At 39.6% G+C, this 72,089-nt stretch overlaps 2 protein-coding genes, 1 long non-coding RNA gene and 5 pseudogenes across 3 annotated transcripts in view; 1 reads left to right on the forward strand and 7 right to left on the reverse strand.

Annotated features, from left to right (window-relative positions):
* LOC119484602 (olfactory receptor 5F1-like) overlaps positions 1-13,335 on the reverse strand; it is a 14,413-nt gene extending 1,078 nt beyond the window's left edge. Inside the window, exons 1-5 of the mRNA XM_037763517.1 lie at positions 13,281-13,335; positions 10,348-10,535; positions 9,609-9,753; positions 3,159-3,346; positions 1,411-2,073 (exon numbers count right to left, since the gene is read on the reverse strand). Of these exons, the coding sequence (XP_037619445.1) occupies positions 1,411-2,073; positions 3,159-3,346; positions 9,609-9,753; positions 10,348-10,535; positions 13,281-13,335 (1,239 nt within the window). The remainder of the gene's footprint in view (positions 1-1,410; positions 2,074-3,158; positions 3,347-9,608; positions 9,754-10,347; positions 10,536-13,280) is intronic.
* Positions 13,336-25,221: 11,886 nt separating this feature from the next.
* LOC119484605 (olfactory receptor 10A2-like) lies at positions 25,222-42,242 on the forward strand. The gene is given in 8 exon segments (XM_037763531.1): positions 25,222-25,231; positions 25,732-25,754; positions 26,001-26,666; positions 27,252-27,364; positions 40,395-40,551; positions 40,798-40,889; positions 41,073-41,205; positions 42,058-42,242. Coding segments are annotated over 8 exon segments (1,359 nt in total). The 3' UTR covers positions 42,223-42,242.
* Positions 32,321-33,882, reverse strand: LOC119496749. Its single transcript, XR_005208805.1, has 2 exons — positions 33,850-33,882; positions 32,321-33,123 (listed from the first exon to the last, which is right to left on the reverse strand). It is a non-coding gene; the product is annotated as an uncharacterized LOC119496749 (long non-coding RNA).
* A 2,353-nt stretch (positions 42,243-44,595) lies between the features above and the next one.
* Positions 44,596-45,542, reverse strand: LOC119496742 (annotated as a pseudogene).
* Positions 45,543-48,739: 3,197 nt separating this feature from the next.
* On the reverse strand, positions 48,740-49,521 carry LOC119484608 (annotated as a pseudogene).
* Positions 49,522-56,571: 7,050 nt separating this feature from the next.
* LOC119484614 lies at positions 56,572-57,511 on the reverse strand (annotated as a pseudogene).
* Positions 57,512-61,677: 4,166 nt separating this feature from the next.
* Positions 61,678-62,623, reverse strand: LOC119495708 (annotated as a pseudogene).
* Positions 62,624-70,333: 7,710 nt separating this feature from the next.
* LOC119493135 lies at positions 70,334-71,275 on the reverse strand (annotated as a pseudogene).
* Positions 71,276-72,089: the final 814 nt, after the last annotated feature.

Genomic DNA, 72,089 nt, shown 5'->3' on the forward strand with positions numbered 1-72,089 from the left:
TGAGTCAACATGATATTTGGTAGTCTCATTTAGCCACTTGTTAGCAACCGCCTTTTATTTATGTCGTCGAACAAAACGTTAAAATGTCTTAAACTTGTGTTAACCACACAGCTTATTTCAGTCATCTAACTAAAAACCCATTGACTTCCAGATGAGGGAACAGGAAGTGCTAAAATGTTAACTAATTTCCGGGTTTTAGGACTCATTCCTGCAGCACTCTATTAGGATACCTTGTCTGGGTACCCTGAATATCTGAACCAAATTTCATAGCATTGATTTTTCAGTCTGAACAAAAGTGGTGGATCGACTGACAGATCGACATTTCCATCTACAGAGCCACATCGTTAGTGTGGCAAATTATCAACACAAATTCTATGTACTTTATGTTTCCAAAACTTTCAACCACTCTGTTGGCCTTCCTCAGTGCATGGAGTTGCTTCAGGTGGAAGTGGTTGAGTTGCTCATCATGTGACCTAAGTACGATTCACGAATTTCCTTTCACCTCACAAAACTCCCGAATCCAAGACTCCCAAACTCTTTTCAGCAATTTGCCATCTGATATCTGTCAACAAACGGTCTGAGGTTCAATGTAACAGAAATTCCAAACTTAGGCCATATGATATGAACTTAAATATCTCCATGGCAAGCTTTGGAAAAAGCAAAGTTAGTAAATCTAATGTAAAGATTTTTGGTCAATCTGCTACATGGTCAAGACGAAACCTTCAATCAGTCTTGTTTCAAATACTGGTGCTGAATACAGGACCTTAAATGTCACTTTTGGTCAACCCGTTCTCATTCCCAACTCGTCAAATACCACCATTTGGTTAGAGCCCTTTGGCATCAGAAACCGAGGTACAGAGGTACCTTTTAGCAACAGTATGTGACGAACCGGGCGTTCAACTAACTCCAATATTAACCCACCCGAGGCGTTAATCAACGGTCGGAGCAAGTGACAAAGTGGGAGAGAGGGGTAGTGGATGGGTCAAACAAACAAGACGTTCAACCCTGTCTGTCCCATCTGAAACTAAAAGTAGTGTTGACTTATTTTGTCACGTCAGTCTTATGGCACGTGACTCGTCGGTATCATCAGTCCTGTGAGTCTCTAGTCAGTGAAGTTAACGTCAACCATGACAGTTTCCTAACCCTAACTAAGTGGTTGTGTTCCCTAAACCTAACTTCCTGTGAAAACGGAAGTTTGTTTTGCAAGGACACCATGCATGTAGCGAGCGTATATTGACACGCCGCCCCTGGCCCGTCCAAAAGTAACGCATCGGTCTCTGATGCCGAGGGTCACTGACCAAGCTGCGGTATTTGACAAGTTGGGAGTGAGAATGTGTTGTTTTGGTAGACATATGTGAGACATGTACTGAAACAAATGGAATTATTAAGGCTGGATGATTTGTCTCGTACCTCTGGTGAAATGTTTCCCACCCGGTAGGAGATGTAAACACATGAGGCCGAGCTATAAGAGATGGACACCACAGTCAGGTGAGCGGCACACGTCCCGAATGCCTTCAGCCTCTGACCGACACCCATCCTCGATATGGAAACGCCAATTAGGACGTAGGAGGTGAGGATGAGGATTCCTGTGGTCAGAAGTGCCACCATGGCGAAGGAAAGGGACACAATGTTATCTGCTCTGGTGTCGCCGCACACCAGCCGTCTTACAGACGACGGGTCGCACCAGCCATTCCTCACCACATTTGGGCCGCAGTAAGACCGCTGCCAGGTCATGGAGGTGGCTAGTAGCGTGCAGAAGGCGCCGAAGCTCCAGGCTCCTGCGATCAGGAGCAGCCGGGTGGGCCGGGTCATGACGGCAGTGTAGCGCAGAGGATTGCAGATGGCCATGTAGCGGTCGTACGCCATGACAGTCAGGATGGCACGGCCGGTAACAGCTAGCTGAATGAAGCAATACATCTGGACGAAGCAGCCCGTGACAGAAATGGCATTTACATCTGTCAGGAAGCCGGATAACATGTTGGGGATGGTGGTGGTGGTGTAGACGATGTCCACAAAGGACAGATTGTAGAGGAAGAAATACATGGGAGAGTTGAGCTTCGAATCAGTCAATGCCTGCATGAGAGAAAAAGTGACTGCAATTACGATACAATCCATTCATTATATGTAACAGCTTAGAGACAGACAACCATTCACGCTCACATTAACACCTACGGTCAATTAAGAGTCAACAATCAACCTAACCTGCATGTCTTTGGACTGTGAGAAAACCGGAGCACCCAGAAAAAAAAACACGCTAACACGGGGAGAACATGCAAACTCCACAAAGAAGGGTCCCAAGTTGGGTTTGAACCTGCTGTGAGGCGACAGTGCTAACCACTGCACCACAGTGCAGCCCATTATGATACTAATAATTCCAGTTTAGTAAAGCCGGGCACACACTACACGAGAATAAAGCCGACTTTGGGCCTGATTCCTCCTGACAGTCGTCAGCAAAGCCCTGATTTATTGATGGTCCTAAAGATGATCGTTCCTTGATGTTCCTGTGGTGTGAGGTATGTTAAGAGTGTTTTTTTACATCCCCCGATCGGCTCTGAAGTCTATCCTGACGCAGTCACGTGGGAAAGAACGATAGCCAATAGAGAAACAAGCTAAGTGTAGAATGAAGGACAACCACCACCGTCATGGCGGCCGCAGCTAATGCATGAGCTAATACATGAGCTAATGCTAAGCGTGAAGCATAAAGTAGGAGTAAGATGGAGCTCAGAAATGGAGGACCAACTTTTTAATTTGTGGCAACAACGCAAGTCTTTATTCAACATGTCTCCATGACTTCATCCATCCATCCTTTGTGAATTTTCAGTACAAAGTAAAAAACTAACAATGCTAATTCTTCCTGCCTGTCGTCCGCCATGTTTGTTTACACTTAAGTCACTTTTGACCACGAGGGATTTTGCGAGACTTCTGTTTTTTTTAGTGGGGACTCTTGTTCATGAATGCATCTGTTAGTTTGTGGTGTGCTTTTTTGCAAAATCATTGCTCTCCGCACAATATAGGAACAAAACTGTTAAATTTAACATATCATGTCGTTATGTGTGGACCCTCACATTTTACACATCTGGTAAGATGTGAAACATCTTTTAGTGTGGGCCAGCCTTATGACTGAGGCAAATACCAATTAAATTGTCAGTGTTTTGTACCACATAGATGATCATGCTGTTTCCTCCCAGGATGATGATGTAAGCCAGAAGCAGGAACGAAAAAAGGATCATCTTTTTCTCGCCAAGGTTAACGAGGCCCTGAATGATGAAGAACGTGACGCCATCATGCCCCCAGGTGCCGTTAGCAGAACTGGATCTGTGATTGGTCGACAAGGGCAGGTATGAATCTGGAGAAGGAGTGAGGTAAGAGAGGCGTCAGTGTTTATTCACAGACAGAAGACAGAGTTCTTGTTCATAGTTCATTTGTATGGCTCTGTTGGGTCACTCTAAGCTCTTGGTTAAGGTTAGGGAAATATGGTGGTCTTGGTCTAATATTGAAATCATGACACTGGACGAGTTTAGTTTATTCAGTTAACCCAAACCACCAACTTTACTTAAATTTAACTAAGGTGTTTTTATTGCCCAAACCTACCCATACCAAGTGCAGGACTTGCCCACCATCCTCCCCAACCACGTACCCACAACTAGCATAGGGTTAAAAAATGTACTTCTGTACTGGAAAAAACGTTGATCCAGGCAGCAATTATGTTTCCTTCAAAATTGATTATCAGAACAAATGCGTAGTATATAAACATAATTTCTAGACAGCGTTGTAATACAATACTTGTAATGTTTATAAATGGCTCAGAAACTATGTTCTTACCAAAAATCAACATGTTTTTTTATTAATCGCCATGAGTCAAAAAGAAATATAATGAAATGTGGTGTTCCTCATGGATCCATAGTGGGACCTTTATTATTTTTTATTTGTATCAATGATCTTGCTACATCACATTCACATTGCTCTTTGCAGATGACACCAACCTTTTTACCTCAAATGGAGATTTGACAACTTTCATCAGTGAACTAAATCGTGATCTTCACATCTACTCAATATCATGTTATTTTTACAGGAAATAAAACATATGATAGTGAGCAAATTTAACTCCATATTCATGATGAAGAAATATTAAAGTTTCATCAACATGTTTCTTAGGTATTCTGATAGATGACAAACTCTTTTGGAGAAATCAGGTTGGTTTTGTCTGCGATAAGGTCACTAAATCTCTTGGGATTCTGAGAAAAATAAGAGCTTTTGTCCACAAAACATTGCCTGTTAACATTATATTATAGTTTAATTTATCCATATTTCACATACTGTTTATTTGTTTGGGCAAGTACTTTTCCAACTTATCTGAACAAAATATTGCTACAGAAACAGTTTATTAGATTAGCACTTTTCTCGAATGCTGTTATACCAAATGCACCACTTTTTTTCAAAATTGCAGTTATTGACAATCTTTGACATCAACATTCTTCAAACTGTAAATTTGCCTTTAAGGCGATATATTAGGATGCAGATTTACCTCATGTTTTTAGATATTATTTTTTAACAACTCTCAATTCCATAATATCAACCAGACAGGCTAAGAATCTTCATCTTCCCTTTATATAAAACATCTCATCAGTTTCAATCAGATTTCGATGGAGTAAAAAATTATCACTCGTAGAAACTTTAAATATGGCAATTACTCCAGCTTCTTTGTATTTTTTGTTGTTGTTTTGTCTTGAACATTACTGCTACACTTACACCATATTTTTATATGTGAATGGAGTAACACTTTATTTTTACAGATCCAGAAATTTCATGGTAATTAAATTATATCAGTAAGTAACCTATTTGAAATTTCTTTGGAAATACTGAAAAATTACCCCAATATTTACCTCAAAATGTATCGAAAATCACTTTATTATAATCATTAATTAATAATTATATGCTAAAATAGCATATTAATGGTTAAAACAGGGCCCTGGGCTTGAGAAGTGGCTGTGCGCTGCTCTTCATCGGAGGTGGAAAACAAAAAATAATAGAAGACACTTCTGATCAGGCACAAATCTCACCATTGTGTGACTTATTGTCGACACAAAAGCTAATGTCATGATTCAGTGAGTTTATTTTAAGACATTTCAAATGAGTTAATTGATAATTATTGTCTATTTGTCAGCAGACATGGAAATAAAGCAGATCAGTTAACTTTGTATTCTTTTCCTGGAAATTTATTAAATAAATTTCCAGCTATGGGAAATAGCGTAATATCATTATTAAATAATGTTTATAATAAACTAATTTTCGAGAACATTTAGGTAAATATCTTGGGTAATTAGGCAGTAATTCCAAAGAAATTTCAAATAGGTTACTTGCTAGTTATCACCTAATTGCCATGAAATTTGCCAACATGTAAAATGAAGTGTTACCGTATATTAAATTCTGTTTCATGGGAATTGTATTTTATTGGGCTTTTTATACGTGTGAAACAAATAAACAAACACATATGCTCACTCTTTTTTAGTTTAGTTGTAGGGGTTATTATTGAAAGTATTGGCTTGTTAGTTGGAAACATGGGTAAGCACCAGAGCTACCAGTAGACCAAGATAGGATGACAGACACGCAGTAGTGGAAAGTGTGTTTACTACAATACTGTTCTGTACTACCATACTGTGTGGGTGGCAGGCAAAGGCAGGGACCGAGAAGTACTAACCCCCAGCAACTAATGAGCGTGAACATCAGCCCTGTTGACTCTCGGGACAGGTAACAATGCTCATGATGCACCGTAAGCCAAAGTCGTTGGCTCTTGAATATCCGTTCAACAATTGCTCATTAAATATGTACGCCTTTTTACAAAAAAGGAAAAAAAAGGAAAAAGCAAATGAGAATCTAAACATGAAGTAGTGCAAGTTCAAATAAAAGGCCTAAAATATAACATAATTAATAATACACTAACTATAATTAACAATATGACATAAATAAAATAATAAAATAAAGTAATATAAAATTTGTCACGCATTTTCTATCTGTTTCAAAATGTACCTTAAGTTAGATTTGTCAATTATTTAATATTAATACTTTTTATCAACATGGGAGTGAACAAATATGCTGCTTTATGCAAATCGCAAGTTGCTTTAATGCGTTAAAGACTTTGACAGCCGTAGTTTATTTGAATTCTTTCAGATGATTTATTTCACTGGCTCATTCTACTGATCCCACATGCATGTACATTTAGATAAAAAAATGCAAACATACACCTTAAAATGTAAAGAGAAATTATTGACAGCCCTAATATTATATATATATGTATATATATATATATATTCTATATATATATACATATATATATATATATACTGTATAAATAACAATAGTTAAATGCCGTAGTATCCGACAGTCTAACAGAAAAACCCCCGGAAGAAATGAACATGAACTAGTTCATTTTTTGGGACTCTGAACTTAGTTCAAAACAATTGTATGATAAGAGCAGTTAATATCAAGCCTTTATGCAACTTAAATGGGTGAAAAACAATTCAGCCACTGGATATAAATGCAGGCTGTCTCTAATAAAGTTGTGAAAATAATGTGTAATGCCTCCAGTCATTGATAATCAATTACAATGAAGCACTTGAAAAAAAAATCTTTTTTTTAAGGGATAAATTAAGACTAAATTAATTGTGTCATACATTTTAACTGTAACATCAATGTTATACATATCTTCTATGTTAATAACAATTTCTGTTGTGTTACAATTGAAAAGATATTTCTGATAAGTGTATAATATACTGTATGTCAGTGTGAAGTTTGATATTACTGGACATCACCAGAACCAGTATACCACTCAACCAGAAACACATAATAATAAGCAGAGAAACACTCACAGACCCTGGGGCTATCAGGTGAAATAGCAAATAGCAAAAGCTCCATCTCTTCTCAGCAGACAGACAGACCGACAGACAGATGAATAGATGGGTGGATGTAGACAAGTGTGCTGTCAAAAGACAAGCAAGTGAAGAATAATTACACAGCAAAAATGAAAAGCTCTGTATGTGATTCATCTGTGCACAAGCTCAATTTGACAGCACACAATACAAAGTTAAACAAATCTCTACAAACTGCAGACAATGAAAACACTTCTTCAGATTTCACCTTTTAAAAGTACAAATAACCTGACATGGTTCATAATAAGATATCATCATCTTACCTGCATATGTGAATCAGACTTTGCGCTGCTCAGGTTTTAGTCAGATCTAAGCAGAACTTCATCCACGTACGCAAGCAACTGACCTTTTTTCTGGTTATAATGGAGATTATGGTGAGATCAAACAACGTTAATTACACAAAGTGGACATCAGATCCCATTCATTAAAAACATAAATTGTACACAAGATGGCAAAAAGAATACCAAAGGGACCTATTTTAGTGACCTCTGTGGTTATAAACAAGCACCTGAAAAGAAAACACGAGAAACATAATTGTCTCCGTTGCCAAGGTAACAACCTGGCTGCTTCAAACGTGTAATCTACTAATTAAAGGTTCATTATAATTGGTTATTGCTTTACTTTAATTGCTTGTGTGTGTTGTGTGTGTGTGTGTGTGTGTAATTGTGAATAATAGTACCTGTTGTTGTCAAGTTAAAGTCACAACTTTGCGATTCCATTTGCAAAGATATTTCAATAGGTTTCTTGCTAATTATCACCTAATTACCATGAAATTTGTGGACCTGTAAAATGAAGTGTTACCTTGATTTTTATTCAAATTTGCAATTCATAAAACCTTCAAAACATCAAACAAGATTTACACTAGCGGCCCTGCGACGTGGTGCTTTGAGCTAAACGCTAGAGCTATCAGATCAACATACAATGACAATGCTAACATGCTGAAAAATTTCACTGAAAAGCATGAATGTGAACCTCATGTTGCTGATAGAGCAAAAGTCAGAGGATTACCAAAGTCATTAGGAATTTATCCTCTAGGCACCATGAATGTACAAAGTAGAGCTAACTTACCCACAATGACAATGACAACACGTAGAGTTACGGGGTTATGATGATTTCTATGTTGATTACTGTCTTAGTTTGGCATGTAGCAGGCTAATATTTGCAATTAGCACTAAACACAACGTACCGCTGAGGTTGATGGGAATGTCAATAGTTTTTTTAAGTATTTGGTTATAAGTTATTCCTGAGGGTAACATGAACGCTGAACTAAATTTCAGGACAATCCGTTCAATAGTTGGTGACATATTTTGAGTCCATAGAGTCATTCCACTAGTCTTATACCTGATTTTGGTCATTTAGTTTTTAGGGCTGTGTTTTGGCAATAATCTGGTGATACGATAAATACCACGGTACAGGGGTAACGATTCAATATATTGTGATATATTGCAATACTGTAAGCAAGGCGATATATTGGAGATTCTTCTCGTAAACACGGTTAAACACCACCACATTGAAGGCACCATAAAAATCATATTATTGCTAAATAAGTTGTTGGGAAAGGACATTGTTTTTAATCTAAAATGGAAGTCAAGACCCCTGGATGTTCAGGTCGCCTTTTCTCTCTCCATTTTGTGGGGTACAGTTTGCAAGATTGGCAGGTTTTTCTGTCCCAGTCAGGACACTGTGTGACGTCTTTCGTGGGTAATACAGCAGCAGGTGTGAAACCTGCTCAGAGTCCTCCTGATGGACTCTCGCAGCTCCTGTTCCTCAGACTGTAAATCATCGGGTTTTAGGAAAGGAGTTAGAGCGGAGAACAGCACAGACACAACGATACGAACCTAGAATAAAATCAAATATAGATTGAACAAATTAAACTTGAACACACAAGTCTATGAACAAGACATGAATGTCCGGCAATCAATCAATAGCTGTCTGTCATATTTTAGTCCAGGCAATGTAGCGGACAGACCAAAAGTCCAAACATTTTCCATCTATAGAGCCACGCTGCTAGCGTGGCGAGTTTTCAAATCCCACACTCATTTTAGCATTTGTCATCTGATATCTGTGTGGTGAGTTTGGTCTGTGTGTTCAGAGTCCTTCAATCCAACAAACTGTTCTGTTGTTGAATGTAACAGAAATTAACAACTTAGGCCACATGATATAAACTTAAATATCTCCATGACAACTCAACAACTGAATCTGCTGTGCAATGGCCACGGGATGTGGTTGGAAGCTTCGGAGACACAAAGTAAGTGGACCTAATGTTAAGATTTCTGATCAAGCTGCTGCTCCAAAGGTCAAGAATGAACCTTCAATCATCTTGTTTTAAATACTGGTGCTGAATATAGGACATTAACTATAATTTTTGGTGGACCTATGTGAGACGTAATAGAACAAAAGTAAATATTAAAGCCAGATGATTTGTCTCGTACCTCTGGTGAAAACTTTCCTATCCGGTAGGAGATGAATACAAACGAGGCAGAACTATAAGAGATGGAGGACCACAGTCAGGTGGGCGGCACCACGTCCCAAAGGCCTTCAGCCTCTGAGCAACACCCATCCTCGATATGGAACGCCAATCAGGATGTAGGAGGTGAGGATGAGGACTCCTGTGGTCAGAAGCGACAGTATGGCGAAGGAAACTGGACACAATGTTATCTACTCTGGTGTTTGCCCGCATACCAGCCGCCTTACAGCTGACAGGTCGCACCAGCCATTCCTCACCACATTTGGGCCGCAGTAAGACCGCTGCCAGGTCATGGAGGTGGCTGGCAGTGAGCCGAGGATGCCGAAGCTCCAGGCTCCTGCAATGAGCAGCAGCACGGATCTGTCGGGTCATGACGGCAGTGTAGCGCAGAGGGACTTACAGATGGCCACGTAGCGGTCGTATGCCATGACAGTCAGGATGGCATAGTCAAGTAATGCCTAGCTGAAAGAAGAAATTGCATCTGGACGAAGCAGGCCCGGGACGGAAATGGTATTCACATCTGTCAGGAGGCCAGATAGCATTTTCGGGATGGTGGTGGTTGTGAATAGGATGTCCACAAAGGAGAGGTTGTAGAGGAAGAAATACATGGGAGAGTTGAGCTTCGAATCAAGTCAACGCCTGGGAAAAAAAAAGTGGCAGCGATTTTAGTAAGACCGAGGCAATATTGCCCTTTTCACAGCAGCCATTTTGACATGTCAGATGTGATTGATAAAATAAATTCTGGTCCAATTCTATATAGTGTGTCCACAGCCTTTTCCAGGGAGCCAGCATGCAAAACACCAGGACCCTGACACACCTAAATGGACACAGGGCCATAATTAATGTTATTAATTACACCTGTGTTTACCCTGCAATGACATGTCAAAATGGCTGCTGTGAAAAGGGCCCATAGCAAAATTAAATCATAACTACATAGACGGCTCTGTTTTGTACCACGTAGATGATCATGCTGTTTCCTCCCAGGATGATGATGTAACCAAGAAGCAGGATGACAAAAACAATTATCTTTTCCTGGCCAAGGTTGGCGAGGCCCTGAATGATGAAGAAAGTGACGCCTTCAGGCCCCCAGGTGCCGTTCACAGAACTGGATCTGTGATTGGTCGACAAGGGCAGGTATGAGTCTGGAGAAGGGGTGAGGAAAGAGAGGCGTCAGTGCTTAGGGCCCAATCCCAATGTCCATACTGAGACTCACAGACTTTGAGGCGTCCATGAGGGTTTAGGGCTGTCCCTCTGTTAAATCATCAAGTGCTTGAGGGCTCTCTCTGAGACATTTTGAGCCCTTTTTTGCACACTTTCTGCATTTCTGCAGACTTTGCCTGAAAGGTAAATAAAGAAGACGGCACATGGTGCTCAGCCTGTTATATTAAATTTACACAGTAACACTACATCAACATTAAAGATTAAAGATGGTACATAAAAAGCATAGGCATATATAGGCTATATCACACACTTGGTTTATTAATCAACCATTTTTCATTTTGCTAAATGAAGCTGTCTTGACAAAAAGAAGTTAATTGATTATTTGACAATTATTCTCGTCTCGTAAGGCAAGAGCCTGGAAGACTTTAAAATCAGGCAGTAAAAAAACGTTCGTAAATGAAAAACCGACAATTGTAGAGAAAATGTTTTTGGTGTTTGGGTGTTTTCAAGGTAATGTGAGATGTTGTCATAAAATGCTGTCCCCATTTTGTATTTATACCATTTCAAGCCCTTGCATTGGGATTGGGCCCTTATTCACCAGACAGAACATCAGAAGACTCATACATTTTACATCAGTGTTTTCATATTTTCTTCCCCATTATTCATACAGATGTAGAGAAATAGATTGCGTTGCAACAGATATAGTACAGGTCCTATTTAACAGCTTAAAAAAACATATTTAACATTGTTTTATCAACTGGGTACTTAATAACATTTCCTGATTTTATGAGAATTGATTATAAACACAGAAATGACACAATCATTTTCTAACAGTTTGTTCATAGAAGAGGTCTAACTCCCAGTATACATGCAAACATGAAACCAATCTCTTCTGATAGTCTAACTGACCACAAATATAAGTACATCTGTGAGAGGCTTTTTTCATACAGAAGGAAATATATTCACTATATGATAACCGTCATTTATAAATGGTAAATTAATAGTTAAAATTTAGTTAATAGTTATTTTACGAAATTATAATAATGTTAACTAATTATTAGGTAATGCTATAATTTATGTTATTTTAACAGTTTATTGTTTAACACATTATAACCATTTCATATACAATATTTACAATAATTTGTTAATGATTAAGATATTATTTGTAAACCTTTAAGAAATTGTTTGTAAAACATCTATAAACATCACATAGATAGATATTTGTAACACTTTGTTAATGGTTAATTAACTGGTTTGTAAACATCTATAAATATCATTGGATGGCTATCAAGTTGCAACTGATTATTATAATACCTTGTTAAATGGTTAATAAATACTTGTAAAGCATCTTTGAACATTATTTAGATAAATAGTTAATGCTTTGTCAATGGTTAATAATTGGTGTCTGGTCCATCTATCTATGTAATGTTTTAAGATGTTTCTTAAAAGTTTACAAATCATTTGGTAATCATTAACAAATACTTAATATGGTATATAAAATGTTATAATGTGTACAACAATAAACTTTTATTAAATACTTTACTTATGTAATCAGAATGTATTTTTTATTGTCTCCTATCCGCTATGATACCCTATATAACCCAATTATTTCATATTATACATAAATGATAACATTACTAATAATTAGTAGACATTGTTAATGATCATTTCATTGTTTTACAGTAAATAACTATTAACTAACTTTAATTAATTACAAATGTATCATTTACAAATTGTGGTTACTATAAAATGTTACCTATATTCAAACATAAACTATATAACATAAAAAACTGAAGTATTTTCTTAGTTGGTGAAATAACAACACATCATGGTAATTTCTGTATTTTGTTACTTTTATCAATGGGAAGATTTTCGACTGCAGTACTTTTCCACATGGTCACAAAAAATGAATAAATATCATCAAGTATTGGTTAATTTTTCAATAATAATTACTATTTGACACATTTAGCAGTATGTGTTTACGATAAGAAGCTGTTATCATTAAGAGTGTTATGCAAATATATTAAGTGAAAAACAATTCAGCACTGATATAAATGCAGGCTTTCTCTAATAAAGTTGTGAAAATAATGTGTAAATGCCTTCAATCATTGATAGACAATTACAATGAAGCACTGAAAGAAATACAGTTTTCAAGGGATAAATTAAACCTAGATTAATTTTGTCATACATTTAACTGTAACATCAATGTTATACATTATCTACTATGTTAATAACATTTCTGTTGTGCTTACAATTGAAAAGATATTTATGATAAGTGTATAATATATAACAGTGTGAAATTTGATATTACTGTGCATCATCAGAACAGTATACCACTCAACCAGAAACACATAATAAAAAGCAGAGAAACATGCACAGACCCTCTGGGGCTTTCAGATGAAATATCAAACGGCAAAAGCTCCATCTCTCCTCAGCAGACAGACAGACCGACAGGACAGATGAATAGATGGGTGGATGTAGACAAGTTTGCTGTCAACAGACAACAAGTGAAGAATAATTACACAGCAAAATGAAAAACTCTGTATGTGACTTCATCTGTGCACAAGCTCAATTTGACAGCACAAATATAAAGTTCAAAACATAAAAAAGCTCTACAACTGCAGACAACAAAACACTTCTTCAGATTTATCTTTTTAAAAGTGCCAATAACTGGACTTGGATAATAAATAAGATAATATTATCTTACCTGAATATGTGAATCAGACCTTTGCGCTGCTCAGGTTTAGTCAGATGTAAGCAGAACTTCATCCACTTCAACATTTTGCCTTTTCAAGAGCAACTGACCTTTTTTCTGGTTATAATGGAGATTATGGTGAGACCAAACAACGTTAATTACACAAAGTGACATCAGATCCCATTCATTAAAAACATAAATTGTACACAGGATGGCAAAAGAATACCAAAGGGACCTATTTTAGTGACTTCTGTGGTTATAAACAAGCACCTGAAAAGAAAACATAAACATAATTGTCCTTGTTGCCGTGGTAACAACTTTAATCTACTAATTAACAATTAATTATAGAAGTTCTAACTTTAATTGCTTGTGCAGTGTGTGTAATTGTGTGTAATTATATGTGTTGTTGATTCTTTGAGCACAAGTTGGACAGTACCAGTTAGTCTGAACTTTGAGATTGATCAAAGTTTTCACAGTTAAACATAATTGCATTATAAGTAAAAAAATAAATGACAACAAATTAGACCAATTGATGACCCTCAGATCAAGCAGGAGCAATGCGGATTCCTTCCTGGCCATGAAGGGGGGGGGGGCATGAGAGTTTGCCAATCCATTCTACATGTGATTTGTGGACTTTGAGAAGGCGCATAACCATGTGCCCTTGGAAATTCTGTTGAAGATACTGTGAGAGTATGGGGTACCCAGGCCGTTGCTACGAGCCATCTGGTCCTTATATAACTAATAAAAGTAAAAGTTTTGTCCGTATTCTCAGCACAATGTCAAACACGTTTTTTGGTTGATGTTCGGCTCTTTGCAGATGATGTGGTTACCTGTGACAATTGGTAGAAATAGAATATTTTTATTGAAAGAATGAAATTTAAAAAGAAGACACTACATGTGCACTTTTCTGTCACCTGGCGATGGATGTGAGATTTACCACACTTCTACTGTCTTTAGTTTCGTGTTTATGTGATTAAATGGAAGACCTTATGTTGTTTTACTGTTTGTTTCACTTTTGTGCCCCTGATTCAGATCTGAGTCATTAAATATTGAGTATGTGCCAATACCGAGTCCCGATCGAATACCTGTATTTTCCTAGATAATACAGTTGCACAGTGGACACTTGAATGACATTAAAGTTATTAAAATCTATCCAATGTATATGCTTGACAATTGAATAGCTCTGCATTGCATTAAGAAATAAATGCCTGAATCCAAGTTGTTCCTCAAAGTTTTTTTACTTTCTTTTTTATAAAATAACAAAGTAATTCTAAACTATTTTATATGGCTCTGATCAAAATTCCACTACATTTCATTTGCTTTTGCAAAAAGTAAACAAACAAAAATATGTATTTAAATATCTCTTATCAATCCCACTTAGTGGAATATTGTAATAAAACACTCAAAATTTGTATTATAATCACAATTGACCCTTTGCTAAGTCCCTCCCCTCGGACGCAGACTGGCCAATCATAGTGGCCAGCTCGACTAGGGTCCGACAACTATCCAGCTCTGACCCGGTTGCACCGATGCTGAAGCTTTTAGAATAACTAACTACTACTCATATCAGCATGACAGCACACCTAGCCGCTGCCGTACTTGACACTAAATTTCCAGGGAAACATTGGACCAAAAAGCCTACAATATTAAATTAAAACTAAATTAATTTTGTCATACATTTTAACTGTAACATCAATGTTATACATTATCTACTATGTTAATAACACTTCTGTTGTGCTTACAATTGAAAAAATATTTCTGATAAGTGTATAATATATGACAGTGTGAAATTTGATATTACTGAATATCATCAGAACAGTATACCACTCAGCCAGCAACACATAATAAAAAGCAGAGAAACACTCACAGACCTCTGGGGCTTTCAGGTGAAATATCAAACAGCAAAAGCTCCATCTCTCCTCAGCAGACAGACAGACCGACAGACAGATGAATAGATGGGTAGATGTAGACAAGTTTACTGTCAACAGACAGCAAGCGAAGAATAATTACACAGCAAAATGAAAAACTCTGTATGTGACTTCATCTGTGCACAAGCTCAATTTGACAGCACAAAATACAAAGTTTAACAAAAATCTTTACAACTGCAGACAACAAAAAACTTCTTCAGAATTATCTTTTTAAAAGTTGCCAATAACTGGACATGGCTAATAAATAAATGATTATTATCTTACCTGAATAATGTGAATCAGACTTTGCGGCCTATTTTAGTGACTTCTGTGGTTATAAACAAGCACCTGAAATGAAAAACATAAACATAATTGTCCTTGTTGCCGTGGTAACAACTTTAATCTACTAATTAACGATTAATTTTAGAAGCTCTAACTTTAATTGCTTGTGCAGTGTGAGTAATTGTGAGTAATCCCATGTGTTGTTGATTCTTTGAGCACAAGTTGGACATCAAAGTTTCAAAGTTAAATATAAATGAATTATTATTTATAAAAATAAATTACAACAAATTAGACTATTAGAACAATTGACAAACCTCAGTTCCAGCAAGAGAAATGCGGATTCCTTCCTGGCCATGGACAAGCTCTTCATCCTTGCAAGGCTGTTGGGGGGTCATGAGAGTTTGCCAATCCAGTCTACATGTGTTTTGTGGGATTTGAGACGGCTCATAACCATGTGGCCTGGGGGGTCCTGTGGGTGGTACTGGTATGGGGTACCCTGGCCGTTGTCTACGAGCCATCTGGTCCTTATATAACTTATATAAGTGAGAATTGTGTCCATATTCTCGGCACAAAGTAAACTTACTGCTTACTGCCCCAAGATAAGGGCAAGAATCTCAAGAATCTGTTAAACTCCCTGTTGAGTCAGCCAGCCAACTTGAGCTAATGCTTTCTACAGATTGTGGGATTTCACAAACTGACTAAATAACAAATATAAACACAAAAACTGCCTTGCTAGCTCACTCTTGTGAGCTAATGGCGGATGCCAGAGCGCCTTATAACATCAAAGCTGAACAGAGTTAAGCCATAGGTCTATTTGAATATATGGTATAATAATATACATTAGCCTATTATACATTATATATATATATATATATATATATATACATAATATATATATATATATTATGTATATATATATATATATATATATATTATATGTTGTTGAAACGTATACTTATTTATATTGGCCAGTCTCCGTTTTGAGGGGAGGGACTAGCAAAGGGTCAATTGTGATTATATAACTCATCAATCATGTGCCGCTCCGTCCTCCGCTGCTCCTAATGGCATCTTCAAGATTTTCACAGACCGGAGGAAAACAAGCACTACAAGCTGATCTGAGGTCCTGCTATACCATCTGCTGTCTATTAATGAGACAGTTTTATTGACGCCGCTGCCATTGTTAAATCTGGTGAAGGAACGCCAAGTTCGGTCACATGACCGGAGCACAGCCAATAGATATGCTCTCTCAATATAATGACCTGTGGATTGGTCCAAAGTCTCTCGTCACAGGCTAGATTTTTTTTAAAACCTGAAAACAGAGCCATGACGAGGTGCAGAAGTCTAGTTATCTCTCAGAAAACTTGAATTACAATATGCTGAAAAGTTATTATGGATTTTTTTGCCCAATGATGCCAAAAATATACTGGCTACTGTTACTTCAAAGCAAGACTGGTATCATATGAAACTAGTACACCTAAGGAGTCCCATTGGTACCAACCATGTCACACTAGCTTGTTGAGAAGGAGGCTAAATAATGCTCCAACTTGCGCTACATTTTGGCGAGGAAAAACTGTCATGGTAATGTTCAAAGGGGTCCCTTGACCCCCAACCTCAAGATATGTGAATGAACACTCCCATGTTGATAAGAGTAATAAATACTTGACACATCTCCCTTTAAAGGGGACTATTTGTAACTTTCAGAAATGCTCGTTAACAGCGACACCTGTGGCCGTTAAGTCAACGAAAGTCAGCGTCGAGCTCGCGCTTGCTCGCTCTAAATAGACATGAACGAGCATCGCTCAAAATAGTGAGGCGACACACGTCAGCTAAAACCACAATATCACTCTATATATCATAGTTTTGGCAGTAATGCTAGCTGACCAGACGGAGGTCTCTCCATGAATCAATGCTGATACTGTGTTGCTTCTCCCTGCTTCAGTCTCTAGAAGTAGCGGGGCTCCGCAGCGAGTAACGTTATCGCCTCCCGACTTGCAGCCGGAGGAACCAGGGGAGACACCGGCACCCGGTCGGAGAGGGTAACATTTCTCGCTGCGGAGCTCCCGTCAGTTCACAAGACACGGGAAACCTCTGTGTGGTCTGGAGGAGCTGCAGCAGTTATTTCTGCACAAACGTCACTGAACATTCACTAGATATTCTCAGAGCTAAACCTAACCTCTTCTGCAGTGTGTAGTGAGCGCGCGTTCACGTCTAGAGGTGGAGCGAGACAGCAAGAATGCTGCGCGCTGTGTCAGTGAAGGCAAGCAGGCAGGGAGGAGAGGCTTGACCCTGACACGGTACATTTATACACTTAAAAGTTACAAACAGTCCTTTAAGGTACCATTTTGAAAAGATAAAAAATGTGCGATTAATCAGTGATTAACTATTTCATCGATTGACATCCCTAGTTATAAATAAGTATAAGTTTCAACAACGTATAATATATATATATATAAACTGGGGAAAAAAAGTTTGGAAACTTGTGTTTGGTGGATTATTTCTCTGTTCTTACAATGCTAATTGGCATTGTATTTTACATGGTTGGAAAGCCTGTTTATTTACCTTCACAATGATGTCCAACTTGTAAGGATCATGCATTTGTGGGATGAGCAGCACAGCTGATTATGTGGGGTAGCGCCCAAGACAAATTTGCCAAATGCTCTGCCAATGGTAAACAGTGTATTTTCATAAGGCTACCAGGAAGCCTGCAATGACTGCCCTTCACTGTCAGGCCCGTTTGCGCTGGTGTCGACAACACAGATAATGGAACCTGAACATGTGGGGGACTGTCATGTTCAGTGATGAGTCCAGGTTCTGTCTGCGAAAGTTGGATGCAGGGTCAAAGTATGGAGACGAGGCAGAGAACACTATGTTGATTGTTGCACCGATGGAGAAACCAGCTTTTGGTGGGGGCAGTGTCATGGTGTGGGGCGGCATCTCCCTCACTGGCAAAACAAGGCTTGTCATCATCGAAGGCCATCTCAATGCAGTGAGATATCGGGATAAGATTCTGCAGCCAGTGGTGATCCATATCTCCACAATCTGGGACCTAACGTCATCCTCCAAGATGACAACGCTCGCCCCCCAAAGATGCCAGGCTTATCACAGACTACCTCCACAATGTGGGAGTAGAGAGAATGGAACGGCCAGCCAAGAGTCCAGACCTCAACCAAATTCAACACTTGTGGGATCTGCTTGGGCGTGCTATATGTGTTAGAGTGACCAACACAAACCATGCTGGCTGACTGCAACGAATCCTGGTTGAGGAATGGAAAGCCATCCCACAGCAACATGTGACCAGGTTGGTGACCAGCATGAGGGAGGGAGATGCCAGGCTGTTGAGGCTGCGTATGGATCTTCCACCGCTACTGAGGCTCCTGACGGTTGTAGTAAATGAATAAAGTGTAAAATAGCCAATATGTCTTGTTTGTTCCTTGTTACTGAAAGAGAGTTCAATCATCCAATCCACCAAACAAACTCAAAACAAAGTCAATTCCAACAGGAGAATACACTGTTGGATATTGGCAGAGAATTTTGGCAAATTTGTCTTTGGGCGCTACCCACATAATCAGCTGTGCTGCTCATCCCACAAATGCATGATCCTTACAAGTTGGACATCATTGTGAAGGTAAATAAACAGGCTTTCCAACGATTTAAAATACAATGCAATTAGCATTGTAACGACAGAGAAATAATCAACCAAACACAAGTTTCCCAACTTTTTTTTCCCAGTATATAATATATCAATAGTAGGCTAATATGCTAATATATATATTATTATACCATATATTCAAATAGGCCTATAGCTTAACTCTGTTCAGCTTTAATATTATTAGGCACTCTGGCATCCTCCATCAGCTGCGTCGGTGAGTCGATGGACATGGCGCCACTGGCTTTAAAAATAAATGTAAAATCTGTTGATGGAAAAATTATTTTTTTTAGCAGATATATGTTAATTACAAACAAGAGTGTGGCTTGCAAGGCAGTTTTGTTTTTATATTTGTTATTTAGTCAGTTTGTGAAATCTGTAGAAAGCATTAGCTCAAGTTGGCTGGCTGAATCAACAGGGAGTTTTAACAGATTCTTGAGATTCTTGCCTTCACTTGGGGCAGTCATTTATTCCAAACCCAGAGGGTACAATCCACCGTTTTCCAGCAGAGAACCATGGCCTCAGACTTGAAGGTACCAGCTTTTCATCCCGATCGCTTCACACTCTGCCTGTAAACCTCCCCAGTTGTGTGCTGGATGTCATGGTGTGATGAAGCATACAGAACAACATCATCTGCAAAGAGCCGAACATCAACCGAAAACGTGTTTTACTTTGTGCCGAGAATACGGACACAATTCTCACTTATATAAGTTATATAAGGACCAGATGGCTCGTAGCAACAGCCCCGGGTACCCCATACCAGTACCACCCACAGGACCCCCCCCAGGCCACATGGTTATGAGCCTTCTCAAATCCCACAAAACACATGTAGACTGGATTGGCAACTCTCATGACCCCCCTACCAGCCTTGCAGGGGTGAAGAGCTTGTCCATGGCCAGGACAGGAATCCACAATTTTTCTGTTGGAACTGAGGTTCGTCAATTGGTCTAATAGTCTAATTTGTTGTAATTTATTTTTTATACATAATAATGCATTTATATTTAACTTTGAAACTTTGATGTCCAACTTGTGCTCAAAGAATCAACAACACACGGGATTACTCACAATTACTCACACTGCACAAGCCAATTAAAGTTAGAGCTTCTAAAATTAATCGTTAATTAGTAGATTAAAATTGTTACCACGGCAACAAGGACAATTATGTTTATGTTTTCTTTTCAGGTGCTTGTTTATAACCACAGAAGTCACTAAAATAGGTCGCAAAGTCTGATTCCCATATTCAGGTAAGATATCTATCCATCCATCCATCCATCCATCCAATCTTCAACCGCTTATACGGGATCGGGTCGCGGGGGCAACAGCTCCAGCAGGGGACCCCAAACTTCCCTTTCCCGGGCCACATTAACCAGCTCTGACTGGGGGATCCCGAGGCATTCCCAGGCCAGAGTAGAGATATAATCTCTCCACCTAGTCCTGGGTCTTCCCCGTGGTCTCCTCCCAGCTGGTTCGTGCCTGGAACACTCCCGAGGGAGGCGCCCAGGAGGCATCCGTGCTAGATGCCCGAACCACCTCAACTGGCTCCTTTCGACGCAAAGGAGCAAGGACTCTACTCCGAGTCCCTCACGGATGACTGAAACTTCTTACCCTATCTCTAAGGGAGACGCCAGCCACCCTCCTGAGGAAACCCATTTTGGCCGCATTGCACCCGCGACCTCGTTCTTTCGGTCATGACCCAAACCCTCATGACCATAGGTGAGAGTAGGAACGAAGATTGACCCGGTAGATCGAGAGCTTTGCCTTCCGGCTCAGCTCTCTTTTCATCACAACGGTGCGGTAAAGCGAATGCAATACCGCCCCTGCTGCTCTGATTCTCCGACCAATCTCACGTTCCATCGTCCCCTCACTCGCGACAAGACCCGAGATACTTAAACTCCTTCACTTTGGGTAAGGACTCATTCCCTACCCGGAGTAGGCAATCCATCGGTTTCCTGCTGAGAACCATGGCCTCAGATTTAGAGGTGCTGATTCTCATCCCGACTGCGTCACACTCGGCTGTGAACCGATCCAGTGAGTGCTGGAGGTCGCAGAACCGATGATGCCAACAGGACCACATCATCTGCAAAAAGCAGCGATGAGATCCTCAGCACACCGATCTGCAAACCCTCCTCCACCCGACTACGCCTCGATATCCTGTCCATGAATATCACAACAGGATTGGTGACAAAGCGCAAGCCCTGGCGGAGGCCAACCCCCACCGGAAACGAGTCCGACTTACTGCCGAGGATCCGAACACAGCTCTCGCTTTGGGCGTACAGGGATTGGATGGCCCTGAGAAGTGCCCCCCCTCGCCCCATACTCCCGCAGCACCCCCCACCAGTATCTCCCGGGGGACCCGGTCATATGCCTTCTCCAAGTCCACCAAAACACATGTAGACTGGATGGGCATACTCCCAGGCCCCCTCCAGGATCCTTGCGAGAGTGAAGAGCTGGTCCGTTGTTCCACGGCCAGGACGGAATCCGCATTGTTCCTCTTCGATCTGAGGTTCGACTTCAGGTAAGATAATAATAATTTATTTATTAACCATGTGGCAGGCATTTCTACTTTTAAAAAGACAAATCTGAGGAAGTGATCTATTGTTGTCTGCAGTTGTAGAGCTTTTTATGTTTTAACTTTGTATTTTGTGCTGTCAAATTGAGCTTGTGCACCGATGAAGTCACATACAGAGTATTCTTCACTTGTTGTCTGTTGACAGTAAACTTGTCTACATCCACCCATCTATTCATCTGTCTGTCCGTCCGTCTGTCTGTCTGCTGAGGAGAGATGGAGCTTTTGCCGTTTTGATATTTCACCTGAAAGCCCCAGAGGTCTGTGAGTGTTTCTCTGCTTATTATTATGTGTTGCTGGTTGAGTGGTATACTGTTCTGATGGTGTTCAGTAATATCAAATTCCACACTGTCATATATTATACACTTATCAGAGATATCTTTCAATTGTAAGCACAACAGAAATGTTATTAACATAGTAGATAATGTATAACATTGATGTTACAATTAAAATGTATGACAAAATTAATTTAGTTTTAATTCATCCCTTGAAAACTCTAATTTTTTGTCAGTGATTGAAGGCATTTAAACATTATTTTCACAACTTTATTAGAGAAAGCCTGCATTTATATCGGTGCTGAATTGTTTTTCACTTATTATATTTGCATACAGACTTAACGATAACTGCTCTTATCGTACAATGTTTTAGCTGTTAACCACATTTGTGTGGTTTGTTTGTATATCGAATACGGTAAATAAGTAATTCTTAAGTGGAAGCAGCATGTCTGAGGTGTTAGAGCTTGAAATATACTTGACTTGAGAGTGAAAGAAGCATCTACACCTTAATTTTGGGGCATTCACACAGATCTCCGACAGACCGTGAGCTTTGTCAAATACAGATCATTAATCCGTTGTGTTGACATTGATTTTACTTTTTAATTGGTTTTACACATACTGCTAAATGTGTCAAATAATAATTATTGCAAAATTAACCAATATTTGATGATATTTCTTAATTTTTTGTGACCATGTGTGTAAGTAATACAGTGCTAAACAGTGCTTTGATGAAGATAACAAAATACAGAAATCACCAAAAAGTGTTGTTATTGCACAAAGTAAGAAATATTTAATTTTTTTATGATATATAGTATATGTGTGAATATAGGTAACACTTTATAGTAACCATCTTTTGTAAATGCTAAATTTGTAGTTAATTATACTCAATGACAATGAAATTAAACGATAATTAATGTCTACTAATTATTAGTAATGTTTTAATTTACATATAATATGAATAATTGGGTTATATAGGGTATCATAGCGGATAGGAGACAATAAAATTACATTCTGATTACATAAGTAAAGTATTTAATAACAGTTTATTGTTGTACACATTATAACATTTTATATACCATATTAAGTATTTGTTAATGATACCAATGATTTGTAAACTTTTAAGAAACATCTTAAAACATTACATAGATAGATGGACCAGACACCAATTATTAACCATTGACAAAGCATTAACTATTTATCTAAATAATGTTCAAAGATGCTTTACAAAGTATTTATTAAACATTTAACAAGGTATTATAATAATCAGTTGCAACTTGATAGCCATCCAAATGATATTTATAAACGTTTACAAACCAGTTATTAACCTTTAACAAAGTTTTACGAATATCTATCTACGTGATGTTTATAGATGTTTTACAAACAATTTCTTAATGGTTTACAAATAATATCTTATAAATAAATTATAGCATTACTAATAATTAGTTAACATTATTATCATTTCGTAAGATAACTTTTAACTAAATTTTAACAATCAATTTACCATTTATAAATGGCGGTTATGATATAGTGAATATATTTTCCTTCTGTATGAAAAAAGCCTCCCACAGATGTACTATATTTGTGGTCATTTAGACTATTAGAAGAGATATTAATTTCATGTGTGCTTGTATACTGGAGTTAGACCTCTTCTATGAACAAATTGTAAAAAAATAATGCGTAATTTTCTGTGTTTATAATCAATTCTCATAAAATCAGGAAATGTCATTAAGTAACAAGTTGATAAAACAATGTTAAATATGTTTTTTTTGAGCTGTTAAATAGGACCTGGACTATATTTGTTGCAACGCAATCTATTTCTCTACATCTGTATGAATAATGGGGAAGAAAATATGAAAACACTGATGTAAAATGTATGAGTCTTCTGATGTTCTGTCTGTGAATAAGGGCCCAATCCCAATGCGAGGGCTTGAAATGGTATAAATACAAAATGGGACAGCATTTTACGGCGACATATCACGTGATTTTGAAAACACCAAAAACATGTTATCTACAATTGTCGGTTTTTGTTTACGAACGTTTTTTACTGCCTGATTTAAAAGTCTTCCAGGCCAAATAATCAATTTACTTGTTTTTGTCTAAACAGCTTCATTAAGCAAAATGAAAATGGTTGATTAATAAACAGGTGTGTGATATAGCCTATATATGCCTATGCTTTTTTATGTACCATCTTAAATCCTTAATGTTGATGTAGTGTTAGTGTGTAAATTTAATATAACAGGCTGAGCACCAGGTGCCATCCTCTTTGTTACCTTTTTTACCCTTTCAGACTTCCCCTCATAAACCTGTGTTTAACATCACAACGCTATGAATTGTGGGTAATTCCCTCAGGCAAAATCTGCAGAAATGCAGACTTACAGAAAGTGTGCAAAAAGGGCTCAAAATGTCTCCCTCAAGGACGCCCCAAAGTCTGTGAGTCTCAGGGTACGTCCCAAAGCTCTTAATTGCATCCCTGTTTCCCTCACTTGCGTCTTTTCCTTGCGTCTTAGTCCCTCCCACCAGGGAAGCATGGAGAGACGCAAGGAAAACCATGCGGAGGAGAGAGGAAACGAGGGAAATACGATTTAAGCGACATGAGACGGTCGTTTCCTCTGAAGCGTCACGTGAAGCGACGTCCGTTTCTGATGACAGCAGCAGCTGATCACATCTGGATCAGCTGTCAGTAAACTTTAACAGCTGTTTGTGTCTGAACTGTACTAGTACTAATAAAGACAAGTGCTCTTTATATTATTTATTAATTATTAGCGTCTGTAGTTATTGATATTCTGATTGTGAGCTCATTATTTCATAACTCAGAATATGACTACGGTGTTTTTTTAACACTGGACATTATTTATTAGGCTAAAGGGAAATGTAAATGATATAACTCATATCAAACCCGACGTTCAGGAATTATCAGGCCTCATGTGACTGAATGGAAATGAGGATAAATGATTGTAAAAGGTGTTTGTTTGGCTGACAGACAGACTCTCCTTCTCTCTCTGACTTTAATAGTATCATTGATAAAAGTTAACGGGGGAAATAACAGATCATGAAAAGACAAATCATTCTAATAAATAAAGAAAGTTATTTTAAGTCAGTTTGTCAGGTCTTATAAACCCCTCTCAGTGTCGAGCTCCTTCACTGGCGGTGTGTGAAGCAGAGCTACTGCAGGTCCTTCTGCTGCTGTTCAGAGCTTCAGTTAACACAGATTATAACTAGATGGTGAATCAGAAGACAACTGAAATATAAAACGTTAATATGTGATCTGTTTTCACTCACACTATAAAACTCAAGTGATGTTGAGAGGTAACGTTATCAGATCAGTTCCGATCGGCAGCAGCGTTCCAATCAGTGACTGATATCCAATAAGGGGGCGTGTCGGTCGGTAAAAGACTTCCGTGGAGGATATACTGGTGTATCCTCGCTCATAGCTCCTCCCGGCAAGCCTCCTCCATCCTCGATCCTCGCTCCTCTTTGGGACGGTCTAAAAATCAAAAATGGCGCACCAGAACAACTTCCGGTTCAAGCGAGGATCGAGGAGCGAGGAAACGAAAATTAAGAGCTTTGGGACGTACCCTCAGTGTGGACATTGGGATTGGGCCTAAACACTGACGCCTCTCTTACCTCACTCCTTCTCCAGACTCATACCTTTCCTTGTCGACCAATCACAGATCCAGTTCTCTTAACGGCACCTGGGGGCCTGAAGGCGTCACTTTCTTCATCATTCAGGGCCTCGCCTACCTTGGCCAGAAAAAGATGATTGTTTTTTTCATCCTGCTTCTTGGTTACATCATCATCCTGGGGAGGAAACAGCATGATCATCTATGTGGTACAAAACAGAGCTGTCTATGTAGTTATGATTTAATTTCATTGCAGGGTAAACACAGGTTTAATTAATAACATTAATTATGGCCCTGTTCCATTTAGGTGGGTCAGGGCCTTGGTGTTGTGCATGCTGGCTCACTGGACCAGAATTTATTTTATCAATTACACTGACATGTCGAAATGGCTGCTGTGAAAAGGGCATATTGCCTCGGTCTTACTGAAATGTAATTGCTGCCATTTTTTTTTTCAGGCATTGACTGATTCGAAGCTCAACTCTCCCATGTATTTCTTTCTCTACAACCTCTCCTTCGTGGACATCCTCTTCACCACCACCACCATCCCGAAAATGCTATCTGGCCTCCTGACAGATGTGAATACCATTTCCATCCCAGGCTGCTTCGTCCAGATGCATTTCTTCATTCAGCTAGGTGTTACTAACTATGCCATCCTGACTGTCATGGCGTACGACCGCTACGTGGCCATCTGCAATCCTCTGCGCTACACTGCCGTCATGACCCGACAGTTCCGGCTGCTGCTCATCGCAGGAGCCTGGAGCTTCAGTATTTTCTGCACGCTGCCAGCCACCTCCATGACCTGGCAGCGGTCTTACTGCGGCCCCAAATGTGGTGAGGAATGACTTATGCGACCTGTCAGCTGTAAGGGCGGCCGGTGTGCTGGCAACACCAGATTAGATAACATTGTGTCCATTTCCTTCGCCATACTGGCACTTCTGACCACAGGAGTCCTCATCCTAACCTCCTACGTCCTTATTGGCGTTTCCATATCGAGGATGGGTGTTGCTCAGAGGCTGAAGGCCTTCGGGACGTGTGCCGCCCACCTGACTGTGGTCTCCATCTCTTATAGTTCAGCCTCGTGTGTTTACATCTCCTACCGGGTGGGAAACTTTTCACCAGAGGTACGAGACAAATCCACCAGCTTTAATATATACCTTTTTTTTAGTTTATGTCTCACAATGTCACCAAAAAATGACAATTAAAGTCCTGTATTCAGCACCAGTATTTTAAACAAGACTTATTGAAGGTTCATTCTTGACCTTGGGAGCAGCAGCTTGATCAAAACTCTTAACATTAGGCTTTATGTTTCCAAAAACTTTCAACCAATCCTGTGGCCTTGCTCAGCAGATGAAGTTGTTGAGTTGTCATGGAGATATTTAAGTTTATCTCATGTGGCCTAAGTTTTTAATTTCTGTTACATTCAACAACAGACAGTTTGTTGGATTGAAGGACTCTGAACCCGCAGACCAAACCCACCACACAGATACCAGATGGCAAATTGCTAAAACGACGTGTAGGATTTGAAAACTCGCCACGCTAGCAGCGTGGCTCTATAGATGGAAATGTTGGACTTTCGGTCTGTCCGCCACTTTGGCCTGGACTAAAATATGTCAACAACTATTGAATGGATTGCCGGACATTCATGTCTTGTTCATGTCTTGTGTGTTCAATGAAATTTGTTCAATCTATATTTGATTTTGTTCTAGGTTCGTATCATTGTGTCTGTGCTTTTCTCCGCTCTGACTCCTTTCCTAAACCCGAATGATTACAGTCTGAGGAACAAGGAGCTGCGAGAGTCCATCAGGAGGACTCTGAGCAGGTTCAGACCTGCTGCTGTTTTACCCACGAAAGACCTCAACCCAGTGTCCTGACTGGGACAGAAAACCTGCCAATCTACTACAGTAACTGGACGCCCACAAAATTGAGGAGAGAAAAGGCAACTGAACATCCAGGGGTCTTGACGTCCATTTTAAATGAAAAACACTGTCTTACCCAAAAACTCATTTAGAAATTGTATGATTTTTCATGTTGCTTCAAATGTTGTGGTGTTTACCATGTTCACGAGAAGAGTCCATATGAACGCCCCCCCCCTCATGTTCATATTCACGACATCGTAAGTGAAAAGATTCTGAAAGCTCAGAGTTCACGAGTTGTGACGTGTTTGTTGATGTTGGCAGAAATGAGGCATGGAAGTTATTTTTTCGGTGCAAAATAAGGTAATATATTGTCATTTTAGTCATGTATTGTTTTTCTTTATAATTTTATAATAAGTCTGAGGAAAATGTTGATATTCCAACGACCTCATCTTTTTCCTCTGTCATTACGCTTTGCATTTACTACATTATTTTACCCACTTGCTACCTTGCTAAATTGTTATTCTCTGTGGCTTCTAGATGCCAACAGTAACGTTAATGTTGTTGTTGGTTAGCACCGGTGTTTTTACGACTTAACCACTTGAACGCCAAGCATATCGTGTACACGTCTTGCCATGTTGTAAACACGAGTTCACGAGTTTCATTTTGAAGGCACCAATAGCCTATATGGCAAACACTTATTTAGCAATTCTGCTAACTGCGACCTGCTAAAGGCTAACCAACGCACTGTATAGATTTAACGTGATGAAGTCAACAGTCTTGGGACTAAAATCGACCTATGTGCTGATGTGCTGGAATGATTCATAATCGTCATGGATGTGAATATTAATGTATATGTTGTCTGAATTTGATGAATAAAACATCCTTTCAGTATCGTGCTATCTCAGATTTTTTTTAAGGAATTAATTGTAAAGATTAATAATGAAGTAATGAGGGATCTTCAATAACTATTTAGGATTATGTCTCACTTTACTTGGGTTTGACACAAAAAGGGTACGTAATCATACATCACCAAGAGAGTAGTAAAAATGTTATCGGTCTGTGTGCTCCAACATTACTATAAGATAGCAAAACACAGTATGTTAATAATGAATTTCCACATAACAACCTTGTTGACAGCTTTAATTAATTCCATGAAGATTACATAATGATTTCTTAGGTAATGATCAAGGTTTTCCCAGAGGAAATTATTGCTTTTTTAACCCTGAGGACTGTTGTGCTGGACAGAAAGGTTCTTATTGTTGGTTTTCTGACTCAGCTGATTTCTTCATGCAACTCAGTACAGCTGGTAACAGTAGGAATGTTACCTGTGACATTTGGTAGAAATAGAAGCTGTTTATTGAAAGAATGAAATGTAAAAAGAAGACACTACATGTGCACTTTGGTTGTGTCACTTTGTGATGGATGTGAGATTTCCCTTCTACTGTCCTCTAGTTTTTTGTTTATGTGATTAAATGAGAGAAAAGAGAAAAGACCTTATGTGTTTTTACTGTTGAGTTTGATCTTTATTCCATAATGAGGGATGTCCTGATCGTGTCATTTAATATTGAGTATGTGCCAATACCGGGTCCCAATCCAATACATGTATTTTCCTAGATAATCCTAGACACTTGAATTACATTAAAGTTATTAAAATCAATCCAATTTATATGTTTGACAATTGAATAGCTCTGCATTGGCATTTAGAAATAAATGCCTGAATCCAAGTTGTTCCTCAATGTTTTTTTTATTTTCTTTTTTTTATAAAATAACAAAGTAAACAAACTAAAACACACACTGGCCACTCATAGTGTAGTATCATAGTAGCCAGCTCCGACCAGGGTCCGACAACTATTTACTAACTTGTACTATCTTTCAGAGGCTCTAGCAGGTTCAGTTTTAGGGCTTGAGTGAAGACACAGATATCATAAGAAACGATATATTCTAAAAATGGTTGTATTTGAATATTTCTGCATACTGGGGTCTCTAAACAGTCTAGAATTACATAAATTGGGTATCACTTTAAAGTTGAGACTCTTGTGGATCCAATGAGCCCAACTGTATTCATGTGTGTGATGATGTTGGTCGACATTTTATGGACAGGACTGTCCCATGTTATTAGGCTATAAGTAAATAAAAATATCACAAATCTCTCTTCTTTATCTTGTGGTTTCTCATTCTGTCAATAAGAAGACACAACAAGGTCGATATTATTCATCATTACAATAAATTATTAATTCAGCGTTATATAAAAAACATAATATGCATTTCTAAGGGGTTCAGTGAGCCCCCCTGAACCAACGCAAACTGCGCCTGTGGTAAGAAAACGTTTTTCTGTAGGGTCCTTTCCTTGATGTTGTCAGACACTTATATTAACAATCTGAGCCTGTCAAACACTGTGACAAACACAAGATCATGAAAATACAGTACTGAAGTCTATGTTCAAGTTTTTATATTATTTGTGTTGATACGTTTACAAATAAACATTGGAACTTGTCTTTATTACGATGGCAAAACTTTCTTGGGTTCAAACAACTTAGACAAGAATTTTCGTATCTCTTTGTACTGCACACCATAAACAATGGGATTGAGGCAGCCGGGGACGATATGAAACAAAATTCTACTGAGTTTTCTGTAGTCTGTGAACTGAGAAAGCAATGCAGTTACATTTGAAATTGCACTTAACAACATGATCAGATACACAACCAGATGAGTGCTGCAGGTCTTCAAGGCTTTACTGTTCAAAGACTTGTTATTACTGGTCAGACAGACTACTGCAAAGTTAGTATAAGTGAGAATCATGCTGCCTATAGAACCTGTGAACAGGACTACTGTGAAAGTGAGGCCATAGACATTATTAATAAACACACTGTCACAGGAGAGTTTAAACAACCCGGCATTGTCACAATAAGGTTTTGTGATCAGAGTCCTGCATCGGTTCAGTTCGTATAGTCAGTGGGATTTCACAAACTGACTAAATAACACATATAACCACAAAACTGCCTTGCTAGCTCACTCTTGTTGTAATTAATATATCTGCTAAACAAATATTTTTTCCATCAACAGATTTTACATGTATTTTTTAAGCTAGTGGCACCATATCATCGACTCACCGGCGCAGCTGATGGAGGATGCCAGAGCGCTGTGGTGGCAGTTTCTGTTAAAACAAGACACAAACCAACGTAACAACTTATCTTTCAGTGAATTTAATAAAAAGGCATACATTAATAACTAAAACATCTGCAGATGGACTGCAGATGGACTCACGAGCACAGCCACCTGTTGTGGACTGTGGCAAGTGAGCCCCCGAATACAAAGAGTAGTCAGTATTTATACATTTAAAGCATAACATGAAGATAAGTGCAAAGAAGAAAAGAAGAGAAGGATAGAAAGTGTATCAATGCGTCAGCACACAGCAGACAACAAAGCATCACAAGACATAACAAGTATTTCAGCAATCTATTGTTTGCAGTTACAGAGACCTAAAATGTCAGGTCACTGTCCTATGGTGACGAAGTTGAACATGTGAGGCCCTGAGATTATCTAAAGGTACAGTGTTAGACTGCAGATATGAAAATTGCCATTACATTCCTCCCTTTGAGCATTCTATGCTCACTTAATTAATTAACATATCTGATTACTACTAGCACCGTTGTAATACACAAAATCAAAGTGTGAAGATACTATGTGATTTTGATTTAAGTATATGAGAAAGAAGGAAATAAACTATCTCAGACAATATCATCATAAAATGGTGGCGTCCACCCTAGAGGTGGAAAAAGGTCAGGAATGCCTTTCTCCAGCTGTGGTGTATGTACATATTGTCCAACAGTAGATTTGATCAAAGAAGCAATCATAGCTTTAGCACAAGGAAAATGCATAATCAATTTAACAAGTCTGATGTACTCTGTAACACATATAAGATAATAAAAAATAACAAACAATATAATATAGGCATAGGAATGAAAATAAAAATGAAAAATAAAAAAGATAAAAAGATGGCCATGTGTTTTCTCCAGGTTTGGTCAGTTTGTGGGAGAAGTTGTGCAACAGGTCTCTGTCGTCCCCCATGCTCCTGCATTAGTATTATGTCATGTACCCACCCCGGTCGTCAAAAGTCTGTGTCAATGGTCTGGTGCAGTCTGTTAGGTCCAATGTTGGAGGAGATTTAGAGCTGGCTTCAAATCAACAAAAGCTTTTTCTGCTTCAGGTGTCCAGATAATCTTATATTGTGTAAGGGCAAAATTTGTCAGTTTCCCACAGCAGAGAATCAGAGACCCTGTGAAAATCAACTTTGGGGTCCGCTGTTTACTCCCAACCTGTAGCATCATTACACCTTTTAGTCTAAGGTCCCAAATCTTGCCACCTTTCATCCTTCGATTTGACCAGTGAGACGTTGGGATCAGAGTCTTGTTTCTGAAATAGAGACTGAAAAAGTGTGTCAGGCAGAGTCACAGAAACAGCCAGTCAAGCTTGAGTTTGTCCTTATCAAGGCCCTCTCTGTACAATTTGTTTTCAAACTCACTGTCTACTCCAAAAAGAGATAAGCGAGTTGCATTGCAAGTCATGTTTTCTCATAATATCTGTGTGTGGCTGTGGAGAGAGCTGTAGCTTGGTTTATGAGAGTTAAGTGCAGTGTTTGGGATTTTCCATTTGTAGGCATATAACAGGTCCTCTTTACTATATTTGAAAAAAGATGTTGTTTGCTAATTCTGGTTACAACTATGCCCTGTGGTGTAGATATCAAAACTATCCCCAGTAAAACAATAAAATCTCTCCCCATCAGGTTAATCGGACAGTGTTTTGATAACAGAAAAGAGTGTTTGAAATCCCCCTCAATGTTATCCCAGCATGGTAGTGGAACTGTGTATCTTTTTACCACAGATGATGTCTTTACCATGTATAGTAAGTTTTAGCTTTGGCATCTGTTTATATGTGTCATGTGAGTACTTAGCATATAGTTCAATAGCTTTCTCTTTACCAGTTTCCTGTACAGATTCAAGATATTCAATTGCTTGTGAAATCATGAGTTGTGTGTCTGTGTTCTTACGTGTCTGATGTGCAGATAGGTCACTGTTTCCCGTCTCCGTGTCAAAGCTAGATGAATCCTTCACTGTCCTCGACCCCTCCGCTAGTCAATCAGCCTGTGTGTCCTGATTCTCAGGGCAATTCCTTGCCCAGTATCCCATCTTTCCACATCTGAAGCAGGCGTTGGATCTCCCCCTGCCTCCATCCCTTCTGCCATGGCGCGATTCTCGACAGTCTCAAGGTTTCCGCATTCCCAAGTGATGTAATTGCGTTTTATCATCTCACTGATCTCTGGTCTCATTGATGAAGTGGTCCCGAAGATGAGCTTCCCAGGGACCGACCTCATTGTTTCCCCTCATGGCAGCTGGTCGTAGGAGGCCACTGTGTGTTGTGAACCTCTGTGAGTCTGATAAGGTACGCAGACACAGTCTCATAGTCTCTCTGCTTGCACAGTGAGATTTTGCCAATGTCCATTTTCACTGGGAAAGCAGTCTTTACACCGTTGCAAAGTCCAGTTATGGTGTGCGAGGGGCAGTGTATGGTAACGGCTTGGTTGCTGAGCTTGTTTTGCCCTCTTCCTCCGTCATGGCTCCTTCCACTGGTGGAGGTAGCGGTGGAGATGGAGGTGGAGATGGAGCGCTGGGCAGCACTGCCTGGGCCGGCTGTTGTCGTTGCGGGGTCGAGTCCAGATCAGGATCTAGTTTGAGACACTGAGACATGGATTTTAGTAGTGCTGTCCCTGATTTTTTTTTTTTTTTTTTCTGTCCCTGATGGTTGCTTCTTCTACTTTGTTTTTTAAAGCTTGGAGCTGTCTTATGCTAAAACTGCCAGTGTTTAGAAATCCACACTCGTTAACCCACACGTCAAGTTGGTCAAATACCTTTTATCTTTGATGTTAGGCGACATTAATTGAGGTGGATTATCACAATCCTTTGAGTTTACTATGATTTGCACCTATTTTAAAAAATAGTTCTCAAGATCTCTTCAATATCAATGTACTTTTTATTTAGGGGTCATGGACTAAGGAAGGGAAATAATTTTTATCAAGATTTTTTGCTTAGAGATTTCTACAGGTGGTTGTACCTTTATATACTTCAACTCCTACAGGTGGTTATGCTTTAACTCCAGTAAGGTCTTACTTCTAGTTACTCTTTCACCCCCTCTTTATGTATTGATGTTATCCCTCTGAGTTCCCTGAACTCCTTGGTACCGTATTGTGCTAGCCCTGGATTCTACAGCGGTCGTCTAACACCTGCCCTGTTGACACGTCTGTCACAACTACCCTCGAAGTGGGAGAATCACTTTCTTCATTCCCACAACAGCGCTTTATCCCCCTGTACAGATACTGTATCCCCCTGTACAGACGCTGTATGAATGAAATCTTTTAATGTATTGCCTTTTTTACTAATGAATTCTTACTTACCAGAAAGACAGAGTTGTTTTTTTTTTTTTTCTTTGCCACCTGGTTCTTTGGATCACAGCGGTGAGCGAGACTTGGTCCTCCTTGGCGTCAGGCCCCCACTTCAACACCCTTTTTTATGGGGAGGTTGAGGTTAGAGTCCCGGACTCCAGAAATGCACGGTCTTTACCCTCGCACAGAGTTCCAGTGGTCCCACTCACACGAGTGATCCTGCTGACAACGCCAAATTGTGGTGGCAGTTTCTGTTAAAACAAGACACAAACCAACGTAACAACTTGTCTTTCAGTGAATTTAATAAAAAGGGATACATTAATAACCTAAAACATCTGCAGATGGACTGCAGATGGACTCACGAGCACAGCCACCTGTTGTGGACTGTGGCAAGTGAGCCCCGAATACAAAGAGTAGTCAGTATTTATACATTTAAAGCATAACATGAAGATAAGTGCAAAGAAGAAAAGAAGAGAAGGATAGAAAGTGTATCAATGCATCAGCACACAGCAGACAACAAAGCATCACAAGACATAACAAGTATTTCAGCAATCTGTTGTTTGCAGTTACAGAGACCTAAAATGTCAGGTCATGGTGACGAAGTTGAACATGTGAGGCCCTGAGATTATCTAAAGGTACAGTGTTTAGACTGCAGATATGAAAATTGCCATTACAGCGCCTTATAACATCAAAGCTGAGCAGAGTTTAAGCCTTAGGCCTATTTGAATATATGGTATAATAATATATATTAGCCTATTATATGTTATATATATTATTTGTTGTTGAAACTTATACTATTTATAACTAGGGCTGTGAATTGATGAAAATAGTTAATCATGATTAATCGCAAATGAATCGCACATTTTTATCTTTTCAAAATGTACCTTAAAGGGAGATTGTCAAGCATTTATTATTCTTATCAACATGGGAAAGTTCATTCACATATCTTGAAGTCAGAGGTCAAGGGACTCCTTTGAACATGGCCATGACAGTTTTTCCTCGCCAAAATTTAGCGCAAGTTTGGAGCGTTATTTAGCCTCCTTCTCGACAAGCTAGTGTGACATGGTTGATTACCAATAGATTCCTTAGGTTTACTAGTTTCATATGTTATCAGTCTTGCTTTTGAAGCCCGCTACAACCTCCAAAAGATCGATTGCGTTAATTGTGTTAGAGAAAATTAGTGGCGTTAAAAACAAATTTGGGTTTAACGCCTTATCGCGTTAAATTTGAAAGCTCTACTTATAACTTATAATGTACTTATTAAAAGTAAAGACCACCACAGCATTTTAGGAACTTTTTACTGGCAGTTATTAAAGGAACCATTCTACTGTACCTGGTACCGAGTCCGTCGTGCTTGACAGAGAGAGAGAAATTAGTTTTCGGCTTGGTGTTTTCAGATTGTTCTGTAAACATTTGCCCAAGAAGTTGACCAGGACATACTGACTTAATTCCTTACTTCCTCTTCCAACCATTCATTAAAACCAAGTCCACAAAACAAAATAATTCACTTTGCATCAATATTGTAGGGTTTTGCTCCAATGTTTTCCTGGAAATTTAGTGTCAAGTACGGCAGCGGCTAGGTGTGCTGTCATGCTGATATGTTTAGTAGTTAGTTATTCTTAATGCTTCAGCATCAGTGCAACCGGGTCAGAGCCGGATAGTTGTCGGACCCTGGTCGGAGCTGGCACTATGATTGGCCAGTCTGCGTTTGAGGGGAGGGACTTAGCAAAGGGTCAATTGTGATTATAATACTCATTTTGAGTGTTTTATTACAATATTCCACTAAGTGGGATTGATAAGAGATATTTAAATACATATTTTTGTTTGTTTACTTTTTGTAAAAACAAATAAAATGTAGTGGAATTGTGATCAGAGCCATATCAAAATAGTTTTTAGAATTACTTTGTTATTTTATAAAAAAAAAAGTAAAAAAACTTTGAGGAACAACTTGGATTCAGGCATTTTATTTCTTAATGCAATGCAGAGCTATTCAATTGTCAAGCATATACATTGGATTAAATTTTATAAACTTTAATGTCATTCAAGTGTCCACTGTGCAACTGTATTATCTAGGAAAATAAGGTATCGGATCGGGACTCGGTATTGGCACATACTCAATATTTAATGACTCAGATCTGAATCGGGGGCACAAAAACTTGATCAGGACATCCCTAGTTATGTTACTCTGGAATAAAGATCAAACTCAAAAGTAAAACAACATAAGGTCTTCCATTTAATCACATAAACACAAAACTAGAGATACTAGAAGTATGTGAAATCTCACATCCATCGCCAAGTGACACAACAAAGTGCACATGTAGTGTCTTCTTTTTAAAATTTAATTCTTTCAATAAAAAACTTCTATTTCTACCAAATGTCAATTTTAATGGTTGATGTTCAGTGTGATGAGCCAAACAGAACCACATCATCTGCAAAGAGCCGAACATCAACCAAAAAATGTGTTTGACTTTGTGCTGAGAATACGGACACAACTGCTCACTTTTATTAGTTATATAAGGACTAGATGGCTCATAGCTGGGCCTGGGTACCCCATACTCCTCGCAGTATCCCAACAGGATTTCCAAGGGCACACGGTTATGCGCCTTCTCAAAGTCCACGAATCACATGTAGAATGGATTGGCAAACTCTCATGATCCCCCCCCAACCCACCACCCCCTTCCATGGCAAGGAAGGAATCCGCATGCTCCCTGCTTGATCTGAGGTTCATCAATTGGTTTAATTGTTGTCATTTATTTTTGTACGTATAAATGCAATTATATTTAACTGTGAAACTTTGATGAATCTCAAAGTTCAGACTAACTGATACTGTCCAACTTGTGCTCAAAGAATCAACAACACATACGACTACACACAATTACACACACTGCACAAGCAATTAAAGTTAGAACTTCTATAAATTAATCGTAATTAGTAGATTCAAGTTGTACCATGGCAAAAAAGGACAATTATGTTTATGTTTCTTTCAGGTGCTTGTTTATAACCACAGAAGTCACTAAAATAGGTCCCTTGGTATTCTTTTGCATCCTGTGTACAATTTATGTTTAATGAATGGGATCTGATGTCATTTGTTGTACTTAACGTTGTTTTGTCTCACCATAATCTCCATTATAACCAGAACAAAAGGTCAGTTTCTCTTTGAAAAGGCAAAATGTGGACGTGGATAAAGTTTCTGCTTACATCTGACTAAACTGAGCAGCGCAAAGTCTGATTCACATAATTCAGGTAAGATAATACTATCTTATTTATTAACTATTTCCAGTTATTTGCACTTTTTAAAAAGATAAATCTGAAGAAGTGTTTTCATTGTCTGCAGTTGTAGAGAATTTTGTTTAACTTGTATTTTGTGCTGTCAAATTGAGCTTGTGCACAGATGAAGTCACATACAGAGTTTTTCATTCTTGCTGTGTAATTATTCTTCACTTGTTGTCTATTGACAGTAACCTTGTCTAACATCCACGCATCTATTCATCTGTCTGTCCGTCCGTCTGTCTGTCTGCTGAGGAGAGATGGAGCTTTTGCCCGTTTGATATTTCACCTGAAAGCCCCAGAGGTCTGTGTGTTTTTCTCTGCTTATTATTATGGGTTGCTGGTTGAGTGGCATACTGTCTGATGATGTTCAGTAATATCAAATTTCACACTGTCATATAATGTACACCTATCAGAATATCTTTCAATTGTAAGCACAACAGAAATGTTATTAACATAGTAGATAATGTATAACATTGATGTTACAGTTAACAATGTATGACAACATTCATATAGTCTTAATTCATCCTTGAAAAACTGTATTTTTTCAGTGCTTCATTGTAGTTTTTTTGTCAATGATTGAAGGCATTTACATAATGATTTTCACAACTTTATTAGAGAAAGCCTGCATTTATATCGGTGCTGAATGTTTTTCACTTATTATATTTGCATACAAACTTAATTGTAACTGCTCGTTATGGTACAATGTTTTAGCTCCTAACCACATTTGTGTGGGTTTGTTGTATATCGAATACGGTAAATAAGTGGATTTTGAAGTGGAAGCGCATGGTTTGAGGTGTTAGAGCTTAAAATATACTTGTACTTGAGAGTAAAAGAAGCATCTACACCTTCATTTTGTGGCATTTACACAGATCTCCGACAGGACCGTGAGCTTTGTCAAATACAGATCATTAATCCGCTGTGTTGAACATTGATTTTACTTTTAATTGGTTTTTACACATACTGCTAAATGTGTCAAAAAATAATATTATTGCAAAATGAACCAATACTTGATGATATTTCTTCATTTTTGTGACCATGTAGAAAAGTACTGCAGTGCTAAATTTTCCCTTTCATAAAGGTAACAAAATACAGAAATTACCATAATATATGTTATATAGTATATATAAATATAGGTAACACTTTATGGTAATCATCCTTTTTAATGCTAAATTTATAGTTAATTAAACTCAATTAATTGTTATTTTACTGTTTAAACAATGAAATGACAATGAATAATGTTTTACTAATTAGTAGTAATGTTGATTAATTAATTGGTAATGTGAAATAACTGCATTATATATTGTATCATAACGGAATGGAGACAATACAAATTACAGTCTGATTACATTGGTAAATATGTTAATAACAGTTTATTGTTGTACACATTATAACCTTTATATACCATATTTAAGTATTTGTTAATGATTACCAACTGATTTGTAAACTTTAAGAAATGTTTGTAAACATTTATAAACATTACATAGATAGATAGATGGACCAGAAACCAATTATTAACAATTGACAAAGCATTAACTATTTATAAAATAATATTTATAGATGCTTTACAAAGAATCTATTAACCATTTAACAGGTAGTATAATCATCCGTTTTAACTTCATAGCCATCCAAATGGTATTTATAGACATTTTACAAACCAGTATTAACCTTTAACAAAGTGTTACGAATATCTATCTACGTGATGTTTTATAGATGTTTTACAAACAATTTCTTAATTGTTACAAATAATATCTTAATCATTAACACATTTTTTGTAAATATAGTATATGAAATGGTATAATGTGTCTAAACAATAACCTGTTAAAATAACATAAATTATAGCATTATAATAATTAGTTAACATTATTATAATTTCGTAAAATAACTATTAACTAAATTTAACTATCAATTTACCATTTATAATGACGGTTATCATAAGTTGAATATAATTTCCTTCTTGTACGAAAAAAGCTTCTCACAGATACTTACAATTTGTACTTATTTGTGGTCAGTTAGACTATCTAGAAGAGATTGGTTTTCAAGTGTGCAGTATACTGGGAGTTTAGATATCTTCTATGAACAAACTGTTATAAAATGAATGCATCATTTTTCTGTGTTTATAATCAATTCCCATAAACTCAGGAAATGTCACCAAGTTTGAAGCTGTTAAATAGGACCTGGACTATATTTAGTGCAACACAATGTATTTTCTCTACATCTGTATGAATAAGGGGATGGAAATATGTATGTATTGGTATACATACAAAATGGACAGCACTTTGCGTCGACATATCAAGTCACCTTGAAAATACCCAACAACATGTAATATACAATTGTCAGTTTTTATTTACAAATGTTTTTTACTGTCTGATTTTAACGTCTCTCAGGGCTCTTGCCTTACGAGACGAGAGGTAATGCCTATGCTTTTTATGTACCATCTTAAATCCTTAAAGCTGAAGTGGGTGAGATTGAATGCAAATATGTATTATGTATTTTTCGCTATCACAGTCGCTATATCCCTGAAAGTAGTGCATGCAACATGTAACTTGAAAATAATCATGTGCTTCTGTGTCCTCCTGTGCTCCTAATGGCATCTGCAAGATTTCACAGGACCGGAAAAAAACAAGCAGTATGAGCTGATCTGAGGTCTGCTGTCAATCACTCGCCAACTCCGACCACACGGTCAAACTAGCCAGCTGATCAAATATGAATCAATATTTATGTTATGTTAATGCTATTTCTCTCCTCAAATGTTTTCTAGAATCATTTTCGTTAGTGCACGGTTAGCTGTAAAATGAGAAAGTTTTGTGACACGGCTGCCATTGTGAAATCTCCGGGAAATCTCTTGAAGGAACGCCAAGTTCCTATCCAACATTCCTATTGATGCCAAACTATACTGCCTACTGCCACTTTAATGTTGATGTAGTGTACTGTGTACATTTAATATAATTTAACACTCTGATGTGCCGTTCCTCTTTGTTTTACCTTTTTTTATCCCACCCAGGTTTTCCCCTCGTAACCCTGTGTTAACGTCACAACACTATGAATTGTGGGTAATTTCCCTCAGGCAAATCTGCAGAAATGCAGACTTTACAGAAAGTGTGCAAAAAGGGCTCAAAATGTCTCCCTCAAGCACTTGAGGATTTAACAGTGGGACGGCCCTAAACCGTCAAGGACGCCTCAAAGTCTGTGAGTCTGAGTGTGGACATTGGGATTGGGCCCTAAACACTGACGCTCTCTTACCTCACTCTTTCTTCAGACTCATACCTTTCCTTGTCGACCAATCACAGATCCAGCTCTCTTAACGGCACCTGGGGGCCTGAAGGCGTCACTTTCTTCATCATTCAGGGCCTCGCCAACCTTGGCCAGGAAAAGATGATTGTTTTTTTCATCCTGCTTCTTGGTTACATCATCATCCTGGGAGGAAACAGCATGATCATCTATGTGGTACAAAACAGAGCCGTCTATATAGTTATGATTTAATTTCTTTGCAGGGTAAACACAGGTTTAATTAATAACATTAATTATGGCCCTGTTCCATTTAGGTGGGTCAGGGCCCTGGTGTTGTGCATGCTGGCTCACTGGACCAGAATTTATTTTATCAATTACACCTGACATGTCAAAATGGCTGCTGTGAAAAGGGCATATTGCCTCGGTCTTACTGAAATGTAATTGCTGCCATTTTTTTTTCAGGCATTGACTGATTCGAAGCTCAACTCTCCCATGTATTTCTTTCTCTACAACCTCTCCTTCGTGGACATCCTCTTCACCACCACCACCATCCCGTAAAATGCTATCTGCCTCCTGACAGATGTGAATACCATTTCCGTCCCAGGCTGCTCTTATCCAGATGCATTTCTCATTCAGCTAGCTGTTACTGACTATGCCATTCTGACTGTCATGGCGTACGACCGCTATGTGGCCACTCTGCAATCCTCTGCGCTACACTGGCCGTCATGACCCGACAGATCCGGCTGCTGCTCATCGCAGGAGCCTGGAGCTTCAGTATATTCTGCACGCTGCCTGCCACCTCCATGGACCTGGCAGCGGTTCTTACTGCGGCCCAATGTGGTGAGGAATGGCTGGTGCGACCTGTCAGCTGTAAGGCGGGCTGGTGTGCGGCAACACCAGATTAGATAAACATTGTGTCCATTTCCTTTGCCATACTGGCACTTCTGACACAGGAGTCCTCATCCTCACCTCCTACATCCTGATTGGCGTTTCCATATCGAGGATGGGTGTTGCTCAGGAGGCTGAAGGCCTTTTCGGGACGTTGTTGCCGCCCACCTGACTGTGGTGTCCACTCTCTTATAGTTCGTCCTCGTGTGTTTACACTCTCCTACCGTGTGGGAAATTTTTCCCCAGAGGTACGAGACAAATCAACCAGCTTTAATATTTACCTTTTTTTTAGTACATGTCTTACATATGTCCATCAAAAATGACAGTTAAAGTCCTGTATTCAGCACCAGTATTTAAAACGAGACTGATTGAAGGCTCATTCTTGACCTTTGGAGCAGCAGCTTGATCAGAAATCTTAACCATTAGGTCCACTTACTTTATGTTTCCAAAGGCTTCTCAACCACATCCCGTGGCCTTGCTCAGCAGATGAAGTTGTTGAGTTGTCATGGAGATATTTAAGTTTATATCATTTGGCCTAAGTTTGTAATTTCTGTTACATTCAACAACAGACAGTTTGTTGGATCGAAGGACTCTGAACACACAGATCAAACCCACTGCACAGATATCAGATGGAAAATTGCTAAAATGAGTGTGGGATTTGAATACTCGCCACGCTAGCAGTGTGGCTCTATAGATGGAAATGTTGGACTTTCAGTCTGTCCCACTACTTTGGCCTGGACTAAAATATGTCAACAACTACTGAATGGATTGCCGGACATTCATGTCTTGTGTGTTCAATGAAATTTGTTCAATCTATATTTGTTTTTGTTCTAGGTTCGTATCATTGTGTCTGTGCTGTTCTCCGCTCTGACTCCTTTCCTAAACCCGATGATTTACAGTCTGAGGAACAAGGAGCTGCGAGAGTCCATCAGGAGGACTCTGAGCAGGTTAAGACCTGCTGCTGTTTTACCCACGAAAGACCTCAACCCAGTGTCCTGACTGGACAGAAAACCTGCCAATCTGCTAACTGGACGCCCACAAAATTGAGAGAGAAAAGGCAACTGAACATCTAGGTGTCTTGATGTCCATTTTAGATTAAAAAACTGTCTTTCCCAAAAACTCATTTAGAAATTGTATGATTTTTCATATTGCCTTTCAAATGTTGTGGTGTTTACTGTGTTTACGAGAAGAGTCCACATGAACGCCCCCCCTCATGTCGTATTCACGACGTGAAACGTTTCTGAAAGCTCAGAGTTCACGAGTTGTGACGTGTTTGTTGATGTTTGTCAGAAATGGCGGAGGCCATATAAGTTATTTTTTTCGGTGCATAATAAGTTAATATATTGTAATTTTAAGTGTATATTGTTTTTTCTTTATCATTTTATAAAAATTCCCAACGACCACATCTTTTTCTTCTGTCATTACGCCTTTGCATTTACTACATTATGTTACCCACTGCTAGCTTGCTAAATTGTTATTCTCTGTGCCTTTTAGATGCCAACAGTAACGTTAATGTTGTTGTTGCTTAGCAGCGGCGTTCTTTACGACTTAACCACTTGAACGCCAAGCATATTGTGTACACGTCTTCCCATGTTGTAAACACGAGTTCAAGAGTTTAATTTGAAGGCACCAATACCCTATATGGCAAACAAGTAGTTAGCAATTATGCTAACTGCAACATGCTAAAGGCTAACCAAACGCACTGTATAGTGATGAAGACAACAGTCTTGGGACTAAAAGCGACCTATGTGCTGTTGTGCTGGAATGATTCATGATCGTCATGGATGTGCATATTAATGTATATGTTGTCTGAATATGATGAATAAAACACCCGTTAAGTATCCTGCTATCTCAGTTTTTTTTTTAAGGAATTAATTGTGAAGATAATAATGAAATAATTCAGTATCATGTCTCACTTTACTTGGGGTGACACAAAAAGGGTACGTATTCATACATCACCAAGAGAGCAGTAAAAATGTTATCGTCTGTGCTCCAACATAACTATAAGATGGCAAAAACACAGTATGTTTATAATGAGTTTCCACATAACAAGCTTGTTGACAGCTTTCATTAATCCCATGAAGATTACATAATGTATTTAGGTAATGATCAAGGTTTTCCCAGAGGAAATTATTGCTTTTTAACCCTGAAGACTGTTGTGCTAGACAGAAAGTTTCTTAATGTTGTTTTTCTGACTCAGTGATTTCTTCATGCAACTCAGTACAGCTGGTAACAGTAAGAATGTTACCTGTGACATTTTGTAGAAATAGAAGCTGTTAATTGAAATGACGAAATGTAAAAAGAAGACACTACATGTGCACTTTGTTGTGTCACTTTGTGATGGATGTGAGATTTCACTTCTGCTGTCCTCTAGTTTTGTGTTTATGTGGTTAAATGGAAGACCTTATGTTGTTTTACTGTTGAGTTTGATCTCTATTCCAGAGTAAAGTAACTAGGGATGTCCTGATCAGGTTTTTCTGCCCCCCGATTCCGATTGGAGTCATTTAATATTGAGTATGTGCCAATACCAAGTCCCAATCCAATACATGTATTTTCCTAGATAATCCTAGACACTTGAATTACATAAAAGTTATTAAAATCAATCCAATTTATATGCTTGACAATTGAATAGCTATGCATTGCATTAAGAAATAAATGCCTGAATCCAAGTTTTTCTACAATGTTTTCTTTCTTTTCTTTTCTATAAAATAACAAAGTACACAAACTAAAACACACACTGGCCAATCATAGTGTAGCATCATAGTAGCCAGTTCCGACCAGAGTGCGACAAACTATTTACTAACACAGTTATCATATGAAACTAGATATTCTAAAAATGGTGTATTTGAATATTTCTTTATACTGGGGTCCTTCAACAGTCTTGAATTACATAAATTGGGTATCACTGTAAAGCTGAGACTCTTGTGGATCCTATGAGCCCTACTGTATTCATGTGTGATGATGTTAGTCCACAGGGCGTATGGACAGACTGTCCGATGTTATCAGGCTATAAGTAAATAAAAAATACCACAAATCTATCTTCTTATCTTGTTGGTTTCTCATTCTGTCAATAAGAAGACACAACAAGGTCGATATTATTCATCATTATAATAGATTATGAATTCGGCGTTATTATAAAAAACATAATATGCATTTTTAAGGTTTCAGTGAGCCCCTGAACCAACGCAAACTGCGCCTGTGGTAAGAAAAAGGTTTAATTTTTCTGTAAGGTCCTTTCCTTATAGTAACAATCTGAGCCTGTCAAATACTGGGACAAACACAAGATCATGAAATACAGTACGGAAGACTACGTTCAACTTTTATATTAATTGTGTTGATACATTTACAAATAAACATTGGAACTTGTCTTTATTATGATGGCAAAATTTTCTTGGGTTCAAACAACTTAGACAAGAATTTCCGTATCTCTTTGGACTGCACACCGTAAACGATGGGATTGAGGCAGCCAGGGACGATATGAAACAAAATTCTACTGAGTTTTTCTGTAGTCTGTGGACTGAGAAAAGCGATGCAGAGTTACATTTGAAATTGCACATAACAACATGATCAGATACACAACCAGATGAGTGCTGCAGGTCTTCAAGGCTTTACTGTTCAAAGACTTGTTCTTACTGGTCAGGCAGGACTACTGCAATGTTAGTATAAGTGACAATCATGCTGCCTATAGAACCTGTGAACAGGACTACAGTGAAAGTGAGGCCATAGGCATTATTGATAAACACATTGTCACAGGAGAGTTTAAACAATCCGGCATTGTCACAATAAGGGTTTGTGATCAGAGTCCTGCATCGGTTCAGTCGTATAGTCAGACCGAGCAGAATCCCGATCAAAACGAAGGCCACTCCCCAGGCAGAAACAATTAACTTGATCACCAATTTTGTTGGTCATTATGGTTGCATAGCGCAGGGGATTACAGATGGCCACATATCTGTCAAAGGCCATAATCATGAGCACTGTAACACTAGCGGTACCAGACATGTGTATGGTGAAAGCTTGGACCACACACTCGTGATAACTGATGAGACGTTCGGAGGGAGGCCTCAACATGTCCATAAGCAGACGAGGCACCAAGATAGAATTTCCAAGTATATCATTGATGGGCAGGTTGCAAAAAAGGAGATACATGGGCTGGTGAAGGTTTTTGTCAATGAAAACCAGAACAGCGATGCCTACATTTACAACCATTAAGAACATGTAGGAGAAAAAGAAGAGGAGAAACATAGGGTACATAGAATCTTTTGAAAGATTAAACCCCTCGAGCTGGAGTTTGAAGCTGTGTTGGTGTAGTTTTCCATCAACCTGAAAGAACAAAACAACGCTCTTATTGTCACATGATATATCTAGAAAATAGAAAATCTTCAAGGGTTGTCTCTAGCTCAGTTAGTAGAGCGGGTCGTCCTTTAATTACAAGGTTTGTGCTTCGATCCCTGGCTCCTATTGTCCACATGTCGAAGTGTCCTTGAGCTAGACACTGAACCCCAAAGTTGCTCCCCACTGCTCCTAAATCCTGAGGATGTGTTAAATGCAGAGGTCAGCTTTCATGTACATATCTGTATGTATATGACAAATGTTATAAAGTTTAACCTATCACCATATAAATCAACAAATTATGTGGTTTAAACTAATGTATGGCATAATGCAATTGCTTCTTCTTTAATCAGAAATTATGAAGAAACAGTTGTTTGTAGATCAATAATACCTTCCTCGAATGCCTCTAGTTTTCTCCCAGTTCACTCCTGGTAATACCCTTCAGCACTAAAAAGGATGTTCTCTGTTGCAATGTTTTGTAGACTTCATTTTAACTTCAGGGAATTAAATATCATCCCTTTAAATAAGGTCTGATGCAACATTATGTATCGCAACTGTCACATTGAATGTACATACTTGACTTTGGATTCTTTTTGTTATCCTATTTACGTTGTTATTGATCTGGTTTGTTATTATCTATGTTTTACTTGATCATATTTCATTGTTATAATAAAACTACTCCACTTGGAGTCAAAATTATACAATTTACTTGTTTTTTATTGATTTTATACCGTTGCACAATGGTAGAATGTGATGATACACACGGTAAATGTCATGGCCAAAGGCTCCATTGTGTGCGCATAGCCTCCTGAAGTGGATATCAGGAGTATTTTGTAGCCAGATTCCCTTTCAAGAGGTAGAAAACCCATTTGGCACACTTTGGCTATCCATAGTAGCCAAATGGAGAGTCCACCTGGTCCTATCCTTACTAAAACCTTTGTAGAATCTATATGCTTTGTGTTATTTATATCTGTTTTGGCACAGTTGTAGTCAAGGAGTTGCTGAATGAATTCAGTGGCATCTCTGTGCATGGCATCATTGCTATAATGGTGTTATCCACTGTCTAATCTATACAACATTATAGGCGAGGATACAAATGTGACACTGACACTGGGGATGAATTCTCCCCCTCAAGATATGTGAATGAAAATGGGTTCTATGGATACCCACAAGTCTCCCCTTTACAGACATGCCCACTTTATGATAATCACATGCAATGTTTTCATGCAGTATAAATGTGTTATTGTCTCCTATTTTAAAAATGGTGTATTTGAATATTTCTGCATACTAGGGTCCCTAAACAGTCTTGAATTACATAAATTGGGTTTCACTGTAAAGCTGAGACTCTTGTGGATCCAATGAGCCCAACTGTATTCATGTGTGATGAAGTTAATCCCCATGGTAGCCATTTCATCGTGACCATTTTTTTAAATTTGACCTCACTGTATAAAATGACCTGTGGTGACCTCTAGGATAATCACAGCCTCATGAAACTTTACAGCCACAAACTACAGACCTAGAGCATTCAGAGGATGGATGGCTTTCCCAGCTAGATTAGCTAGAGGGGGTTTATGAGCAGTTTACACATCAGAAGTGCTCGAAATCCAATCATTGAAAAATGCAATTCTTGCAGAAATCTCAAAATGTCAAATGTTTTTGAAACCAATCACAGCATGGCTTTTTCTACGGTGTTCCTCAAGGTCTTGGTGTCTTAATGTGGTATTATGGAGGGATTATTGATCATTTTATCAATTCTCCAGTGGTAAAAAATGCCTATTTTAAATTTAGCACCAAATCTGTGTAACAAATGGTATCAACCCAAAAATTGCTGCAACAACTTATGAGACATAATAGAGCATGGGAATGGCCATCATATACTTCTATCATAATGTTCTAAACCCTTATACACTTTTAATTAATTAGATAATTCATATTTATTTCTGATTTATGATGAGAACTTGACACATAGTGCTGAGCTGCATCTCAAATTAATCTTCCAGCTTTCAGATGATGTACACCACTTCTATGTGACATCTACTGTTGACCTGCTATCTCCCTATGGTGACCAGACGTCCCGTTTTTTTCGGGACCGTCCCATGTGGCAGCGCACTCGACCCCAGCGGTTCCTCCCGCAGGTGGTGAGCCCACAGGATGGAGAGGAGGGGGGTGCCACGGTGCTTCTTCGGGGTGTCCCCGGCCGGGATCTGTGGCAAGCCCGGCCACCAGGCGCTCGCTGATGGGCCCTCCATCCGGGCCGGGTAACTCCTCCTCTGCCTCGTTTAATCATAGAGGTTTTATGAACCATTCTTAGTCTGGCCCCTCGCCTGAGACCAATTGCCATGGGAGACCCTACCAGGAGCAACAGGCTCCAGACAACACAGCCCTCAGGATCATAGGGACACACAAACCTCTCCACTACGTTAAGATGATGGTTCCCAAAGAGGAAACAAGAAATTTAAAAAATATATACAATAAAATAGAATTAGAATAGAAAAACAAATTAATTGCACATTTTTTATTTGTTCAAAATGTACCTTAAAGAGAGGTTTGTCAAGTATTTAATACTCTTAAAAAGAGGTATACAAATTACACAAAAAGGCTAAAATGCATTATCATGATGCGTGGAATATTCTTGTAATGTTCTGTTATTGAAACGCCTTCCCATGAGATCGTGTTGAAGTAAGAGTAGAGACAACTCATGTCATTCACTCTTTACATTACAGCTTAATAATAACAAGGCAAGACTACAACTTATATGGCTGCACCATTAGACCTTTTAATAGCTGATTTCACAGTCCTATTCTCATATACTTCGGGTTTGTCCTACATGTGTCAACATCCAGCCGCTGGGAGTTTATACTATTAATTTCCCTCCATCATCAGCAGTCTCTCTCTCTTTTATTTCATGTCACTAGCTCCGAGGGTTGCATATTAACACAGATGCTTTTACATTGCAGTCAGTACAGACTACATGGCATACAAATGACACGCCAAAAGCAATAAAGACGCTCTTATTGTATGCAAAATGACTTGCGAATTACCGTGTCATTAATACGCCATTTAGTGCAACCGGGCTGCTTTCGTAGAAGGGACCACAAGATCATTAAATACAGTAGGGAACCCTATGTTCAAATTTTATATAATTTGTGTTAATACATTTACAAATAAACATTGGAAATTGTCTTTATTATGATGGCAAAATTTTCTTTGGCCCGGACAACTTAGACAAGAATTTTCGTATCTCTTTGGACTGCACACCATAAATAATGGGATTGAGACAGCCAGGGATGATGTGAAAAAAATTCTACTGAGTTTTCTGTAGTCTGTGAACTGAGGGAAGCGATGCAGGGTTACGTTTGAAATTGCACTAATCACCATGATCAGATACACAACCAGATGAGTGCTGCAGGTCTTCAAGGCTTTACTGTTCAAAGACTTGTTATTACTGGTCAGACAGACTACTGCGATCTTTGTGTAGGTGATAACCATGCTGCCTATTGAAGCTGTGAACAGGACTACAGTGAAAGTGAGGCCATAGGCATTATTAATAAACACACTGTCACAGGAGAGTTTAAACAGTGAGGCATTGTCACAATAAGGGCTGTCGATCAGAGTCCTGCATCGGTTCAGTCGTATGGTCAGACCGAGCAGAATCCCGATCAAAACTAAGGCCACTCCCCAGGCAGAAACAATCAAGTTGATCACCATTTTGTTGGTCATTATGGTTGCATAGCGCAGGGGATTACAGATCGCCACATATCTGTCAAAGGCCATAATCATAAGCACTGTAACACTAGCGGTACCAGACAGGTGTATGGTGAAAGCTTGGACCACACACTCGTGATAACTGATGAGGCGTTCGGAGGGAGGCCTCAACATGTCCTATAAGCAAACGAGGCACAAGATAGAATTTCCAAGTATATCATTGATGGGCAGGTTGCAAAAAAGGAGATACATGGGCTGGTGAAGGTTTTGTCAATGAAAACCAGAACAGCAATGCCTACATTTACGGACCATTAAGAACAGGTAGGAGAAAAAGAAGAGGAGAAACACAGGGTACAGAGAATCTTTTGAAGCATTTAACCCCTCCAGCTGGATTGTGAAGCTGTTGTTGGTGTAGTTTCCATCAGCCTGAAAGAACAAAACAATGTTCTGTCACATGTAATAGAAAACATTAAGTTCCCAAGAGGTCTAGCTCAGTTAGTAGAGCAGGTCGTCCTGTAATTACAAGGTTGGTGGTTCGATCCCTGGCTCGTATTGTCCGCATGTCGTCCTTAAGTGAGACACTGAACCCAAAGTTGCTCCCCACTGCTTCTAAATCCTTACAATGGGTTAAATGCAGGGATCAACTTTCATGTACATATCTGTATGTATATGACAACTGTATTCATTCTAGGTATCAGACATAATTTCCCACTGGTTGTACAACTAAACCCAACAGAAACAGGTTCTTCTAAAATTACCAGATAAACTGGTTTATACTATTGTATTCACTATGCATAGTTTTTTAGAACAGTATGTCATGTCTATTCCTTTTCTTTTTTAATCTGTTTTTTCTGCCTCAGAGTCATTTTCTCCTATAAGCAAGTCCACAAATCATTACCGTTGCACAATAAAAGCTGAAGAAATTAATGTATTACGTTTGCTTTTTTTTTTATCAGAAATTATGAGAAAAGTTGTGAAATTGTGAAGAAATAGTTGTTTGCCGATCAGTAATACCTTCCTTGAGTGTCTCTTCTTTTTTCTCTGCAGTTCACTGCTGGTAATACCCACCAGCACTGAAAAAAGATGTCTCTGTTGCAATGTTTTGTAGACTTAATTTTTAACTTCAGGGAATTCATTATCATTACCTTGAGTAATGTCTGATGCAACATAATTAAGATGGGCATCGCAACTGTCATCAAGCTGAAATATATAATTTGTAACTTGTAAAGACAAGTTAAAGTAATGTTTGTGTCACCCTGTTCTATTTCCAACAAAGTAGTTGTTAGCTCCAAAAGTCGAACCATACAAAAAAAATTTTTCACACTAGAAACGAACCAAACCATGGTTCAGTTTGATCCGGAACGAGACCACCTCTCTTTGACAGTGGTATGGGGCAGGTTTCACACCTGTAATTTTGGTTAGGATAAAATTGAAAAGTCCAGACTAAATGAGGTAAGCGTGAAAGGGCCTTTACTTCCTTGTTTAATTCCTCTGCTTCCCCTAGTTCTTGGTACTTTTTGGTCAAAAAGGCTTTTGTTGTACACAATATGTTAGAAATAAGTTTCATCTACAAGATTTATTGGTGTTTTACTTGTTTTAAATCATTTTGTTTGCAGTGAGATTACAAAATCAATTGTTACTATCAATAAAATGTATAGTTTGGTTGCATCACAAATGTTCTTTAACTTTTTACAACAGCCTATTTTACCCCTTTTCTCTATATCAGAATCTGTAGGCATTGCAATAGCGGTAAAATGTTATTATGAAACAAAGGATCATTCATTGCTGTTGTATATGGGGGTACTGAATCCTTGATTTTACATAGAATTGCTTGGTTTCTCCCAATAAATCATGATCTAAATATCAGCCTATTAATAAACAGTAAGTAAACATTTGAAATATAACTCATCTGCTATCAATCGATCTCCTAGTGTGTGTGAATAAATCACTATCCAAATTTGCAGGACCATCAGAGCAGCATCTTGGCGACAACCTCAGATAGACTAAATAGCAACAATATAACACAAGCAGTAGCCTTATATTGTTGCTATTAGTCAAATCAAAGAATACGTTTATTAATCAGAGCTCTCACATAAGAATGTAGCACTATCAGAATGCTATTATGGCTGTCAATCGATTAAAATATTCTATTGCGGTTAATCGCATGATTTTCCATGATTAATCACGATTAATCACAAATTAATCGTACATTTTTCATCTTTCAACATGTACCTTAAAGGGAGATTTGTCAAGTATTTAAAGGTGTAAAAAGTGTGATTTTCAAGTCTTTTAAATTATAAAGCAGGTTTAAGTGCTATATAAATACTGTTTAATATTGAATAGGTATTCATGGAGGACTGTATAGGTGTTGGTTGCAGGTAGGGATGTAGCCTTGGTGTGTCGTGGTAAGAACACTCAGGACGCTCTTATAGGGTTGATTCCTCCTTTTACTGAATAGTCCTTTCACATAACAGCACAGTATTTCTCACACAGGCTTGCAGGTTTCCATTTGAACAAGGTGTGATCTTGAATGTGTGTGGTCTATAACAAGAACATAAGAAAATGCCATATTATAATTGTTATATTCAACTTCAATGGCTTATCATTATTACTACATTAAATCAGGTAGATATATAAAGGAAGAAATTACACTTACTGCTGCTTTAAGTTGCAGTACAAACAGGCTTCCATGTCATTTAAACATATATAACAGAATGCCACATTATTTACATCTAACAGTATACCAGAAAAGAGTAGCTAACGGCATTAGCATGAACAAACGTTAGCATGAACAGATTAGTTAGCATCTGTAAAACAGCCCCAATCACATAAACCAAACGTCTCAATCAAAGTCCTGTTCAGTGGGAGGATAGTGGCGTTTTACTCACTTTTCATCAGAGACGCACACAATCACACCACAGATGCAATAAAGTCCACTTTTTACACTCTCTGTTCAAAGTGCTTCTTGCTCTGCCTCTCGCTCTCTCTCTTAATTACTGAGTGTGCAACTCCATGTGCTCAATAGCGCAGCTTGCTCATTCTGCCACGCGAGGGCGCTGTTACAACAGTCAATAGCCTTTCCAACAGTTAAACTATCAAAACGCGCAATATACCGAGAAATACACACAGCCCGTATTCAGAAATTGCGCATTTGAAACAAGCCGTTATGAGGTAAATAAAGTGTTTTTTGAACATCGCAGCATGTAAACATGTTCTAGTAGGACAACAAAATACAAGTATGAACCTGAAAATGAGCATGATATGGGACCTTTAATAATCTTATCAACATGGCAGTTGGGTAAAATATGCTTGCTTTATGCAAATTTATGTATATATTTATCATTGGAAATCAATTAACAACTCAAAACAATGACAGATATTGTCCAGAAACCCTCACAGGTACTGCATTTAGCATAAACAATATTCTCAAATCATATCATGGCAAACTGCAGCCCAACAGGCAAACAACAGCTGTCAGTGTGTCAGTGTGCTGACTTGACTATGACTTGCCCCAAACTGCATGTGATTATCATAAAGTGGGTGACCATCAGACCGTACAGTCGTGAGCACATAAATCACGAGCTTTGGCTTTACATCGCAAGCGATCTACTCTTACAGTAGGAGTAAGAATTACACAACGACATTTCTAAAATGGTACAGCGTATGCAGCTTTCGGTTTTCTAGTTTAATATAATAGCAGTCACTCTAGCTTTAAAATTGAGCCCGTTACGGACTTCCAAAAGATGAATTGCGTTAATGCGTTAAAGAAATTTAGTTTGCGCTAACCCATTATTAGCGCATTAAGTTTGACAGCCCTACTACATATATTTTGAATTCATGAACGATTCTCTATCAAAATCAGCAGGCAGAGGCGCGTAGAAAACAGCTGTTACTAATGTAGCTCATTGTTAGCTTTGTGATGGACAGTTAGAACCACATTTTTCTGATTTATGTTTTGCATGCCAAAGGAGAAAACAGTGGGTTACATACCAAAACAGGTGGTTTAGCCTTTTTTTTAGCCCTTATTCATGGTTATTGCACATAAACTATATTTCCAGGTGGGAATCACTGGCGTTCAATTATTACCTCCGCCAAGGCCGAGGGCCTAGGAAGGAGGTTATGTTTTATGTTTTGTTTGTCCGTTTGGAGGATTACTCCAAAGTCTGTGATGGGATTTGAATGACATTATTTAGAGGGGTGGGGGTATGGCACAATGAACAATCCATTAGATTTTGATGGCGATCCGGATCATGATCCGGCTTCGGGAATTTTTGTAATAACTCATAACGCTCAGCCTGTGCATTAACACTACAGGCTTTAAGACATGCGCAGTGTAACTGATGACGCGTCCCTGCCTCTTTCCTTCTGCATGCAGAGAGAGGGACAGAGAGAGAGCGGGGGGTGGGGGTGGGTAACATCTGTAGATTCTGCGTTTTTTTCACATTAAACTCTGTGAAATTACAGTTGAGTTGACCAAAGCACACTGGTGATTGTTGGAAAGAATAACGACAGCGGTTTAGGTGAGTTTTACTTTGTTTCTGTCCAGTTTGAATGAAGTGTTTTAAGATGCTCCACTACGTACAGCTGATCTCAAACATAAACAAAAATACACGAGGATGATGGCGCAAACTGCACGGAGAGGGGGGGGGGATCGTACTCAGGCAGCTTGGCGGAGGTTCTGCGCTCTCCGAGTGCCATTCTAGTTTGAAGTTACAGTATACTTTTATGGTCTAACCTTATTAATGGGGACCTATTATGCTTTTGTGCTTTTCTCTTTACTTTAGTATGTTTTATAGTTTTTAGTACACGTAAAAAAGTGTCCAATGCTACAAAGTCCAGGCCTAAATGAGTACTGTCCTCCACAGGAAAACTTCTCCTGCACTGCCTGAAACACCTCACTTGAAGTTCCTCCTTTTTTTCCGTAACTTGGTGATGTCACCAAGTAACACATTTGCATAACGGCTAGTTTGGCACGCCCTCAAACAAAGCTAGTTAGAACCTGAGCAGGAGCAGAGTCCGAAGAATTTGGTTAGGTTAATCAATCAACAGTGGCCAGCTGACCAATCAGAGCAGACTTGGATTTTCAGGAAGGGGTGGAGCAGGAGCTCAAACAGAGCATTTCAGACAGAGGGTGAAAAGAGGTGCTGCAGCACAGCCGGTATGATAAAAGTAAAGTGTTTTTTGAACATTAAAGCATGTAGACAGGTTTCTAGTATAAGGCTAAAATTCAAATATGCACCTGAAAATAAGCACAATACGACCTCTTTCAAAGGAGGAAATGCTTCGGTGAAAGCAATTTCCACATTTTCTTTTCATTTTTACCTTTAGGTAGGTAATGGTATAATTCTGGTGCCTTTTCTTGGTATAGTCTTAGTAATTTTAGTGGATGCAACTACAGATACATCCATCTAGAATTTTCCCCTCCCTCTGTGATGGGGCCCAGGCCTATCCGGTGTCGGGTCCATGCTGGGGCCTTGCGGGTCCTTGGCTGAAAGGAGATCACCCCATGATGATGTAATGTAACATGAAACTGACTTGTAATGCCCCAATGGCGCCATATGTGAAAACCAGTTGCAATGGTTTATCTATCCACCAGGTGAGCAGTGATTATCAAAGCTGAAGCAGTTGTACTGCACCTGAAAGCAGCTGCTCTACTCATATTTGTCGGTATGAGGCAGTGTGCTCACAACAGAGCATACCTTTTAATGATTATTTTCATATCATATTCATATCACGACGATCAGATCATGAAAATATGCTTTTTGTAAAACGCTGATACAGATTGTTGTCTTTTTACTGAAGATACTTTAGAATTCATCGAGGGACATTTTCTTGTAGCAGAATAAGTTACTTAGTTATAAGTTTTAGTTATAAGGTTTTTATCTTTATTAACTTATTTGTTTATTTAATTTATTATTATTACTTTATTTTCTTTTTATTAACATTATTATTATTTCATTTGTTCTATTATTCTATTTTATTATTATTATTATTATTTATTTTTTCTTTTTCTTAATTTTATTTCAATTTTTAAATGCTGAAGTTGTTTTCCCTAGCGTACTTATTGTTTTCGTCTCTAAGCTTGACTACTTAAAAATTGGTTTATAAACTATTGTAATTTCGAACTGTAAATTGCATATATGAAACAACCTTGAAAAAAGGGAAAAAATAAAGTATGAAAAAAAAGAAAAGAATAAGTTATGATAGAGATGCTATACTGCCACCTTATGAGCTAAATTAATATTTTCAAATGAATAGGTTCATCATCAGCCAGCTAATTGGAAATCATTAACTGGACTTTCCTTTTCTAACAGAAGTCCGGCTTGATGGTAGTAGTACAATAGTAGAATGCACGCTTCAGAACTAGTAGGTGTGTCCGTAGCAAGCTGTTATTTTCATCACTACATTTCACCATGTGAAATATTTATTATATGCGGCATGGGTTGATGAAAAACAAAAAGAACATATGTTTTGCAATGATGACAATATAGTAATTATGATTTTATTACCACAGTATTGGTATATTTAACCCCTAACTGCCTTTTATTAAACAAGCTGTAATGTAAATAGTGACTGTCATGAGTTGCCTTACTCTGACGTCAACACAATTCTCATGGGAAGGCGTATAAATTACAGAACATTACAAGACATTCCGCGTGTTCATTATACTGCATTTTAGCCTTTTTTTGTGTCATTTGTACACCTCTTTCTGTGTGTAATTTTTACGCCACTCAACAAAACTATGGTAACAGCTGCAGTTAGGTTTAGGAACATACCACTCACTTAAGGTTAAGGCAACAAAACTACGTATTTTGGTTTAGGAAAAACATCAAGGTTGGGCTTAAGATCAGTACATAATCTCAGTAAAATATGTACAGAAACGACGTAACAAAAGGATGGAAAACACGTCACTAACAAACACGTCACTAACGTAACTTCAAAGTAACTCAAAAACACCTGGTTGAATAATCCTGTGTTTGCTAGACCCATCCACCTCAGATCCCACCACCATCAGCAGTCTTTCTCTCTTTTTATTCTACGTTACTAGCTCTGAGGAGTAGCATATTAAAGCGGAATGTGTTTACATTGCTGTCAGTACAGACTCCATGGCGTACAAATGACACGCCAAAAGCAAGAAAGACGTTCTTATTGTATGCAAATTAACTTCTCATTCACATGCCATTTAGTGCGACTGGGCTGCTTGCGTAGAAGGTACAAACACAAAATCATGAAAATACAGTCGGAACATTTTGTTCAAATTTTATATAATTTGTGTTGATACATTTACAAATAAACATGGGAAATTGTCCTTTATTATGATGGCAAAATTTTCTTGGGTTCAAACAACTTAGACAAGAATTTTCGTATCTCTTTGGACTGCACACCATAAATAATGGGATTGAGGCAGCCAGGGACAATATGAAACAAAATGCTAGTGAGTTTCCTGTAGTCTGTGTACTGAGGGAAGCGATGCAGGACAATGTTTGCCACTCCAGTTAACACCCATGATCAGATACACAACCAGATGAGTACTGCAGGTCTTGAAGGCTTTACTGTTCAAAGACTTGCTATTACTGGTCAGACAGACTACTGCAATGTTAGTATAAGTGATAACCATGCTGCCAATTGAAGCTGTGAACAGGACTACGGTGAAAGTGAGGCCATAGACATTATTAATAAACACACTGTCACATGAGAGTTTAAACAGTGAGGCATTTTTCGCAATAAGGGCTTTTAATCAGAGTCCTGCATCGGTTCAGTCGTATAGTCAGACCGAGCAGAATACCGACCAAAACTAAGGCCGCTCCCCAGGCAGAAACTGTCAGCTTGATCACCATTTTGTTGGTCATTATGGTCGCATAGCGCAGGGGATTACAGATCGCCACATATCTGTCAAAGGCCATAATCATGAGCACTGTAACACTAGTGGTGCCAAACATGTGCGAGGTAAAAGCTTGGCCACACATTCATAATAACTGATGAGGCGTTCGGAGGGAGGCCTCAACATGTCTATGAGCAAACGAGGCACCAAGATCGAATTTCCAAGTACGTCATTAAAGGGCAGGTTGCAAAAAAGGAGATACATGGGCTGGTGAAGGTTTTTGTCAATGAAAACCAGAACAGTAATGCCTACATTTACAACCATTATGAACAGGTAGGAGAAAAAGAAGAGGAGAAACATTGGGTACAGAGAATCTTTTGAAACATTTAACCCCTCCAGCTGGAGTGTGAAGCTGTTGTAGGTGTAGTTTTCCCATCAGCCTGAAAGAACAAAACAACGCTCTTATTGTCACAACTCTTAAGCGAGACACTGAACCCAAAGTTTTTCCCCACTGCTCCTAAATCTTTAGGATGGGTTAAATGGCAGGGATCAACTTTCATGTATGCACCTGTATGTACAGTATATGATGAATATAATAAAGTTTAATCTAGGTGTTAGATATACTTTTCCAGAGTCGGTACTTATACAACTAATCTCAACAGAAATGTTCAGCTTTTTCTAAAATGACCAAATTATCTGGCTTAAACAATTGCATGGCACAATGCACAGGTTAGAAACAGTATGTCAATGTCTGTTTTTTTTCATTTTTTAATCAGTTTCTTCTGCTGCTGAGTCATCTTCTCCTATAAGCAAGTCCCACAAATCAATATTTTTGCCACAATGAAGCTGAAAAAGTGAACGTTATTTACATTTGCATTTGTTATGAAAATTGTGAAGAAACAGTTGTTGTCGATCAGTAATACCTTCCTTGAGTGTCTATGGTTTCAATCTGTCTTCTCTTTCTTGTTTCTCCCAGTTCACTGCTGGTAATACCCACCAGCACTGAAAAACAATGTTCTCTGTTGCGATGTTTTGTAGACTTGATTTTAACTTCAGGAATTCATTATCATTACTTTGAATAATGTCTGATGCAACATTACGTTAATAAGGATGGCCATCGCAACTGTCATCAAGCTGAAATGTATAATATGTAACTCTGATGGTACGTGTCCACAGGTGCATTTTTTTTATCGCTAGGGGACGCGCCGCTTCCAGCATGGACGCTTGGTGGGCTGTCACTAGAAACAAGGCACTAGGCTCCTGATAGACGAACGCTCTTCCCCTCCGTGGGCGGCTGCTCCCCAGCTTTCAAAACCGGAAAAGTATGGAGGCTCGTTCGGAAACTTTCTGCTCTTATTTCCATAAAATAGTTCACCGAAATGTGTTTCTGAGAACTGAGAAATAATCCATGCAGTTGCTGAATCTGTCTTATTTTGGATCGACGTTTATTTAAAAAAATTCTCGGGAGTTTCGAGAGGCTGCGAGTTGCGGCGGACGCCCATGATTTGCATGAAGTAGACTAGCCCTCAACTTTATGCAAATGAGGAGCGGGCGTCGTGACGCTCCATTTTCTCGAATCGCGCCGCCACACTACCAGAATGCATTGCACGGCTGCCTTACGTATACAATGAATGGAAGCGTGGAAAGGACGGAGCCTATATGGACACGTACCATAAGAGAAGTGGTTGTTTGCTCAAAAGTCCGAACCATCCAAAAAAACCTTTCACACGAGAAACGAACCAAACCATGGTTCAGTTTGACCCGGAAAGTGGTCTGGGATGGTTTCACACCTGTAATTGTTGGTTCAGATAAAACTGAAAGGTCTGAAAGTCCGGACCAAATGAGGTAGGTGTGAAAGGGCCCTTACTTCTTCATTTAATTCCTTTAGTTCCATAGTTCCTGTCACATTTTGGTCAAAAAGAGATTTTGTTTTAACCAAATTGTTGATTTATTGGTGTTTACTAGTTTGAAATCATTTTGATTGCAGTAAGATTTCAAAATCAATTGGTACTATAAAATGTGTAGCTTGGTGCATCACAAATGTTTGTTTTACCCTTCTCTTTATATGCAGAATCTGTAGGCAACAGGGCAATGATTTTGGTATCGGATGCATTCTAGTTTCTTTTTGTAGTCCGAGTAGTATTAACCAATCACGTTTGAGCAGGCCTTGGTTGAACGCCAGGTGAAAAGTCATGTGGACAGCAAAAAGAGGCGGAACGCATTCGGCCATAATGCAATCTGGGAGCCCACCAGCTATCGTTCTGATAAGGATTTAACTTTTTACTGGTTTGAAATTAGCTTGTAAACTGGCTACTTGTGAAACAATCCGGTCATACACGTCGTCTCTCAACTCCAACTCCGGTCTACATCTCAAGTTGCTAATCGGACTGTAAAAGATGAGCACGTCGTCTCTCAACTCCAGCTCCAGTGTTCACATCTTAAAGGTCCCATTATTATGCTCATTTTCAGGTTCATACTGTATTTTTGTGTTTCTACTTAGAACATGTTTACATTGCTGTAATGTTCATAAAACATTTTATTTCCTCATACTGTCAGCCTGAATATGCCTGGATTTACCCTCTGTCTTAACGCTCTGTTTAAGCGCATTCCAACGGAATTGTGACAAAATTGTGACAAATTGCAACAGAATTGTGTTACTAGGCAACAGTTTGGGTCCATGTGTACTTCCTGTCAGCTGATGACAATCACATACACTGCAACCAGGAATAAACTGGGGACACATTTAGAATGTTTATGTTTAAATCTGTGTAAAGGGTCTAAATATTGTGTATTTGTGACATCACAAATGGATAGAAATCCAGACAGCTTGTTTCAAATGCAGAGTTTCTGAATACGGGCTGTGTGTATTTCCATGTGGATGAGCGTTTCAATACTTTCGCAGTAATTATATAGGACTTAAGCCTGCTTTTATAATAAAAAAAACATGAAAATCTCACATTTTTATAATATGGGTCCTTTAAGTTGCTATCGTCAGACCGATAGCCGATTGGTTCCCAAATTGATTTTACACACTAATGTAAATATATTGCAATAATATTGTTTTGGGCTTATTAAGCCTTATTAAGATATTTTCTTTACACAAAAGATTTGAATGACTACATGTAGTAGTCAGATTAAACACTAAGCCCTGCACCTCTGTGATCTAAAAATTCTGTATAGAGGTATTCATGACATTTATAGATTCTTCCACACATACAACCAGACGTGTAAATGTTTAGCATCTACAAGATTAAGAACAACTCTATCAGAAAAAGTGGATCATAGCTTTAGAAGAATTAGCATAATAATGCAAAACAATCTTCCTCTCTCGCAAATTTAATGTATGCTTAAAGCTTATTTGATGAGCCAAACTACTTCAAGTTTGTACATTGTGGGTTTCTTACTCCTTGTATCTTTTTGTAATTCTATACAATGAATGTGTATGCCGTTGTGTTTATTTTATTGTCTGCATACATAATTATTTGGCCTGTCAAAATACAACGCATTAAAAGAAATGCATTTTATGCCACTTAATTTCTTTAATGCAACTTACGATTTTTAGGTTTCAGCGAGCTCATTTTCAAAGCTAGAGTTCAAAGCTTAGAGATCGTGCTCTCATATGAAACTGGAAAAAACTGAGAAGTCCATCGGTGTCAACCATGTCATACTAGCTTGTTGTAAACAAGGCAAAATATTGCAAAAACTTGTGCAAAATTTTGGCTAGGAAAAACTGTCATGGCTATTTTCAAAGGGGTCCCTTCACCTCTGACCTCAAGATATGTAATGAAAATGGGTTCTCTAGGTACCCACGAGTCTCCCTTTTACAGACATGCCCACTTTATGATAATCACATGCAGTTTTGGAGCAAGTCATAGTCAAGTCAGCACACTGACACACTGACAGCTGTTGCTGCCTGTTGGGCTGCAGTTTGCCATGTTATGATTTGAGCATATTTGTCATTGTTTTGTGTTGTTAATTGATTTTAAATAATAAATATTTATATACGTTAGCATAAAGCAGCATATTTGCCCCCTCCCATGTTGATAAGAATATTTAAACTTGACAAATCTCTCTTTATGTACATGTTGAAAGTTAAAAACATGTGTGATTAATTTGAAATGAATCATGATTAACTATGGACAATCATGCGATTAATCATAATTAAATACTTTAATCGATTAGCAGTCCTAATAATTATTGATTGTCAGTTTTTTTATTTGGTTATGTATGTTGTGCTTCAGGGTTATTTCATAGTTGTTTATCTTTCTTCATTGACAAACCCTTAATTTTGGATGCTATTGTTTTATTTCATTCTTTAGTGAGATGTCCTTATGAGCTCATTGGGTTATTTCAAGGCAGATGCTATTAGCACCCAGGTGTCGGTAGTAGTACACTGGGCTCAAGCAAAATACAAGCAGGTACAGATAATGGGTGGATGGATTATTTATAGGTAAATTGGCATATATCTCAAAACACAAACACATTTACCAAATCTTTGAAATAAAATTAGGCAGTTTAGTAGACATTTGGTGATTTTTTTTCTCATTCTGTAAATATTTCGTCTTCCAAGTTTAAATACTAACGTTAAAATTCTTTACTCAGAATAATGGCATAACTGGTTTGGATCGTAATAATTTCGACAAGGATTTGCAGATTTCTGCAGACCTGCACACCATAAATAATGGGGTTGAGGCTGGCGGGGATGATGTGAAACAGAATGGCAGAAAGTTTCCTGTATTCTGAGTACTGAGGGAAGCGATGCAGAATAATGACAATAAATCCACTGATCAGCATGATCAGATACACAACCAGGTGAGTGCTGCAGGTCTTCAAGGCTTTACTGTTCAAAGACTTGTTATTACTGGTCAGACAGATTACTGTAATCTTAGTATAAGTGAGAACCATTGTGCCAATTGAAGCTGTGAACAGCACTACGGTGAAAGTGAGGCCATAGACATTATTAATAAACACACTATCACAGGAGAGTTTAAACAGTGAGGCATTGTCACAGTAAGGATTTGTGATCAGAGTCCTGCATCGGTTCAGGCGTATAGTCAGACCAAGCAGAATCCCGACCAAAACAAATGCCACTCCCCAGGCAGAAACTGTCAGCTTGATCACCATTTTGTTGGTCATTATAGCAGCGTAGCGCAGGGGATTACAGATGGCCACATATCTGTCAAAGGCCATAATCATAAGCACCGTGTGAGTGGTGGTACCAAACATGTGTGTGGTGAAAGCTTGGACCACACATTCGTAATAACTGATGAGGAGCTCAGACGGAGGCAACAACATATCTGAAAGCAAACGGGGCACCATGATAGAATTTCCAAGGATGTCATTAACTGGCAGGTTGCAGAAAAGGAGATACATGGGCTGGTGAAGGTTTTTGTCAATGAAAACCAGAACAGCAATACCTACATTCATAAGCATTATACAAATATAGGAGAACAAGAAAAAGAGAAAGACAGGGCAGAGAGAATCCTTTGAGACATTCAACCCCTCCAGCTGGAGTGTGAAGCTGTTGAATGTGTAGTTTTCCATAAACCTGCAATAACAAATATCATGAGTCACTGATATGCTCAAAGACAGTAGTGACTTTACAAAAACAATACAACGTCATGATAATGCGGTTCAACAAATATAAGATAAGATAATTGCACATGATTTGAATGTGTTTAGGAGATTTGTTGTTCAGTAATACCTGTTTGGTAGTCGATATCCAGTAAGGAAGATCTTTTCCTTGATCACATTTTTATATAGTCACTGTTTTATTCTCAGGGGAACTTTTGGTTACAAGTGAGGATTCACAAACAACATTCTCTTGGCCATCTTATTAGCCAGGGGATGTTGCCTGTAAATAAACTCTCTTTTACTTTGCTGGTTAATGAGGAGCACTTGGATGTAACATTAGTTTGGGTATCTGAAGGCTTGATCCTCTTATTGGGAGGAGGCTCAGATTCAGCCTGGCCTAGCCTGCTTTTTGCAGTGCGGTGCGCCTTGTGTTTTTCCACCTGCAAAAACACGCTCTGTCTGATCAGGCCTAAAGAGAATATCCTAAAGTGTGACTTTGTGGATTATATCGTTGGAATATCGTTCTATTCAGGGTTGCGTTATATATATTTGAGAAATAACTTTTGTGGGGAGAAATAAACTGAAAAAGGACATTGAGGGTTTTTTCATGGAGTGGAGAATTGCTTTCTGAAAAAGATTCTCAAACTATCTACTTTTTTAGTTTTGTTTAAAGGGACTGTTTGTTACTTCTTACACGTATAAATCATTGTGGGTCGTTTGTCCCATGCACGCTCCCATGTGGCTACGCTGTTCAGACTCACAAACACAAACTACACGGAAGCACCAAAATCACAAAGTTCTATCTAGTTAAGCCCGTCTTGCAAAACAGTGTTGGCCGGCTTGCCTTAACTCACACACCGCGCTCGTTCTCGTGCTTTCGCTTTCCACACTACACACTGCAGAAGAGTTAGTTTAGCTCTGAGAATATCTAGTGAATGTACAGTGGGACGTTTGTGCATAAATAAATGCTGCAGCTCCCTCCAGACCAACAGAGGTTTCCCGTGTCTTGTGAAGTGACGGGGCTCCGCAGCGAGAAACGTTATCGTCTCCGACTAAAACTCCGGTGTCTCCCCTGTCCCTCCGGCCGCGGTCGGGAGGCTGAAGCAGGAAAAGCCAACACGAGGATCAGCATTGATTCATGGAGAAATAGAGAGTGATCTTGTCGTTTTAGCTGACTTGTGTCGCCTCACTGTTTTGAGTGATGCTCATTCATGTCTATGTAGAGCGAGCACATGCGCGAGCGCGAGCAAAGGGACGCTGACTTTCGTTGACTTAACGGCCACAGGTGTCGCTGTTAACAGGCAATTTCTGATTCTTACAAATAGTCCCTTTAATTGACAATTAATTTTAAAAAGACACTTACTTGGTTACTACACCAATCTACATGCACAGTTAAACAAGGAAATCAAGGATAACAAAAAAATGTAACAGGACCATTGCGGTCTTTGTTGTAATTCGATGTCGTAGAGGTGAGTGCATATGCCTGTGAGCCTCTCTGACCTGTGGAAAGAAGATTAATAAGTAGTCTGGGGCTACACCATTTACAATTCTGTGAACCTGACTATTAGCTTAGTTAGCTTAGCTTAGTTTAGCTGCATGAACTGGTTTCCTCCTTAGGTGCTCTCATGGACCAAGACTTAAGCTTGGGCCACACCAGGAACGTCAGGAGCGTGTGGCGGCTGCGTTACCTGTTGTTTCTTTCGGCGTTTGTGTTAACAGGTTAGAGCAGCCACACTGCCCGCGATTTGGCTGCGTGTCAGCTGCGTTCTCTTCTAGAGATTCGAGGTCTTGCCTATTTTGACCCGAGCCGCACGCAGTTCGAGGCAGCAACAGTGGAGGTGATCTATTGACTGTATATTGACATCATATCAGCTACATTACCGCAGTTTCGATGTCTATATCTGTAGAAAATGTTAGAGATGAAAAAAGTAAAGACTTATTTTTAAATCAACACTTCCTACTTTCATTTCAAAATAAAAGCCCTCAAGCGTTTTTTCTCTGGACCATCCATCCATCTTCAACCGCTTATCCGGGATCGGGTCACGGGGGCAACAGCTCCAGCAGGGGGACCCCAAACTTCCCTTTCCCGGGCCACATTAACCAGCTCTGACTGGGGGATCCCGAGGCGTTCCCAGGCCAGAGTAGAGATATAATCTCTCCACCTAGTCCTGGGTCTTCCCCGTGGTCTCCTCCCAGCTGGTCGTGCCTGGAACACCTCCCAAGGGAGGCGCCCAGGAGGCATCCGTGCTAGATGCCCGAACCACCTCAACTGGCTCCTTTCGACGCAAAGGAGCAAGGACTCTACTCCGAGTCCCTCACAGATGACTGAGCTTCTTACCCTATCTCTAAGGGAGACGCCAGCCACCCTCCTGAGGAAACCCATTTCGGCCGCTTGCACCCGTGACCTCGTTCTTTCAGTCATGACCCAACCCTCATGACCATAGGTGAGAGTAGGAACGAAGATTGAACGGTTAGATCGAGAGCTTTGCCTTCCGGCTCAGCTCTCTTTTCGTCACAACGGTGCGGTAAAGCGAATGCAATACCACCCCCTGCTGCTCCGATTCTCCGACCAATCTCACGTTCCATCGTCCCCTCACTCGCGAACAAGACCCCGAGATACTTGAACTCCTTCACTTGGGGTAAGGACTCATTCCCTACCCGGAGTAGGCAATCCATCGGTTTCCTGCTGAGAACCATGGCCTCAGATTTAGAGGTGCTGATTCTCATCCCGACTGCGTCACACTCGGCTGTGAACCGATCCAGTGAGTGCTGGAGGTCGCAGACCGATGATGCAACAGGACCACATCATCTGCAAAAAGCAGCGATGAGATCCTCAGCACACCGATCTGCAAACCCTCCTCCACCCGACTACGCCTCGATATCCTGTCCATGAATATCACGAACAGGATTGGTGACAAAGCGCAGCCCTGGCGGAGGCCAACCCCCACCGGAAACGAGTCCGACTTACTGCCGAGGATCCGAACACAGCTCTCGCTTTGGGCGTACAGGGATTGGATGGCCCTGAGAAGTGCCCCCCTCACCCCATACTCCCGCAGCACCCCCCACAGTATCTCCCGGGGGACCCGGTCATATGCCTTCTCCAAGTCCACAAAACACATGTAGACTGGATGGGCATACTCCCAGGCCCCCTCCAGGATCCTTGCGAGAGTTGAAGAGCTGGTCCGTTGTTCCACGGCCAGGACGGAATCCGCATTGTTTCCTCTTCGATCCGAGGTTCGACTATCGGCCGAACCCTCCTTTCCAGCACCTTGGAGTAGACTTTACCAGGGAGGCTGAGCAGTGTGATACCCCTGTAATTGGCACACACTCTCTGGTCCCCCTTTTTGAAAAGGGGAACCACCACCCCGGTCTGCCACTCCTTAGGCACTGTCACCGACTTCCACGCGGTGTTGAAGAGACATGTCATCCAAGACAGCCATTCCCCACCCAGAGCCTCAGCATTTCTGGGCGGATTCTCATCAATCCCCGGGGCCTTTGCCACTGTGGAGTTGTTTGACTACCTCAGTGACTTCCACCAGGGAAATTGATGATGGTCCCCTATCAGCTTCCAGCTCTGCCTCTACCATAGAGGGCGTATTGGTCGGATTCAGAAGTTCCTCAAAGTGCTCCTTCCACCGCCCGATTACCTCCTCAGTTGAGGTCAACAGTGTCCCATCCTTACTGTACACAGCTTGGATGGTTCCCCGTTTCCCCCTCCTGAGGTGCCGGATGGTTTTCCAGAAGCACTTTGGTGCCGACCGAAAGTCCTTCTCCATGGCTGCTCCGAACTCCTCCCCACACCCGCTGCTTTGCCTCCGTCACGGCAGTGGCTGCTGCTCTTCGGGCCCGTCGGTACCCTGCAACTGCCTCCGGAGACCTCCTTCTTCAGTCGGACGGCTTCCCTGACCACCAGTGTCCACCACGGTGTTCGAGGGTTGCCGCCCCTTGAGGCACCTAAGACCTTAAAACCACAGCTCACCGCCGCAGCTTCAGCAATGGAAGCTTTGAACATCGCCCACTCGGGTTCAATGCCCCCAACCCTCCACAAGGATGCCAGAAAAGCTCCGCCGGAGGTGTGAGTTGAAGATCTCTCGGACAGGGGCCTCCTCCAGACGTTCCCAGTTCACCCGCACGACCCGTTTGGGCTTACCAGGTCTGTCCAGAGTCTTCCTCCACCCTCTGACCCAACTCACCACCAGATGGTGATCAGTTGACAGCTCCGCCCCTCTCTTCACCCGAGTGTCCAAAACATGCGGCCTCAGATCAGACGATACGATTACAAAATCGATCATCGACCTTCGGCCTAGGGTGCTCTGGTACCACGTACACTTATGAGCATCCTTATGTTCGAACATGGTGTTCGTTATGGACAGTCCATGACTAGCACAGAAGTCCAATAACAAACGACCACTCGGGTTTAGATCAGGGAGGCCGTTCCTCCCAATCACGCCACTCCAGGTGTCTCCATCGTTGCCCACGTGCGCGTTGAAGTCTCCCAGCAGAACTATGGAGTCCCCTACTGGAGCCCCATACAGGACTCCATTCAGGGTCTCCAAGAAGGCCGAATACTCCGAACTGCTGTTTGGTGCATACGCACAAACAACAGTCAGAGTTTTCCCCCCCATAACCCGAAGGCGTAGGGAGGCGACCCTCTCGTCCACCGGGGGTAAACTCCAACATAGCGGCACTCAGCCGGGGATTTGTGAGTATCCCCACACCTGCCCGGCGCCTCACACCATGGGCAACTCCAGAGAAGAATAGAGTCCAACCCCTATCCAAGAGTACGGTTCCAGAACCGAGGCTGTGCGTAGAGGTAAGCCCTACCAGATCCAACTGATAGCGCTCCACCTCCCGCACAAGCTCCGGCTCCTTCCCCCACAGAGAGGTGACGTTCCACATCCCCAGAGCCAGCCTCTGCCGCCCGGGTCCAGTCCGTCGAGGTCCCTGGCCTTTACTGCCACCCGTGTGACAGCGCACCCGACCCAAGCGGTTCTTCCCGCAGGTGGTGAGCCCACAGGATGGAGAGGAGAAGGGGGGTGCCACGTTACTTCTTCGGGGTATCCCTGGCCGGGCTCCGTGGCAAGCCCGGCCACCAGGCGCTCGCTGACGGGCCCTCCGTCTGGGCCTGGCTCCAGACGTGGGCCCCGGGCTTCCTCCGGGCCGGGTAACTCCTCCTCTGCCTCGTGTCGTCATTGGGGTTTTGTGAACCATTCTTAGTCCGGCCCCTCACCTGAGACCAATTTGCCATGGGAGACCCTACCAGGAGCACGAGGCTCCAGACAACACAGCCCTCAGGGTCATAGGGACACGCAAACCTCTCCACCACGTTAAGGTGATGGTTCCCGGAGAGGTACCTCTCTTCTCTGGACAGAATTCCTTAATTTGTTAACATGAGGCTTTTATTCTGAAATATGTGCAGGCCAGTGCTGTGGAACATGCAGTGACTTGCAGAGCTTCATGAATGATTAAAGCACAGGGTTTAAATAAACACTTCCTGCTTTCATTTCAAAATAAAAGCCCTCAAGCGTTTTTTCTGTAGACAGAATTCCTTCACGTGTTAACACAAGGCTTTTATTCTGAAATGTTTGCAGGACAGTGTTGTAGAACATGCAGTGATTTGCACAGCTCCATGAATGAATATAGTACGGGGTTTTAATTGTGGATTATTTCTATTATTTACAAATTACCAAACGCTTCTTAACCTTTCTCTGTCTAAAATAAATATATATGACATTTATAATGAAATGAAATGGCCATTATTAAAGGCAAACTATGTAGAAAGAAATGGCTTACAGCAGCAGAAACGCAGCTGGTCTAAACAACCCGACGCATGATTCAGGCAGCCACCACGCGACGCGGCCGCCACGCACTGTTCGCCCGTGTTATCTGTCCGTGGCGTAAGATATAGTTTGGTCGCAGTAAACACATTCTTAATGTTGTGAATTAAACAAAATCATTTTCTTAGGTTTGGGCAACAAAACCTCTCAGTTAGGGTTAGGAAAAAACAACATGGTTGGGCTTAAAATGACTATGTTTTTACAGTGCAAATGTGACTTGATGTTGTGAACACGGGACATGAACGACCAGCTCTTTCTCTCTTTAAACTACGTCACCACAGCACTTTCCCTGAGCATTTATTGCTGTTGCCGTGGAGGGTTTTACACTGTATTTAATGGAAAGCCTGGTGCATCTCATTCCGCCACTAAAGGGTGCCTTGCATATGTATATACAAGGTAGATAGATTATGGTTGCTGCTTTCATATTGTAGGCAATTGTAGGCTTATTACTGCGTGAATGGCACTCATCATATGAGCAGCTGATTTATCTGCAGTGGTACCGTACCAGGCCGGGACAAACTGACAGTGTTTTCACACAATGGGGTTGGCCATTGGGAAGCTATGGAATTTTTCAGGGTTTAAAGTTTATAATCAATCAGCTAATTGAACAGTAATGGCACAATTGTAGAATGCACACTTCAGAACTAGGAGGTGTGTCTGTGGCAAATGGTTATTTACATCACTACATTTCACCACATGAAATATTTATTGTATGTGGCATGGGTTGATGAAAAACAAAAAGAACACATGTTTGCAATGATTACAATTATAGAAAAGGGATGCCTTTGTAATTAACATTGTATTACCACAGTATTGGTAAGCAAACCCCCTTATTGCCTTGTTATTATCAAGCTGGGATGTAAAGAGTGACTGTCATGAGTTACCTTTACTCTTACGTAGAAGGGACAAAACACAGATCATGAAATGCAGTAGGGAACTCTATGCTCACATTTTATATAATTTTTGTTGATACATTTACAATACACATTGGAAATTGTCTTACTTATTATTTTCTTTGGCTCGGACAACTTAGACTGAGTTTTCTGTAGTCTGAGTACTGAGGGAAGCGATGCAGAGTTATGATTGCCATGATTGAGTTATCTCTTTTAAAAATGCCTTTTTATAAAAAGGCTTTTTTTTTACTCTGTAAGGCAACAGCTCCTTTTTCCACACAGCTGGATCACCATTTTGCTGGCCATTATGGCTGCATAGCGCAGGGGATTACAGATGGCCACATATCTGTCAAAGGCCATAATCATGAGCACTGTGTGAGTGGTGGTACCAAACATGTGTATGGTTTCCAAGTACATCATTAATGGGCAGGTTGCAAAAAAGGAGATACATGGGCTGGTGAAGGTTTTTGTCAATGAAAACCAGAACAGCAACGCTTACATTTGCGACCATTACAAAGAGGTAGGAGAAAAGAAGAGGAGAAACACAGGGTACATAAAATCTTTGTGTGTGAGAAAGAGAGACAGAGAGAAGTTGGACTTCATGCACTGTTTCTGTAGTTTATTGATAATGATTTAAATTTCAACGTTATAAATGAAGCGTCAGACTATTCGATAAAGCCCTAATTATACAGTATATGAGTATAGTGCACACGTGACACAACTGTTATAGATTGAGAAAAAGTGTGATTGTTTTCGCTTTCATTTCTGATATTTTACACTTGAGAAATGATCAATACTGTGGGCCTACATACCTTAGTGTGATTATAAGTGCATGTGAGTGGATATTAGCGTGCAAATTAGTTTCTATGTCCCATTCAATGCATCTCTACGGCCATTATGAAAATGCATCACTTCGGAAAAACTCCTGTGAGCTTGTGAAATTGTTTTTATTAAGATGGTAAAACCTTCTTGGACTCAAACAACTTAGAAAAACATTTACGCATCTCTTTGGACTGCAAGCCATAAATGATAGGGTTAAGGATGCCGGGGACGATATGATACAAAATAGCAACAAGTTTTCTGGAGTCTGAGTACTGTGGGAAGCGATGCAGTGTAATAATAGACATTCCACTGAACAACATAATCATATACACGACCAAGTGAGTGCTGCAGGTCTTCAAGGCTTTACTGTTCAAAGACTTGTTATTACTGCACAGACAGACAACTGTAATCTTAGTGTAGGTGACAATCATGCTGCCTATAGAACCTGTGAACAGGACTACAGTGAAAGTGAGGCCGTAGACGTTATTAATAAACACACTGTCACAGGAGAGTTTAAACAACCCAGCATTGTTACAGTAAAGGCTTCTTATCAGAGTCCTGCATCGGTTCAGTCGTATGGTCAGGCCGAGAAGAATCCCAACCAAAACAATGGCCACTCCCCAGGCAGCAGCAGTAAGCTTCATCAACATGTTGGTTGTCATTATGGTTGCATAGCGTAGGGGATTACAGATGGCCACGTATCTGTCGAAGGCCATTATCATAAGCACAGTATGTGCGGTGGTACTGAACATGTGTGTGGTGAAAGCTTGGAACACACATTCATAATAACTGATGAGGCGCTCGGAGGGAGGTTTTCAACATGTCTATAAGCAAACGAGGCACCAAGATCGAATTTCCAAGTATATCATTGACCGACAGGTTACAAAGAAGGAGATACATGGGCTGGTGAAGGTTTTTGTCCATGAAAACCAGAACAGCAATGCCTGCATTTGCGACCAGTATAATCAAGTAGGAGAAAAAGAAAAAAGAAACACAGGGTACATAGAATCCTTTGAGACATTTAACCCCTCCAGCTGGAGTGTGAAGCTGTTGTAGGTATAGTTTTCCATCAACCCTGAAAGAACAAGATAAAGCTCTTATTGTCACATGTAATGTCTAAAAAATGTCAGTATCAGAGATCATTTTACAGAGACGGTGCTTGCTGTCAAACTAAACTCAACAGAAACTTTCATTTTTTTTTTAGAACAGTACGTCAATGTTTGCCCCTTTCCTTTGTAATCTGTTTCTTCTGCTTCTGAGTCATCTTCCCCTATAAGCAAGTCCCACAAATCATTATTGTTGCAACAATGAAAGCTGCAGAATTGAATGTTATTTACTTTTGCTATTTTGTTTGATCAGAAATTATGAGAAAAGTTCTGAAAATTGTGAAGAAACCGTTGCTCGTAGATCAGTAATACCTGCCTTGAGTGTCTCTTGTTTCAATCTGTCTTCTCTTTCTTAATTTCTCACAATACACTGCTGGTAATACCCACCAGCACTGAGCACTGAATGTTTTCTAGACTTGATTTTAACTCCAGAGAATTCAATCATCATTACCTTGAATAAATGTCTGATGCAACATTAAGAATTACTTGGATAGTAACGCTCTCCCTGACAGGAAGTGCGAGGGAACCTATTGTTTTTGTAAAGACTATTATTAGGGCCTGAACACCAACAGTCCCTGGCACACTGAGTCATACTCATAGCGCCACCTACTGGTAACAGGAAGTCAGCCTTAATGTGACAAAGATCATTGCACAATTTGAATTTTTGAGGGGCTTGGGATGCTCGAAAAGTCACAAAAATTGGCATATAAAGTGACATTCCGACATTCACGAAATTTGGTACCCTCGTTGCTCTCATCAGTTCGGACATATTTCATAT

Source organism: Sebastes umbrosus, chromosome 1 (genome assembly GCF_015220745.1).
Source record: "Sebastes umbrosus isolate fSebUmb1 chromosome 1, fSebUmb1.pri, whole genome shotgun sequence".
Taxonomy (NCBI): Eukaryota; Metazoa; Chordata; class Actinopteri; order Perciformes; family Sebastidae; genus Sebastes; species Sebastes umbrosus.